The sequence below is a fragment of the Camelus bactrianus genome, unplaced genomic scaffold, assembly GCF_048773025.1.
Source record: "Camelus bactrianus isolate YW-2024 breed Bactrian camel unplaced genomic scaffold, ASM4877302v1 HiC_scaffold_39, whole genome shotgun sequence".
NCBI lineage: Eukaryota > Metazoa > Chordata > Mammalia > Artiodactyla > Camelidae > Camelus > Camelus bactrianus.
Genome location: NW_027413954.1, coordinates 762,206 through 834,294, shown reverse-complemented (window position 1 = coordinate 834,294; position 72,089 = coordinate 762,206).

The window sequence follows — 72,089 nt, the reverse complement described above, 5'->3', positions numbered from 1 at the left end:
AATATTTGCAAATTATACGACTAACAAAGGCTTAATTTCCAGACTATATAAACAGCTCATAAAACTTAATAACAAAAAAATGATCAACTCAATCCAAAAATGGGTAGAAGACCTAAACAAGCATTTCTCCAATGTAGACACACAAATGGCTAATAGGCACATGAAAAATTTCTCAGTATCACTAATTAACAGAGAAATGCAAATCAAAACTACAATGATGTATCAGCTCACACTGGTCAGAATGGCCATCACTCAGAAGTTCATGAATCATAAATGCTAGAGGCTGTGGAGAAAAGGAAGCCCTATTACACTGATGGTGGGAATGCAGTTTGGTGTAGTCATTATGGAATTCATGGAATTCCCTCAAAAAACTAAAAGTAGACTTACCCTATGATCCAGCAATTCCACTTCTGGGTATATAACTGGAGGGAACTCCAAAGTGAAAAGATACCTGCACCTCAGTATTCGTAGTACCACTGTATACAGTAGCCAAGACACGGAGGCAACCTAAATGTAGCAACTGATGACTGTATAAAGAAGATGTGGCATATTTATGCAATGGAATACTACTCTACCATGAATAGGACAAAATAACACCTTTTGCAGCAATATGGATGGACCTAGAGATCGTCAATCTAAGTGAAGGGAGACAGAAACAGAAAAATATCAAATGATGTATCACTCATATGCGCAACCTAAAAAAAGAAAAAAAAAAAGACTCTGTGAACTCATCTGAAAAACAGAAACAGACTTGCAGACTTAGTAAACAATCTTAAGGTTACCAAGGAAAGGGGATGGGAAGGGATAAATTTGGGAATTTGAGATTTACAAATGTTAGCCACTATATATAAAAATAGATTTTAAATAAATTTTCTTCTGTATAGCACAGAAACCAATGTTCATTATCCAGCAATAACCTATAATGAAAAAGCTGATACAGCCACCAACTGAGGAAGCAAGAGAAGAAAGGAGAGTTAGTTATGCTGAACTAGAGCCCACTTCTAAAATCCTTGTAGCCACTGAGGCTGCCCCGAGTACACTGAGCCCTCCTCCCAGAAACAGGCTGACATGACATGCATCCTGCGAACCTGGGGCAGCAAAGGCCATTCCCAGGACTGGCCCTGGGGGAGATGGGAGCAAGTCCACCTGCTCCCCCTGGGGCAGCACCCCTCCCCGCAGCCCCCGCCTCCTGACTGCACCGCGCCTGCCTCTCAGAAACCCACTGACTTGAAAACAAGTGATCTGAGAACCTGGGGCAGCGGCCGGGAGACGGGCAGCGACCTGGCAAGCTGGTCGGTTTTCCCTCATCTCCCCTGCGGCCTGTCCCGGGCTCGGCCTCTGCTGCCCCATGCATGGTCCCCAGGTCAGCCTGCTCCCTGGTGGAGGGCGCGGTGTGGTCGAAGACAGCGGCGGGTTATGGGATCTGCCCATGGGAGCCAGTGGATTTGCTTCAAATTCCCCAGCGCATGGCCTGGGCTTGGCCTCTGCTGCCCTAGTTTCATGGAAGTCAGATTACAGCTCAGCCTGCTCCAGGAAGGCAGGCACTGTGCTGTCAGGGGATGGCGGCGGCTGCGATTGCGGGATTGGGGCTGCCTTGTGAGAGCGAGGGTGTTTGCTACCATTTCCTGCTGTTGCTGCAGCCACCCTGGCACACTGACCACACCGTGCCCGCCTCCCAGCAGACTGACGTGTAAACTGAGTCCCATGAACTGGGGGCTTTAGAGGCCGCCCCCAAGGTCAGACAGCGGGAGGATAGGAGCAAATCCAAGGGCTCTCATGGGACAGCCCCCATTCCATCCGAGGCCCCGCGGCCACACCGCACCCGCCTCCCAGGAGCAGGCCATGGTCTGAGGCCAGTTGGAGATGCTCCGGGGCCGTCCGGCGCCCTCCCACCTCCTGGGGCTGTACCTGCTCTCCTAAACCAGGGTATAAGTGGCGGCAAAAACGCGGGGTTCAGGAACTACTAATGGAGGGGGCACCACAAACCCTGGCGGTGGCCGGGACCCGCCTCAGGGTCCTAACGGGATGCGCGGCCTGGGCCTCACCTCCTCACCCCTCCCTGTGCTCCTCCCCAGCTGCACATCCCAGGTGTCACCCGCCAATTCCCCGAGCAGCGCATCCCCACCAGCGCCCACTTACCTGCCTGGCAGCAGCAGCAGAGCCAAGGGAAAGCAGCGGCCCAGACCCCAGGCTGTGTTCCTCTTCCAGTAGCTGGTCCAGGAGCAACCGGCTCCCACCAGCTTCCAGGCGCTCTGGGCAGGTTATGGCGTCCGCGCGTCTGTGAGTCTGCGCGTGCGCGCCCCTCCTTCTCCCGCCCGCAGCGCAAACTGTTCGGGTGGGGCTCCTGCTGTACCGGACCTGGCCACTGGGGCCGGGAAGAGCCAGGTGGGGGCCCTCCTGCTCGTCCCGCCAGGTCTCTAGCCCCAAAGCCCCCATCTAGCCACCACCTGGGTCCTGGCACTGAACCAGAAAAACGACCGCCCTGGGCCAGGCCACACCCCACCAGCCCCACTTCCCCTGCTCACCTTCCCCTCCATATTACTACCCTCCCACCCCTGGCCAGGCCCAGTCTCCCACCAGACCTTGAAGACAGAGCTCCTCCTCACACCGAGGTCCCTGCCTCGACACTCCATCCTGTTAGGTCCTAACCTATGACCCCTACACCCACAAGATTACCCCTCATGCCTCACCGCAGGACCCCCAACATCCTGAGATTCTCCCCCTCAGCTCTCAGCCAGGTCAGTTCCACTCTGAGTGGGCCCCTCACCCCTCAACCTGTACCCCTCACCACGGAATCTCCTTCACTCTGAGTGCACACCTACCCTGAGCTGATTCCCTCACCCCTCACCCTGTGGTTGGGGTGGGGATATCTGGGCTCCAGTAATGATGACTACTGTCACCAGTGGGGGATCCAGCCTAGTGTGCACCTTCATATTTAATGTCTGAGGCTGCAGGGCAAGGCAGGCTGGGCTGAAGATGCTTCCAATTCCCACACTGGCTCCCTGATCCCCGTGCCTTGTGCCTCAACTGACCCGACGTGTCAGGGTGATCCCAGGCTGCCCACCACTGGTCTGTGGGCCTTGGGTGGTTGATGGTCCTGATGGTGATCTGGACCCCTAGGGCGGAGGCACAGGCATGCAGACCTTTGAGGTGGGGGAGTTCAGAGGGTGCACTTGAGCCCAGGGGTAGACAGCAGATGGTGGGCTGTGTGCATGGGGCTGTGTGCATGGCCTGGGCTTAGCCCAGGTGGGTGCAGGGACCTTGTTCATTCACACCAGGCCAGAGGGAAGAGGGACGGGAGCTTTGAAAGTGTCAACGTTAGGAAGCCAAGGCTGGAGAGCAATGTAGGCAGGTGCATTGGCCAGGCCACCTTGGAGCCCGCCTCGATGCTGGTCCCTTGCATCAGGGGAGACTGGCAGTTGACTGGCCAATGAGACATCCCCTGCTGTGTTATAGTTTACAGGCAATTGAAGGGACTTTGACAGGTAATTTTAATCCAATAATCGTTAATTTCTCTGTGGGAGATCAGGTCCAAAGTCATGGTGAATCTGGTAGGGCTTCTGCCTGAACTCCAGCCTGGGACAGTGGAGGACCCACCCAGGAATCATCCTCTTAGCCTCTCACCAAAAGGCACTGTAATAGAAAAGAACAAATCTGACTCCATATTAGATTTGTTCCTTTTCCTTTAACCCTGTGCCCTGTTTCTAGGCTTAGTCTTGCTAGCTCTGCACCTTTTGTAAAACAATGTTGCCTTTAGCCTGAAATAAATAGGAGAGCCTATACTCAAAACTCTGACCTTTAAGGATATTAACACTTTTGCACTCCTATAAAAGTAACAAGTTGCAGAATAGAAAAACTTTGTTTTGTTGCAGGTTTTACAGGAACACCATGATCTGACCCACGTGTACAGCTGCAAAGGATTCCAAGAACAAAGAAATCCTACACCAAGAAGTTTGCAACAACCAACCACAGCCCCTCCCCTTTTTAGTAGAAAAGGAGCCTGAAGTCTGATTTGGGGATGATGGTTCTCCAAGATATTAGTCTGCCATTATCTTGGTCTGCAGCTGTCTACGTGAATCAGGTCATAGTGCCTCTGTAAAACCACTAACAAAACAAAAGTTATTTTCTATTCTGCAACTTGTTGTCTTTATATAAGTGCAAAAGTGTTAATATCCTTAAAGATCAGAGCCTTGAAAATAGGCTTTCCTATATATTTCAGGCTAAAGGCAACATTCTTTTACAAAAGATGCAGAGCTAGTAAGACTAAGCCTAGAAAAGAGGGCACAGGGTTAAAGCCAAAATAACAGATATTATATGGAGTCAGATTTTTTTCTTTTCTATTATAGTATATTCTATATTTATGTTTTAAGTTTATAAGAATACAGTTTAGCCTTTTCCCATTTTAAACTGTGCAATTTTAAGGAGCATTAATTGCTTTCACAATGCTGTGAGACCAACACCACTTGTTTCAGACTATTTCCTTCCTCAAAGTAAAAGCTTGTATCCAAAGCGCACCCCTCGTCTTCCCTCACCCAGCCCGTGACAAGCCCTCATCCCCTTTCTCTCTGTGTCTTTACCTATCCTGGAGGTTCCCTATCAATGAAATCATATAAAAGGTGGCTTTTTTTTTTGTCTGCCCACATATCTTAAGCAGGGACGGGTGAATTATTTTGTTTGTTTGTTTTTATGTGAATTAGCATTTTGTATTTTGAGAGGAAAATCCAGATGGATTAAAGATGAGACGTACCAAATGAAGCCCTTTTAGTAACTCTGTGCATAATCTCAGGGTAGGCACTGCTGTTCTAAGTGTGAAACCAAAGCCAGAAGGAAGATGCTTAGCTCTTCCTGTGGGAAAATTAGACCAAACAAAACCAGAAAACAAAGGCCAAGAAAGACAGCTGGAAAGACAAACCACAACCTGGAAAAAGCGTTCCTCATGACCCAAGGTCAGAGAAAAGCTTCACATCCCTGTGGTCCAAAAACCTCTCGAAGCCCAGAGTTCTGAAAAGGAATAAAACACACACAGGCAGTTCCAATGAGAGGCCGTGCAGGTGGTCAGTGTGTGCTAGAGATGCTCGACCTCTCAGGTGAGGACACAGGCAGACGGACAGACTGCAGAGACAGCATTGGCCCCCATCACACTGGCAGGTCTTTAGCCTGGTGACAACCAGCCCTGGTGACAATGTGAGCAGGCAGAGGCCCCAGCAGGTGCCCTGGAGGGAAGAGCAAATGGACGCTCCTCTCTGGGGGAACAGGTTGCAGGACACATCAAAGTGCCACAGGTGCATCCCTTCCCCAGTAGTGCTGATCCTTAGAGAAGATCCCACCAAATTTCTTGCACAATTTTCAAAGATAATTTTTCTTCAGTAACATGAATTCAAAATAATCAATATGTCATAAAGGCATTTTCATAAGTGACCTTCCCTGGGCCCTAACAATACACACACATAAATACACACATATACACATAAATATATACACACATATACACATAAATATATACACACATACATCCAGGAAAAGAGACAGACAGGCTGAAACACAGAGAAGCAGAGGGAGATAGAGAAACAGAGAGAGAGACAAGACAGAGAGGCACTGAGAGATAGAGAAAATAAACACTGGAGCTGTGAATGAATGGAACTCACGCACATTCATTTTCACAAGTCAGTCTACATGTCAGAACCCGGTCCCAGTGTCCATCCACCCTCCAGGGGAGGGTGTGCAGATCACACAAGGACGTGTCACCAGAAGGCAAAAAAAAAAAAAAGAGCCATTGTGGGGCAGCCCACCCCAGAGGTCAAGATGCGACACTGGGCCTGTAGGTCAACATCACAGAATGACCTAGGAAGTTGTAGGCCAGAGAGGATGATGTCAGAGTTGTATTTAATTTCAATCCCCCGACTGGGACCTGGGAAGCAGCAGCAAGGAGGGTGACTTTCTCCAGAACCCAGGGAAGACCCTGGTCTGTGTGGCATGTGCTCTGTGCTCATCCAGCCCTCTGTGGGGTCCTTCCCTTGCTGAGTCTGTACACGAGCTCCCTGTGATACCAGCACGTGGGGGTGAAATATGTAGTAGGTGTTTCTTGGTCCAGATACAGGATGGCTTCTCTAAAGCAGGGGCCAGAATGATCCCCACTGTGCTGATGGAGGATTGGGGAGACCCTGAGAGGCATGTGGCTTGTCCAGGGTGACAGCACTGCTGAGTTGGGGGAGCTGAGTGTGAACCCAGCTCTGTCCTTAGAGCTGTGGCCCTGGCTGCATCCAGGCCTCCCCAGGGTTTTGGGGGGGCTGAGATGATGTCACTGTCTGTGAACATGGCATGGTGTGGGAAATGAGAGATCAGCAGCCCAGAAAGGCCCTTGGGGAGCATTGTGTAAGGAGGAAGCTTGGATAAGGGGACCCCAGGAAGTGACCTCACTTCCCTGGCAATAGAGCCCAACAGAACTTGGAATCAAGGTCACCAGGCACACACTCAGTAGAAAAGCCCCTACTCAGCTCACTTGGTTGGAGACAGAGGCATGTTCTGCTGTATCCCAACATCACGAGGCCGCGGCCTCAGGAAAGCCCACAGTGAGGGACTGTACCAACAGTGTCGACACTGGGTCAGGTCTCACCCCAGGCGCCTCTGGCCTTTTGGCCAGAGAGACCCAAAGGTAACACAGGGAGGCCCAGGGCAGGCCCGCCCAGGCCGGGCCACCACTCACGTCCCACCCAGGTAGCTCCACGGCCCCATCCCAGCTGGTGGAGGTGGAGCAGTCATGTTGGGGATGGGTTTCTGCATCAAGCAAGAGCAGGTCAGAGGCCTGGGGGACCGGTCACATCCACAGCCCAGATCAAAGCTGGCTGGCTGGGATGTGGAGAGCCGGGACAGGGTCCTGCTGCCCGAGGTGGAGATCATGCTCTCTGGTTGTGTCTCTTCCCTCCCGGGTGACTGTCTGAACTTAAGAAGGTCCCAGTCTGATCTGGTAGCAGAGGGTCGAATGGACAGAAGCAGGAGTGTTCCTGGCTGGGCAGGGCTCTGAGACTTCCAGGCCGGGTCAGCTGCTGGTCACTGTCATTGCAGAGCCAGACACCACATATTGAACTGGAGCCGATGAATAAGAACACCCATGCCACCTCCCCAACTGAGGGCCAGTGCAGGCCCCAGGTGAGTCTGGATTTGGAGGGGTCCCCACCACGAAGGCCCAGAAATGAATGGGGCAGGCCTCCGACCCAGACATCACCCAGGGTTCTCCCCAGGGTCTTGCCCGGGTCTGACAGGTAGCTCAGCACACCCGGCTCTGACCTGGAGCACCGTGCCCACCTCGCTGCAAGTCAGGTGGAGGACCAGGAGCCCCCGAAGCAGAGCCCGAAGGTCAGAAATGCAGGGCTGGTGCATGTGTGTAGGTGAGGGAGGGGCGAGGGCTGGGCCACACAGGGAGGTGTCCCCATAGGCTACTGTTGGGAGCAGAGCAAAGAATGGCCTAAGACCACCTGTCTGGAAGAATTCAGTCACAGAACACATCGTGTGAGCACTTTCTGGGTGGGAGCTGTCTGGAAAGCTCTGGGAAGGTTTCTGTCCTTGAAGAGGCACATGGAAAGGGAGGCACGTGGGTAAATGTTTCCTATCTCACAGCAGGAGCACTTCCACAAGACTTAAAACTCTCTCCACATCCAACAGTTACAGAGCAGGCAGGGGCAGGGGAAGGTGTCAGAGACCCAAAAAAGGACGATCTGGATCCAGCAGGAGACTGCGAGCTCCCTCCTGCAGCTCCTGCATCTCCTCCTGAACCTTCATCTGCACCTGGACTGCTGGGCAACGGAGAAACAGTTCAGGCATCACCACCACCTGGGGCAGAGCCCCTCTGCTCCCACCCAAACCTTATTCTATAAAATCTTCTCAAAAATCCCAACATCAGTCCCCTCCCCCTCCCCCTCCCAAACTTGACGTCCCTTCCGCTGGAGATGTTTTTGTTTGGTTTTCCTTTACTTTCCTTTGTTTGTTTCACATTTCCTTTTTCTATTTAAAGTTTCCTGTAATAAAATATAGACTTTTTCCCTTTTAAATTGTACATTTCAGGAGCATTAGGTGCATTCACATAATGTGCGTCCATCACTACCATCTACTTTCACACTATTTGCTTCCCCAAAGTAAAACCCTGGATCCAGAGTGTGCACTCCCATTTCTCCCTCCCCCAGCCCCTGACAACCCCAAGTCCTCTTTCTCTCTGGGTGTCTTTATCTCTCCTGGGTGTTTTTGTCAATGAAACTGTGAAAGGTGGCATTTTGTGCCTGCCAACATGTATTAAGCAGGGGCTGGTGATTTATTTGTTTGTTTGTTTTCACTTGAAATAGAATTTTTATTATTTGAAAGGGAAATCCAGATGTACAAAATGAAGCCCTTTTAGTAACTCTGTGCATAATCTCAGGGTAGACACTGCTGTTCCCCCTGTGACACCACAGCCAGAAGATAGAAAGGAGATTTTTAGCTCTTCCTGTGGCAAAAACAAAACTAAACAAATCAAAAAACAAGCAAAAGCCCAGAAAAACAGCTGGAAATACAAACCACAACCTGGAAAAAGCGTTCCTCCTAACCCAAATTTGGAGAATGTTTTCATATCCCTGTAGCCTAAAACCCTCTCGAAACCCAGTGTTCTAAACAGAAACAGAACAAACATGGGCAGTTCCAATGAGAGGTAGTGCAGGTGGCCAGTGAGTGTTAGAGATGCTTGATCTCTCAGGTGAAGACACAGGCAGATGGATACACTATTGAAACAACACTTGTCACTATCACACTGGCAGGTCTTTAATCAGGTGACAACAAGCCCTGGTGACAATGTGAGCAGGCAGAAGCTCCAGCAGATACCCTGGAGGGATGAATGGATGTACGCTCCTCTCCGGGAGAATAGGGTGCAGCACTCATCAAAGGGCCACAGGTGCATCCCTTCCCCAGGATCCTTAGAGTTCATCCCACTAAAGTCCTTGTGCACCTATTCAAAGATGTCTTTTCAAGGGTGTTCATCACAGCACTGGTTGACACAGTTGAAATTAAAGCAACACTAAGGTGAATGGAGAGGGGATGGGGCCCATTTGTTCTGGTTAACGTAGATGAGTGAATGCTGTGCAGTTGGAAAAGTGGGTGACTGGTCTCTACCCAATGTCAAGGGAGGCCTCAGGGTGGAAGTATGCAGACCCACCGTCTGCATCCAGGGTCCCATCTGCACGACCACATATGTGTGAAATCAACATAGAAGGAAAGAATTTGATTGTGAGTGTGTGAGAGACAGAGATGGAGAGAGACAGACTGAGAGACACAGAGACTGAGAGACACAGAGACTGAGAGATAAGCACCAAATCATTCATGAAAGTCACCTCTATGGGTGGGATTTACAAATCTCTTCTCTTCTATTTTAGGTAATATTTCAATTTTTTGTAATGTGTCTGTATTGCTCTACTGATTATAAAAGAATTAAAATCCTATGGTAATGTAACCCATTCATTACTCATCTATGGAGTAGTTAAAGTACATTAATCCTATATTTAAAAGAATTTAAAGCCTTCTCAAGACTCAGTTCCATGTCAGCTCCGTGGCAGTAGAGGTTCTCCAGGAGGTCGTGTCTGTTCTGAAGCTGCATCCAATAGAGGTGAGGAAGAAGTACCAGACTTGGACACTGAAGACTACAATAGATAAGAGATTCTGTTGAAAGAAACTAAGACCTACATTCACAGAAAATAATCCCATATTCATGGAGCAGAAGGCTTAATTCTACTAAGATGAAAATAGTCCATGAATAGATCTAAGGATTCAAAGAATGCCTACCCAAATCCCAGGTGGTGTTTTGCAGGAATTGACAATCAATCTAAAATTCACGTGGAAAATCCAGAGGCTCAGAATACATGAGTGAATCTTGAAAAAGAAGAACTAAGTTTAAGGAATGGAAAGTCAGATGAAACCCATGGTTAATACAGAAGCACTTTAAGCTGAAGATACCTGAGATTCAATAGATGTAGACGAAAACCTGTCATGGAAGCCAATTCTCTCCTCTCCATTTGCCCTATTAAGTTAGCTTGATAAAAATAAGCCTTTAAATTTCACCATTTAACGTGGTAGTTACTTTTCTGGTTGGCTCCTGCATGTGTATAAATAAACCGTTTCTCTCGTTCATCTCCTCTTTACTTTTGTGGGCTCTTTGGGAGGGAATCTGGATGATGGGGACCTGCTCTTTTCTCACCTTCTTTAGTGACATCTTTTGTCCATGGTGAAGTGCTTAAAAAAAAGAAAAGGCTCATTGGTTTTGGGTCAGATTTGGAAAATGTATATCTTTAGAGACCCCCTTGAGGAACAAGGAGGTTCAATACTGCTGGGAGAATTTACTGGTTGTCTTGGCCAAATGCCCAACAAGAGGCTATTTGCAAGGTTTTCTTTTTAAAGTTATATACCCTAAAACAAATACCCTATCTAAACCTCTTGGATGATCAAATAGAAAGAAAAAAGGAGAATCATGTCTGGCCTAAGAACACTTCCTCAACAAAACGGAAGGACAGAATCAGATTCAGAACAAAAAATAAAATCCATTTATACCATCAACCCTCCCACTCTTTTGTACACTGTCCTCATGTAATCTGCCAGATGGCGCCCTGGAGAAGGCCCTTTGCCCAGAACTCGTGCTCATTTTCAGAGCTCGGCCAAGCGGGAGGTTGGTCCCCAGGGCCTGAGAGGGGCTATTTGTGAAACCTTCTCTGCTGAGAACCACTGGGCTGAAGGGAACTGTGTGCTCTGAGGGAGAGACAGCACACCTCTGTGGGGGCATCCCTGAGATCATCCCAAAGGCACAGAGCTCTAACTCTGGACACGGGAATTTTTGATTGGCATCTTAGTTGGAAATCTCCTGGATAGAAAGAAGCAGATTCAAGATGTTGCAATTGGATGGGCAGGTCGGCCTCTCGAATTTGTCGATGAGAAGGACACCCAATTCTCTGCAGAAGTAGGATCACCCATCCCTGCTCTGCTGACTTCATCTACAGAGAAACAGAGACGCGGCTCAAGGGGGAATACAACACCCACCAACTCTTCTTACTGACATCAACGTCCGCACTTTATTCTCCTGTCAGGTCCCTGCACAAAAACTGTGACTCAGCCCCAAATATCACGTACCCATCACACTGAACCACTCTGTGTCTGTGTCCAACTCGAGTATTAAGGCCTGTGACCGTTATTGTCAAGTCATGTCCCCCTTTCAGCCTGTCTCCCGCCATCATCCCAGCCCAACCTCGGTGTCTTTCTCCAGGTGAGCAGCACTGTTCCCACTGGCTTCTCATCAGCTTACCTTGCCCTGTTTCCATTGTTTATTCCCCATACGTTACCCACAATGTTCTTATTAAATTATGAATCAGATCAAATTGTTCCCCTGTACAAAATACTCTCGTGATTTTCCATTTTATTCAGAAGAATATCCAGAGTCCCTACCAAGGCCCTGTGTGATCCGGTCCCTCACCCGCCTCTGCAGCCTCAGTTCTCACCGTTCTGCTCCTGCCCATCTTCACTGCCCAGATGGTCCCCACCAGGACAGCTGTGTTTGTAACTCCAAGTCTTGTACTTACACTTCTCCTGTCCTGGGAAGCTTTTCTTGTCTGTTAACTACGTGGCTTATACTTTTACTTCATTCTGGACTTTGTTCAAGTTATTTTACCCTCAGAGAGGACTTATCTGAACACAATATTTAAAATAGCACACACTTATTTCCTATTCAATCATTTTCTCCTCTAATATGCTTTATGTTCCTTTGTGGCAATTATTAACACCTGGTAGTACGTAATATATTTATTTACTTACTGGTTTATTGTCTATCTTTCTTAATAGACCTATATTCATGGAACCACAAATAACTGTTTTAACCAGTAATTTTCAAACCGCCTTTAAATGAATTATTTTATAAGATGAGAATTTCAGAGACTTCCACGGGTTGCTTAGGGGAAAAAACAAAGGATTCAGGTTCAACTATGTTATTAAGGACTTGGGATTTAGTTATTTATTTTATACATATTAGTGTGTATCTGTTCATCCCAAACTCCTTATCTAGAAAAAGACCGAGTTGGTTACTTTCATTAAATTTTTTTTCGTTTTAAAGTTGGATTCTTTGACATCTCTTTTCTTCTTTGTTCTTTTTCTTTTTAAAACAGAGTTTCTCTTATTTTTTTTTAATTGAGGTACTGGGAATTGAACCCAGCACATACTCTACCCCTTGAACTATACCCTCCCCTCCTAAGACAATTATTTTTATACTTTGACAATACCATATTGAATTAAGATTTTTTATTCCATTTACCCTTCAGAGAGTTTATAACTGAGGGAGAGAGAGTCAGAGGAATCCCTGGGCCATCCCTTCCTTCTCAGCTGGTTACTACACAGCAGAGGAGCTTGGCTGTCGCCAGGCCCAGCTCACCTTTCTGCTCTGAGGGCAGACTCAGGCCACTTCTCTAAACAGAGGTGTGTTAGAAGCAGCAGAAAGCCAACTAGTGAGCAACAATGACAAAACTGACCCACCTGCAGTTGGACACCATCTTCTCTAAAACGAACCTCTTAAATATCTTCTTCCTATTAGTGGATGGTTTTCAAAAATATTCCCAAGGAGATGAATCTCACTCTATTTTTCTGGATTTCTTGGGCCTCCTAAGACTTCAACTGCAGGCTTGATTTTCTGCAGAACGTTTGCAGGGAAGCCAGGCAGAACACGTGAACAGACCCTGCAGGCCACAGCTGAGGCCTCCGGTCAAAACATCCTTGTTGTGCAGAGCCTACGTTCATGGGACCACTTTCATGACTGCTGTAATTAGTTCTCATCCAAGTGTCCCACCGAAAATGTTTCTAGATGGAAGGTGGTCTGACGCAGCTGAGCAGTGGGGAAGTGGGATGCAGATGGCAGACAGACTGGAAGGAGAGAAGGGAAATATTTCTTCAGGCTTCAGTTTGGAAGATTTCTGATTTTCATATGAACATTAAAATGGGTTCAGGCTGAAGCACCGTTTGCTCTAAGACTGGTGATGTACACATATCCCTACAACTTCTAAAAAACATGTGTAAGCTGGATGTGACAGCCTAGGGGACAGACAGCTTAGACTGACACCTATGTTCCAGGATGCCTATGATCTCGGGCTCACAAAGAGGAAAAGGATACACATAATTTGCCTGTGTAGTTGTATGTGAAATTATTTTGACCCTTGCCAGATGGTGTAAGATCAGAGATCATGTAGTCTTTCTTACATTGCAAAGACAACAATTCTTGATGAGTCAGCAGACTGTTTCCGATGGCCCGGGGTCTGTGCCAGACATTAGCTGTCTAGACAAATACCACACAGCCCCCCATCCCTCAAGGAGATCACAGTGTGTCATGGAAGAGACAAATTTAAATAGGTTTTCAAAACAATGTGGTAAGAGTCACTTGGCATCATGTACACTGTATGTTCAGAGGGGCCCTTGCACTGCCTGGGGCAGGGTTCTAGAAGGTAGGGAAGGTGTCAGAGAGGAAATGCTTCCTGCACTGACATATGAAGGATTCCACCAAATCTCTAGACCAGGAGAGTGCGTGCTGGGCACGGGATTCTCAGAAGCTTGCGTGTCTTGTGCAGATGTCTGGTCGTGTCTAAGAGCACTTTGCACTTAGGGAAGGAAGGTCAGTGAGGCTAGAGGCTGTGGGGAACTAACGGAAGCTGAGGCTGAAAAAAAGCAGCAACTAGGTGATGACAAGATGTAACGTTAAATCAGGGAGCGTGGACTTCCTCACATATGCAGCGGGGAATTCTTTGGGGTTTTAAGGAGGAGAATGACACAGATTAGTCATTAAAAGTGAGCAAAGTGGATTGTTCACTCTAAAGAACAGCACTGGGGAGACTATCAAGGGGTGTGAATTAATGCAGTGGGGAGTGAGGAGCAGGGACTTTGTTGGGGGACATTAAGGAATAGAATTGTAGTACTGACAGGGGGGTGAGGGAGTGGAAAAGTAAAGGAAAACTCCCAGATGTATGGCACGGAAAACAGAAGGGATACTGATGCCATTGTTTGAAGAAGTTAACCTAGTTCTGAGCGAGTGGAAATCCAAACATACAGAGGTTGAGATTTTTATGGGCTAATCAAGTGGGAATGTCTACTTGTCAATTATAAGTATATTTCTGGGACTGAAATGGGATGTCCATGCTGGAAAAGATTTGACAGTTAATCAGTGGACAGAGAGCAGTTGAAGCCATGGAAATAAATGCCACCTACTGACAGTTTATCAAAGAAAAGGGAAGGAGGGCACTTCTGGTTCAGAAAATATGGCAGACCAGAAACTTGAATACCCACTCACTGGAGACACATAAAAACTTAGGACACAATGCCGCCAAATTTTTCTTTCTTTTTTTCTTTTTTACAGGCACATTTATTGTGTTATGATTTCTGTACAGTAAATTACACATATTTCACATGTACTATTTGATGAATTTGATAGATGTCTACATCCAGAAAACCATCACCACAATCAAGATAGCTAACATTTCCATCACTCCCCTAGAGGGGCATTTTTGAATTCCCATATTTATCCTTTCCCATCCCCTTCTCTCCCTGGTAACCGTAAGTTTGTTTCTCTATGTCTGTGTGTCTGTTTCTCTTTTGTAATTTAAGTTCATTTGTGTCGTTTTTTAGATTCCACATATAAGTGATATCATATGGCATTTTTCTCATTTTCTGGCTTATGTCACTTAGAATGACTATCTCTACGTACATCCATGTTGCTGCAAATGGCATTATTTTGTTCTTTTTAATGGCTGAGTAGTATTCCTTTGTATAAACATACTACTACTTCTTTATCCAGTCACCTGTCGATGGACATTTGGGTTGTTGCCATGTCCTGGCTATTATAAATAGTGCTACTGTGAGCATTGAGGTGCATGTGATTTTTGAATTAGAGTTTTCTCCTGACACATGCCTCGGAGTGGGAAGGCTGGATCATGAGTTTAGTCCATTTTCAGTTTTTAAAGAAACCTCCACACTGTCTTCTATAGTGACAATGCAGCCCTTTTTATTAAAGCAGAGCCATTCTTAGAATGTAACTGGTATTTCTAGGGGCCAGACATGAAGTGCAGTGTTTGTGGCCTGTTCAAGAATCAGAGGGCAGTCTGGCAGGGCTGGAGGAGAGAGACCTGGAGAGTGTGGTATAGGCAGCATTCAGAGCACATGGGTACCTGACAGGCTGGGATAAGGAGCCTGGACTTCCATCCATTTGTAACCATGGGACACTGGTTCTAGGGCTCCCCCCTGACGTCAACATCCATGGATGCTGACGCCTCTTGTATAAAATGGCATAGGACTTGCATGGAACTTATGTGCACCCTCCCATGTACTTTATATATATATAGATTTATAATATATAATATAAATATATATATATATATACAAACATTTTTATTGAGTTATAGTCATTTTACAATGTTGCATCAAATTCCAGCTTAGAGCACAATTTTTCAGTTATACATGAATATACACGTATATTCGTTGTCACATTCTATTTTGCTGTGTCCTCCTGTGTACTTTAAATCATCTCTAGAATACTCACGATATCTAATACAACATGAATTCTATGTAAGTATTTGCCAGTGTATGGCAAATTCAAGTGTTGCTTTTTGAAACTTTTTGTCCTTTCCCGAACATTTTCAATACACAGTTAGTTGAATCTGCTGGATAGGGAGCCCCTAGATATGGAGAACCCCCAAGCTCTTCCTTTCCACCTCCTAAATTTCCACTGCAAGCACTGAAGGGGTCAAAACATAGAAGAGAACCATCTACCTGCTGGAAATGCTGAGGAATTCCTTCAGAGTATGTAGCGCAGGAGAGAAGGCTTAGGGCCAACTAGTGGGAAAGGGGAGCCTGCATGGAGATGAAGGAGGAAGGACCACAGTGGAAGCCAGCTCGTACCCTTACTGGAGCTAGCTGATAGCAGTGAGGGTTGCCGAGGAACTGGGACACGTCATGTGGGGGGCAATCCTGTCTGCCAGGTGTAGGGTTCACACAGCTGGGACCCAGTTTGCAAGATCAAAATAACAAGGGGGGAGAGGGGCTGCCTCAGCCCCAGGATCCTGACAACGACCCCAGGGCCGTGACCCCAGCTAATGCGGCTTCCCTAGTAAGCCAGAAAAAGGAAACTCTGAGCCAATATTGCAGATTCCACTGCAGCCACATGGATAACTAGATCTCTAGGCTGACAAAATTAACCACCACAACCAGGAATGTTTCCTTTCCTCTTCCTTTGGACCTTTGGACAGGGAGCCACACATCTCTGATGGGAACCATCTTTAATCTGATAGAGAGCTCACTTTTTCAGGAATAAGCATGGAGGAAAAGAGTGGGATGATGGATTAAAGCAGAAGTCAAAGTGGAAGCCCATCTGAGAAATGGTAAAAACATGCATCTCAATGAATCCGAGTTATGGTAAAAAGAAGGAGGAAGGTTATGGAAATCTCTATTCACCAGACAAGTCTAGCCAGTCATAAAAAGACAGCACTTTAAATCAAGAAAGCTTTTTTCTTTTTTCTTTTGGTGATGAAAAACAATGCCATATTTTAAAACAAGGCTTTGGCCATCGAAAACAAGCTGAGAGTTGTTGAGGAGGAGAACATAAAGCTGCATATAGACATGTAAGGGTTCCAGGTCCACTGCTCAAAAAAAGTTAGCCAATCATGTGTCCAGTTGATTTGAAAATCCCGATAAGTAAATAACTCAAAAGTGGGGAAGACATGGGATTAAATAGTGGTAGTGAGCAATGAAATCCAAGAAGCTTATACCTATATTTTCATTGTTAATGTAACAAACTGAGAGCAACTGTCTAAAAAGAAGTAACTGGAGGACACAAATACACACACAAACACACACACACACACACATACAATCTGGAAGAGCAGGGAGGTAAAAGTTGCTAAATTTATCATTATTGAGGAACAGGATCTAATAGATTATTTCATTTTTGATAGTGTTATAGGAATACTGGTCCAATTACATATAAAGTTATGAACTTAGAAATGATTTATAAAAATTTAGAGAGAATTTTCATTAAAAGGCAATATAGCTTCCAAATCATTGAAGAGAAAATTAACAATAAAAATTAATCAATCCAACTAATATGGGGTAACAGAGACCATATTTACCATCCTAAAATAAACCACAAAATGGATACAATATATGAAGCAATGATTTTTAAGACAGGTGAAAACGATCATCCACTAGGACCCTGTCCTGCCACCTCCATACCAAGGCTGCTAGGGCTCCTACTGCCATCACCAATAATGTCCACCAGGAAGTGACATTTCCTTCCTCTGCTCCTACTGCAGAGCCAGTCCTGAACAGTCCTTTTCCAGGTTTTGACAGGCAGCTCCCAGAAGTGCTCTCTTGGGCCTTGGTCCCTTTTAGCCACCATCAAAGGGATGAAGGATGAGCAGTAAGCCTCCTTACTCATCCAAGACCTAGGAACCTATCTGATTTCTGAACAGCCCTTCACTCTTGTCTGCTGTCTGGTACTCTCTGCCCGGCTTCCTGAGTCCCTTAATTGGGCAGCCTGCACGCTGGCCACAGCCCATCAGAATCTGTTCCCCCGCCAAGAGGCCACGCGTGATCGTGAGCAGGGCTCCAGGCCTCTGGAGCAGCGTGGCTTGGACTGCGTCCTGGCCCTGGGCGCATGAGCTCCATGCCTTGGTTAAGTCAGTTAACATCTCTAAGCTAAGTTTCCTCATCAGTAAAATGAAGACATATCAATATGGAAAAAAAGTCAGAATCTGGGGGGGAATAAATTTCTGGTGATTGAAGATTATTTTAATTTTGAATTATACAGCAAAGGACATCATACAATTTTTACTACTTTAGAAATCTAAAGGACAGCTTCTACTGTTAAAACAAATGTATGCACGTACACACAAACACGTGCAGACACACTGGCTCTGCTCCACATATATCCCCACACGCACACACACATGGACTCATGTACCACACACACACAAACACACACGTCCTCAGGTGCACACACATACATAACATACACACAACCACATACATCTCCAGGCCCACGTGCATGCACACACACACACACAGTCACAGTCATGTACCACGCATGTCCCCAGGTGCGTGTGTGCACACACACACACGTCATACACACTTTGGCGTTATTCTAAATCAATTTACAATTGAGGGTCTCAGTGTCCATTGTTTTATCCGCTCAGAAGATCCTGACTTCGGAGCGTGAAACAGGAGCCCCTCCTCTCTGGAGACGGTCTTTGCCTCTTACAGTATCAGTAGGGCCAACATAACTGCTCTGGACCTTTGGAAGTGCAGGGCCGGAGCATACCTGGGAGCTTACATCCTATATATCTAAACATTTTAAGTGCAGCAGGTTCTAAATTCCTGCCTTTACAAATATACATTCATTATAAGGTGGAAGTCCAGGTTCAAATTTAGAATTCCCAGACTCAGGGGAGTCCTGCAAAGAAAGTGAGTGTGTGGGGAGAGCTGATTCCCAGTCTCTGATCACTAGCCTGACCCTTTTCTTCCCAATGCTGGGTCCATCCCTTGCCACAAGGGGCCATAGATGTGCACAGGGGGAACTCAGATTTCACATCTAGGCTCTGCCTATACCTTCCATGCACACAGCTGCCCTTTGGCCTCTCTGCGAGTTCTGGGAAACTGAACTCCGGGGAGAGCCGGTGCAGGCACTAGAAATGGGTCAGGGGCTGTTGAGGCAGGGCATTCGGGGTCCTGGGTTTCCAGAGCATGGGATGGAGCCAATGACCGTGTCCCCTTGGCCCTGCTGACTCCCCCCATGGAAGGCGTGGCTAGAGGAAGTGTCAGGGCCAGGGGGACCCTCTGCAGTGCAGGACCGAGGGCAGTGGACCCCCTTGCTGGGGTCTAAGGCGAGAAGCCCTAAGGAAAGGTCTGAGCAGGCTGTAAGGTATCGTCATTCCCATTAATTAAAAAAAACAAAAGCTTACCATAGGCGCGGGTGGGAAGGGATATGTTAGAACAAGGGAAGGCACTTGCCAAGGTCTGGCCATAGTGGGCTGGTGGGTTTGCCAGGTTGATGAGGAACCGAGAGGCCGTTAGCCTCCTCTGGGCCTAAACACCGCCTGAATTCCTCCAGGTGGCACTGAGAGGAATGCAGTGAGACATGGAACCCTCTCAAGTTGTTAAAATCTTCATGGTGAGCCATTCAACTCTCTCCTCATACTTGGCTATGAAAGCACGATGAACACAGGCGGGAAACTCATCAGCCTGTTGGTTGGTTCACTGTCGTCTGGTTCCCCCTCTTGTAGGAGGCTTTATCACATCACCCAGGGCTGACCCATCTCAGGATTACAGCTGATTTTCCACAGGTGGCATCACTTGCTGGTGACACGATGGAGGCATGTTAGCCACCTCCCAAACTCTGAGGCTTCTACTGGGAGGAGCCTGCGGACACCTAGTCCAGCCTCTGCACCATGATGCTCCATTGTGCTACTCCCGGCTTGCTGCCCTAGCCTCTAGCTCTGGCCAGAACCTCACTGGACTGTTGATACTTGTCACCCATGTACCACGTCTAAGCTTGGGGTCCAGATGTGACCATGGTTCTTATTTTCTTCCCATCGATGGATTGTTCGATCTTCATGTAATCGTGTTGGCAGGAAGGCCAGTACCGCCCTCTTGAAGCCTCCCCAAGCCGCCTCTGTCTATAACTGTCCTAGCGCCCCACGGGATCAGGTCTGAAGCCTGTCACTCAGACACGAGGATGACAGCTGGAGAGACAGGAATCCACTCCTGCTGTGGCTTCTGCTGAGGCTCGATGTGGCCATAAAAACGGATCCCACAGGCCCTGACGTCACTTGACTCGCTGCAGGGATGTTCCAACACTGCCCAATTCCCCCTAGATACCGAGGGCTTTCTGCTTGTTCCCGAAGGCCCCACCCCCGAGCGGGCACTGGGTCCAGTGGAGAGTACAGCCTGGTTCCCCACCAGCCCTTAGGGCTTTGGTGGGGCCTGGAACATCAACTACCCTCCCCTTAGGGGCCCGTTTGTCCTTTCCAGCCAACAGACCTAGGTCATAAGCACTTTAACTCACCTGAGGGTGTTTTCCTCACTTCAGGGGCAGTGAGGACGGGGCTTCTTCACACTCCAAGTGCCCCAGGTCTGGATGCAGACAGCTTGGCTCTCCCCTCAGTCCTGCAGTTCCCGGCCACACCTGCTGCTGGTCACAGTCTGTGCTGTGTTCTCTTCCAGGACAAGAGATGCATTCTGCCACCCACCCTGCCCCCACCAGCGGTGACAGTGGCAGCGGGCAGGCAGGTGAGCTGGGGCCTGAGACCGTGCCCGGAAATCAGTGCCCCAGAGGCAGCTGGTGACTAGCGGGACCACGGGGCAGAAGGCAGCATGGGATGGGAGGAGGAGGAAGGTTCAGGATAAGGAGATGAAAGGGGGAATGGGTAGCACTGTGAGGACCTCGACCATGAAAGGGAAGAGAAATCACAGTGACAGCTGGAGCGGTGTCGGTGTTAAAAGATGAGGGGGTTTTTATTTAATTTGATTAATTACCATTATATATAGTGACAGATTTCTTATTTCATTAAAGATTATCTGCCATGTCATATAACAGGATATAGTATGTTATTGTTTATTAAATAATACATAATAGTAGATATACTGGCATATTACGTTCTGTTTATTTATTAGCAGATAGTATATAATACATATGTACTTGTTTATATACATAATATATAACTCATGCATCTATATAATATATAACACATAACACATAATGTAAGATTATGATTAATATATTTAATAACAAGATTACATAACAATAATGATGTAATATTACCCATTGTATGTCGTGGCTCATGACACATTCTCATCTTAGGTGCCTGTCAGAGGCATTTATGTATTAAAATTAATATTATAAGAAACCATTTTGAATGTATCACCCAGCATCAGAACAGGACTATTGACAGTGACATAATGTGTCCTCTTTCCCTATCCTGCCCTTGGCCTCTTCTCACAGGAAGTAACCAGCATCCTAAGTCCTGGCTTACCCTTGCCTTGTGTTATTTTCACACACACATTTAAGATCAGTTAAAACAACTGAACTGCAGGTACATGCAGCGAAGTGGATGAATCATACACTCTATGTTGAATTGAAAAAGTAAGCCCTTGAAGGTAGTCGATAGTGCGCTATGCTTTTAACTGTGTATATATATGTCAACTAAACTCACTAAATTAAGAACAACTACAGCTAGAGCCCAGGTGGAAGAGAGACAGATAAAAGGTGAGGTGAGCAGATTTGCTGCAGGTGAGCGAGTTCCTTTCCAGTAACATGTCATTCTCTCTGAAGCAGGAGGCAAGGCCGTCTGCTGGGAGTCAGGGAAGAGACAGAGGGAAGGTTAGAGGTGTGCAGAGAGCAGAGAATGTTGACACCACTGAGTGATAAGTGGGGAAATGTGCTCACTAGGGAAATCCTGGAGGATTGCCTGGCAGTGGCAACATGGTGGGCATTGATTTGTAGTCTTATAAATCTGTGCTGGGAGAGCCTGCAGCCTGTAGGCTCAGAACAAATAGAGCTGGGTGAACTGAGATGGGAGTCGTCCTGGTGAGGAACTAAAAAGATCAAGGGTCAAGGGAGTTTTGCTTGTCATAAAGAGAGTGCTGACTGTGGATGCAGAGCTGGAAGGTGGGGAAGTGGAAGTAAGAGGAACGTGGACAGGCAGGAACGAAGAGGAGTCAGCGCATGATGCCCCCAGTGAGGGTGAAAGAGGGCCAGGGAGGCTGGTGGAGAAGCAGCTGTATGTCTAGATGTGGGCACTTAAAGGAGAGAGGCTGGAGCTGGGGTGGAGACATGCCCGGGTATGAGCCCGGGGGTAGGGTGAATGGGGGGTGGCTGGCTCAGGCTGACAGAGAAGAAGAACCTAAAATGGCCATACTGGGTGGTGGAGGGAGAATCAACTTTGACCTCTTGATGGTAGGAGGTGAGGCAATACAGAGCTGGTGGTCCAGGTGCTCTTGACTGAGGCAGATGAGCAGGGAGGCCAGGGTGGCAGGCACTGCTAGGAAAGGATCTGGGTTTTCCAGGTGCTCCCAAGAGAGGAGGAGCAATGATCTGAAGGTGGAAAGTGAGCACAAGGAGGTCAACTCAGGCTCCTGATCAAACGGGGGGTGTGTGAGTGGCCAAAGCGTCAACTCCAGAGATGGTTTCCCAGGAAGCAGGGACCACGGGTGAAGTGAGCAGACACTCAGAGAAGAGAGGGAGAAGAGTCTTCTGGATGTGGGGGGAAGAGAGGCCCCAGGACAAAGGAGCACAGGGGCACAGTGATGAGGATGGCCTGGCTGTATTGTGACACTGCAGAAATGGCTGGATATTTGTCATGAGGGCTTAGGTTGGGGGGGCTACTGGCCTAATGAGGACTCCCCACTTAGCAGCCTGGACAGAGGCTCCCGCTTCTGTGAGCTGTGTGGCCACCACTGTTCCCGGAGGGGCTCTGCCTGCACCTTCTCCTATCAGACTTTCCTGCCCAGCCCCCGACCACCAGTGAGGGAGCCTGGGCCTCACATCTGTTTCCCGTGGAGGGACACAGGTTCCTTGGAGAAGCAGGCTGATCTTACTTTTCTCCGTAACCCAGGGCCTAGCAAAGCACCAGCCCATGAGTGGGCCATGCATGGGCTCGGATACTTACTAAACTAACTCAAAGCAGTAGAATATCAGAGCTGGAGGAAGTGACGACTGAGCTCACAGAGTTCACTACCCACACCCCCATTCTACAAATGAGGAAACAGACCAAGCTTTGACGCAGCCTTGGCCAAGGTCAAGCTGCTCTTTAATGCTGGCCTGTGTCGGGCATGCCAAGTGATGAGCTGCAGTGAAGGGGCTGAGAGGGGGCTCTTGGGCCAGACAGCTTGGGTTCAAGTCCCAGCCCTGCCAATTACTAGCCATATGATTAATGAATGTCCTTACCTGTAAAGTGGAACTCATACTGGTGGCAACTCATTGGGTTATCGTGATCAGAGTTCCTGGAACAGCAGGACAGAGTTCTGTAAGGGTTTGTTCTTGCTTTGGTTGCTATTATTATCACCAAATGAACCCTGAAATGAAGAAAAAAGGCAGCAAGAATTTTTATTTTAAAGGATTTTAAAATCCTCTGATGAATGTTTCATTTCATCTATTCAAGTTTGCATTTGACCCTTATTAACAACTACACAATTGATAACTTTTGAGGCAATCTTGTTTCATGTCTTTAATTCTCACTAACGACACAGGCTATTCAACAGGCAGCAGTTTCTTTTCCAAGAAGAGGGACAAAAAGTTAAAAATGGCTCAGTGCCACTCGGTCCCCAGTGAGTTGATTGTGACCTGTCAACCCAGCTTTGGGGAAGTGCCCACTCCCCCTGGGCTAGATGCGCTTCCCCGGCGGCCGCCAGGGGATGCCGTATACCCACACTAATCCAGCCTCTTGGTTCTTATCTTTGCTTCAGATCCCTCAAGGTCTGCCCATGCCACAGGGCCCCATCTGCCCCGCCAACCTCGCCTGCTGGACTCCAGGACACATCCTGGGTCTCAATCGTCCTCTCTTCCGACGCCACCCCACTACTCTTCTCTTTGTCCTTCAAGTGAGGGTTCCTGGTTGGCTAGCCAACCAGCAGGGTTCTCCCAGTCCTCCACCTCGGGTAACTTCAACGTCCTGCAAGGTGCCTAGCAAACCCGTGTGGAGGCAGGAAGAATACAGAACAACAGGTGCTCAGACGGGCTGCCTTTCCCACTGCAGGGGCCCTGGAGAGCTTTCTCCCGGCTGGTTATTCACAGGGGCTGAAGCTGTGGAATCTCAATCTCACCAATTTAAAGGGCATCATCATTAATTACAAAAGCAATCATTTCTTCAGTAGCAAAAGGAGAAAAGACTTTGTGATCCCCACCTCCAACTTTTTTCCTCCACCTTCATGTTTCTCATCTCTAGGAAAGGGTAGAAAGCAACTCACAGTATATTATTTTTCAATGTTTTTTCCCACTCTGAAGACTGCTTTCTCAGAACTGATGAAGGCTAGAATGGTTTAGCTTTCCTGGGCTGAGGATTCAGAGGTGTGGGGTGGGGAGGGAGGAGGGGAGATAACTCAGCAATATTGAACCTATCAGAGAGATTAAAATATTCTATTGTAAACAGAAAGGAAGCAGGATGTTATAGAAAAAGGAAAACCATAGTTGGAAATGCAATTACGAGTTACAAGAGAATAAACATGAAGATGTAAAAAAGAAAAGGACATCAAAATAGAAAAAGTTGGGAATGGGAGAGGGGAGCAAGAAAATGTAGATTTTTTCTTTTTTTTTTTTCTTCTTTATTCTTAGGATGTATTGGAACCTACGTGATTATCAGTCTAAAGGAAATAGGTATAGTATTGGGTTGATATAGTTGAAAAATAAGGTAACCAAAAATCAAAAGCATACAATAGAGTCGCAAATAAACCAAAAAGAAACAAACTCAAAATTGCTTAAAAACTTAAACATTAGGCAAGACACTATAAACTTCTCACAAGAAAAAATAAGCAAAATATTATTTGACATACATCTCAGCAATGTTTTCCTAGGGCAATCTAAGCAACCCAAGCAACAGAAATAAAAGCCAAAATAAACGAATGAGACCTAATTAAACTTTTAAACTTTTGCACAGCAATAGAAACCATAAGCAAAACTAAAAGACAACCTATGGAATGGGAGAAAATATTTGCAAAAGATGAGACTGACCATGGCTTAATTTCTAGACTATATAAATAGTTCATATAACTTAATAAGAAAAAAATAAACAACCAAATCCAAAAATGGGCAGAACAACTAAACAAGCAATTCTCCATTGAAGACAAACAAATGGCCAATAGGCATATAAAAAAATGCTCAATATTGCTCAATTATCAGAGAAATTCAGCTCAAAAGTACAATAAGTTATCATCTCACACCAGTCAGAATGGCCATCATTCAAAAGTCCACAAACCATAAATGCCGGAGAGGCTGTGGAGAAAAAGAAACCCTGCAACATTGTTGGTGGGAATGTAGTTTGGTGCAGCCACTGTAGAAAACAGTATGGAGATTCCTCAAAAGACCAAAAAAAAAAAAAAAAAAAGACTTATCACTTGATCCAGCAATACCACTCCTGGGCATATATCCAGAGGGAACCTTAATTCCAAAATATACATGCACCCCAATGTTCACAGCAGCACTGTTTACAATGGCCAAGACATAGAAACAACCTAAACGTCCACTGATAGATGACTGGATAAAGATGTGGTATTTAGATATAACAGAATATTACTCAGTCATAACAAAGAAGGAAATAATGCCATTAACAGCAAAATGGATGGACCTGGAGATTATCACAATAAGTGAAATAAGTCAAAGACAAGTATCATATGATATCATTTATATGTGGAATTTAAAAAATGATACATATGAACTTATTTATAAAACAAAAACAGACTAACAGACTTATAAAACAAACAGGAGTTTGGGATTAACAGATACAAACTACTGTATGTAAAACAGACAATCGACAGGGATTCACTATAGAACACAGGGAACAATATTCAGTATCTTGCAACCTATAATGGGAAAGAACCTGAAAAAGAATAGACTATGTATATGTACAACTGAATCACTATGCTGTATACCTGAAACTAACAAAACAGCTGTATATCTGAAACTAACAAAACATTGTGAATCAACCATATTTCAATAAAAAAATAATGATAAGCTCTAAATACCTTTATTCAATGAAAATATTCAACACTTCACTCTTACGAAACTTAAAATGGGAAGCTTGAGCAGGACCAAATTATACTGGATGGGCAGTTACTTATCTTCTCCAGCACGTGGCCCATGCTACACACACATCGTGTTTTCCTACAGGTAAGAAAAGCTCTGGCTACACAGGGAGCGAGTCCTGCTGGGAAAAGGCCTCTGTGGCAGTGGCCTCCTTGTCACCGCTCCATCTCACCAGGAGGCCAGGGTTTTCAGAGGTAAGGGGACATAGAGCTCATACACTTCAAATCGATTTCCCGAGAAAAACTATGGAAAGGCCAAATTCACCTGCAGTGTGGGAAACATGAGCAGGGCCCCTAAGCAGACTGACAAGCCCAAATTAAGATGGCCCGATTTTCAGATCGGAACCAGAACAACGACCAACTGGCCCCAGTGAAATGACCACCACCTCACCTGCAATGAACTGCTCATACTCAATGTCAGGGATGTTTATGTTGAGACATGGGAGATCAAAGAAGTCGGACTAGAGAATCTGGACCTGGTTGATGTCGGGGCTCTGCCAGTGGTAGAGGTGGCCCCAAGGTTATAGCACCAGTACCGACTCCTCCATTTTCAGCAGGGTCTTCAGGAGGAAGGTAATGTAGATGCAGACATTCCTATGGAGGCTGACGCCCTCTGGAAGGTTGACATCACACAGAAGGTACATGGCAGGGAGCAAAGGAGAGCAGGTCTTCAGGGACAGGCCTCTGCACAGGAATCCTGGCTTAGATAGAACAGATAGAACAGGAATCCCTGCACAGCCCATGGCCTAGACTCCAGGCACATTCAGGAGCTTCTGGTTTGTAAAGTGGAGGCACTGCCCACCCATCTCCATGTGGCCAATTACTTCGAGTCCAGGAGCAGTTGCGGAAGACATCTTGGCATCCGTCTAACACCGCTAAGCACCTGACTAGCACCTGAGCACACGTTCTCCAGGGGCTCTCAAACTTCTTGTTCTACAGAACCCTATACACTCTAAACAATTACTGAGAACTCCAGAAGGCTGATATTTATGTGAGTTAAATCTATCAATAGGTTCTGTGTTAGAAGTTAAATAAGAACTTAGAAAAAGTGTATGAATTCACTTAAAAATATTAACAATCTACTGTATGTCACCATTAATACTCAAACAAAATATGTCTATTTTTCAAAACAAAAATCATTAGTGAGAAGAATAGCAGTGATTTTAATTTCTGCAAATCTCTTTTGGACTGGTGAGAGCTGAATTCTATCTGCCTCTGCATTCCCTGTTTTGTGATATCACAGGCCAGGTTTTCCCTGGAAAACCCCACAGGAACTCGGGAGAGCAAGAGTGTGCAAAAGGCAGGTGACATCCCGGTGTTTCTATGAAAATGGTCTTGCACCTCAGGGGCCTTGGATACACTTTGATAACTGCTGCCCAACCTAGGCGAGACTCTTCTACACAAGAGCCAGGCAAGGGTCCTGGATTCTGTAATGAGTTATCGCCACCACACCCCTCCTTTTTCTATGTGTTTCTCACAAACTCCATTACTGCAGATGAAAATGTAATCATCAGCTGGGGCCTCTAATCCCAGAAGACTGCTAACTTCGAGAGGGAGGGTCCCATCTACCATCCCTACACCCCGCACAGTCTATTTTGAGTCAAGCCCTAGATAACTGCTTATCGGCACTGACCCTTGTGTCTTATTCCTGAGGTTGACTGAAGGAACCAACATCTGGATGGAACTGAAATTTCCCTGCAGATAAACAAGGCTGATAAACCACCCCATTCCAACCTCTGATTCTGGGGCTCTTCAAAACCGGGTAATGCCCCACTTCGTCTAAGTGAGGTCTTCCGCCTGCCCTTCCCGGGGGGTTCTGGGAGGCTGCAGCCACCCAGGGAGACCCAGACTCGCGGCCCCAGCCCCAGGGCCTGAGGGGGAGGAAAGCCTGAGGCTGTGCCCCAGCCCTGTCCCCCCAGCCCCAACCCTCTCCCCAACACCACAGCCCGCCCCCGGCCACCACCCCAACCCCGATCCCACCCCAGTTCATGTCCACCGGACCGGCCGACTGCGCGGACATACGTTTACCTTCTGTGGGAAGCCACCCCAGAAAGGATGTCGGCCGCCAACTGACCAGGCCAGAACTAGTCGCCCAGCCGAGCAAGCCGCCATCCCCAGCAGCAAGCACCGCCATGTTCCCGGGCAGCTGCACACTTCCGGAGCCCGCTGCCCGCCCCAGAAGCGCACGCCGGCCAGCGCAGAGCGTGGCGTCTGTAGTCCTGGCAACGCCGCGGGGCCCTCCCTTAGCGCTTGCTTCATGCGTCCTCCCGAGTCTAGACGTGCGAGGGCAGAACTTGCGGAGCCAATGGGAGCCAGGGCGCGGACAGGACGGGGGTGGGGGGAGGCTTATGGGACAGCTGGGAGGGGCCGGGGAAGGCGGGGCCGCACGGAATTCCTGACCTGCAGGTGGCGCCGGCCGGAGGCTGGGGCGGTGCTGCCACCAGTGGGCGGGGCAGCGGGGCAGCGGGGTCACACTCACCTGTCTGTGAGAGGGGCTCAGCCTGGGATCCGCGGCCTCCCTTTGACCCGGACGTGGACCCAGGCTACCGGTGGGCAATATAGAGGACTGAGCCCATGCACGCACAGCTGGCCAGGTAGGGCATTTGAAGTGCAGATCCGCCAGGCCCGCTGCGAGCCTTGAATTCATGCTGCTGGGCAGTTTCCAAGAAGACGGATCTGTCCCAAGAGGGGAGGTAGGGCTGGGATGCCAGATGCCGGGTTGGGTGCGGTCTCACAGGAGAACCACGGTGAGAGGGCTCAGAGGGGCCCCTGTGTTGGTGGGGTTAAGAGTTTGGGGTATAGGGTGGGGATGGTGTGTGCCTTGCTCTGTGGTCTCCCCAAGAACCTTCACTCCAGAGCAAGGGGCTCTGCTCCCCCCACCCTTCACTGCACTCCCTGCCTTCCCCAGCCCCACTGCCCCTGCCTCCGGAGTGTCCCATGAACTTTCCCCACACCGGGCATGTCTCTGTTAGAGGTACTGTGATCGCGGTGGCTCCAGCCCGAGGGTGAGGGGCTGTATCTGACCAGTCAGGATGCCTGGATCCTGTATATGAAACCTCAGACCATAATGCAGGCATGCACAGAGGCGCCTCAAACAGGATTCCCTGCATGGCCCTCCCCAGCACGCACCCACAGCGCAGCTGCCACACTGGGCCAAGCCTGCCAGAGGACCGCTGGTCCCTCTCCTCCAGTCCCTGATCAAGAGTGCACCGCCTACACTGCTGGGTATTTAGGGGGCCTTAGAAGAGCAGCTGGTATTTTCATGGGCAAATACTTGCTCTTTGGGGAAGATTTGAGTGCAAAAGATGTAGGATATGCTTTTTCTGTTGCCCTGGAACTGGTGACTGGGATACAAACGTAAGTCAAAGCAGTTTTTAGAGAGAGCCGCCAAACATCTCACAACCAAAAATCACTGTTCCTCAACAAAGGCAACATCACTTGGCGGGTGGGGGGCCTGGCCTCTCTTTCTGGAGGTTGGGGATTGCACTCTCCAGCTGGGACAGAGCCAGAAACAGCTCTGAACACGCTAGGAGTTACTTCTCACAAGACCTGTGGTCTCCACTGCAGGTCTGGCTCCAGAGCCCAGGGCCAGCATGGTGAATCTGCTCCCACTGTCCATTCTGGGAGGTCTAGGTGTCCTCCACAGCTCTTCCACCATTGTTTCTTTTGGAAACACCCCCTAGATGAAATGGGTCTGAGAACAGGAGAGCTGGATGCCAGCAGCCACTGCCCAGTTTGCGGCCCCAGGGAGGGGCATCTCCTCTCCGTGGGCTCTGACCTCCCCTCCTCTCTCCCCATAGCCTCACCCCTCTCCTCCATTTCTTGATTGATCCCTGGATAATGGTCCTTACCAGGAATGACCTGGGAGTTTTATGAGTCCTTAAGAAAAAAAAAAAGAAAAAAAAGAAATCTATAGACATATTACTGAAAGTAACTTCCATCTTTCCCAGGAAAGTCCTCTTTCTAATGTTTAAGGCTAGTTGACGGGGTGTCAAGTTGCCTAACCACTCACATCTGAGAAAGTGCTAACTCTCCCTCCAGCTGCCCGCAGCATCCACCTGTGGCAACTTAGCTGTGAGAGGGCAATGAAGCTCTTTCCCCACGCCAGCACCAGCATGGCTTCAGAGGCAGTGGAGGCAGAGAGAAAGGGTCCCGCCTTGAGGCTTGGGGGGTCTCCAGCCACAGCCAGAGCAACTGGGGGTTTTCAGAGCTGGCCCAGCAGGGAAACTAGGCAAGGCCGCCTGACCCAAATCTTCCCTGACCAGAGAGCCCCATGAACTGCTTTGGGCCCCACTCCCCAGTCTGGCTCCCTGCAAAAAGGTACCACGGGATCCATACCTGAGAAGGGAGGAGGACGGCCCTTTGTCCTGGGGTCCCAGCAGATGTGTCCTGTGAGACCTGTGGCCACATATCTTCCTTGTCTCCCCAGGTCTCTGAAGGGTCCGTGCTGGGCATTCTGGTGTTCAGGGACACTGGAACAACTCTAAACTCTGAAGAAGGAAGGAGAGACCCTTCTAGAAGCAAGGATTTCAGGGAAACGCCTTGCCCAGAACTGGGGGACTGTGTGTCCTGAGTAGACCCCTGGGAGGCAGTGTGGGGCTGTGGGGTCCTCTTCAGAGAATTGAGCAGGCATGCTTCCCTGCGGAGAGCCCTGCTTTATTCAGTCATGTCCTCATGTGAGACTCACTTACAAACACCTCCCAGTCCATCTAGGGGTGGTCCCAGGGGTGGGGGCAGAGGAGGAGAGTGAAGGGGGCAGACTTATGGCCCCTGACCCACACAGGGAGCCAAGGGTCAGTGGGAACATCTTGGGAGCCGGGCGCAGGAGAGGACAACGGGCACTAAGAACATGCCAAGTCATGCAATAAAGCGACCCATGACCACAAGACACAGGCGGCCTTCCACCAAAGCTGGGAGATAGAAATTTAGACCCAGGCTCTAAGAACCTTGAGAGGGGCTGGAGAATCCCAGGAGCCCTGAGGAGCAGATCTCCTAGGGGCACAGACATCCCAATACACACATTTCTCATGGATGCTTTTTGGGGTGCAGAGTGAGTTACCAGGATCCTGAACTTAGCATGGAATCCCACCCTCTTGTTCATCACGGTTCCTGGCAATAAATTGCTGTCATTAGTCCCTGGACATACACCGGGAGCTGACTGCTGTGGGGGTCATTGCAGGAATAGTATCTTCTGGTGTGGGTTCTGTGACCACAGAAACCCAGGGGGATTTCTTAACGGGAGCAGCTGGAGAACATGCCAGCCAGGACCACCCTCATGGGATGGCCAAGGAGCCCATGGTACCCAGGCCACCAAGTGACAAAGTTGTGAGGTTGCCTGAGTTTCCTGGGGATGTGTAGATTCCTGTGGTCAGCACGTGGGCCCAGGACAGCAAGACGGTCTGCCCAAAGAGAGGCCTGCCCTCCTAAAGATGGCTCCTAAAACCTGCAGGGAAACTGCTCCCAGGGCTCTTGGAGGTCCATAGTGAGTGTCCTGCCAGCCATGTGGGGTCACCTTCCCCTGATGCAGAGGCAGACCTCTCCCCCTTGAGGCCCAGGGGACACCTGGCTCAGGTCCCACCTGTGTACCCTGGACACGCAGAGCCCCAGAATTCTGGCACAGCCTGGGGTGTGGTCGTGTCCGGGCAGGGAAGTCCCAGGGAAGGGGCTCATTCAGGGGCAGGGGCCACTCCACAGGGATGCTGGACCTGGCAGGGATGCAGTGCTTCAGAACTCCCCTGGGCTGGGTTTCCAACCAGTGGGATGGAAGGGACTCTCATTTCTGGGGTGCAGCTGGGGGAACTAGATACATCATGAATGTCAGCCCTGAAAATGGAGGATGTGCTACATCCATTCCTGGAAAGAAATATCAGGCCCTTCCAGCCCAGGTGACTCAGAAAGTCAGTCAGAAATGTTCGGGGTCCCCAGTTTAGGCTTTCAATTAGAGCTGAGTGGCTCAGGAGGCCAGATCCCTATCCGTGGCTCCAGGAGTAGGCTTTCTGCTGGGGGACAGGATCCTCACAAACACCAGCGACTTTGTGGGACACTCCCCTCTGACCAGCTGAGAGGCAGGGGGCAGTTGTGGGAAATCGTGTTTCCATGAGGAGAGGGCCACCAAGTGATGGGGGCAAAGGAGACAGTGAGAAAGAGTCCCGCAGCCTTTCTGGAATCAAAAAACTGGCAAATGTGAAAAAGTGCATAATTTGCTTTATTGAGCAGGCTGCTTATGTACGTTTGGAGGGCCAGGTTCAAGGACTCTACATCCCTCCAGGACAATAGCCTCAAAAGAAGAACAGACAGAGAAGGAGGAGATCTGGGGTTTCTCCCAGGATTGAGGCAGAACAGGGATTTCTGCAGATTTGCAAGGAGACCCCGACCACTGAGCACGGGGTAACAACCCCACGTGACCCCTGTCGTGTTAGGCTTGGGCTGTGGGTCTGGCCTGATCATGTATTCTTCCAGCTGAGTTCCAGATACTCAGAAGGTAGATTTAGAGAGGCTGCATTTGGAACCCAGTGTGGAGACAGAGGGTCCTTTATCCTGAGTTCCCTGAGCCTAATCACTGTAGCTGAGGCCCAACACCCCCCAGGCCACCAGGGTGGCTGTGGAGGAATAGTAAGCCTGGCAGGTGACCCAGGGGTCCCACTGCTGTGCCCCTCCCTTGTCTTTTTTCCCTTTCACCCCCGAAGGTGTGATTGTCTCATGTCATGGTGACAAGCAATCTCTCTTCTCTGTAAGGTGGGGTCCCCACACCCTCTCAGCCTTCTCCCTGAATGGATGCTGAAGGACCAGGCTCACTTGAAGTTCTGAGCTTGAGCAGTAAGGTGGAAACAAAGAAACCAATGGAAACAAAGAAACAAGTCACTGTGGCAAAGCTCCCCACCACAGAGAAGCTGCCCTGAGTGGAAGGGAGGGTGTGGGCATGCCCATTTGTTTCCTGTCTCCCAGTGCTCTTCACTTTCTTATTGCAGACCTGCATGGTTACAACAAAATGATCTGCAAAACTGAAAATATTTACTCTCTGGCTTTTACAGAAAAGGCTGACCAGCCTCTGGTTCCTGTACCGGTCAAGTGATTGGAGTACCTTTCCAGTTTGGAAACATCTGGGCAGGCCCAGGTTTGCAAAATTCTTTAAGAGTAGTTATGGAGTTTTGCTTCTAAACATTTTTATGGCTGTATACTGAACTGAGGTTGTGCTGTGTAATTCTGAGCCAGGATTTTCTCAAACTGTTTCTCATTTCTTATACAAGATACCACTAAATTCCAAGGGGAATGGGATGTTAAGGAAGCCATGGAGTTTAGGGAAAAGATACAGATTTCATTTCCATTTAAGCATCAATGTATCTCCATCCTAGGCAGTATCGGTTCTGTGGTATTGATAGGAGAACTAAATAGCAACCAAATTTATAGAAAATAGTGGGTCATTGGGTAAACATATTCTTCTTTTCAACATTTTTGTAATGTTTGCAGTTTAAGATGACCATTCCTGAGAAACAGGCAGCCACTTAGAATGAAATAGCATTTTCCCTGAAACATCCTCAATTTTTATTTCATAGACAGCAAGAAGGACAATCACACATCCAACAATTGGGGACTTCAAAGATAAAATGTAACTTTCTGAGAGCACACTCCCCCCGTCTCCCTCTGCTCTTTTCACTGTCCCATTGTCCCTGAAGGCTCTTTCGCATCTTCTGCTCATGACTCCAGTAACTCTTCCTCCTCGTTCCTCAGCTGGTAAGTTTACTTTTCTACTTTGACCAAGCAAACTGAAGCCAACAGAAGAGAACTTTCACCAGCAACTCCCAGCACATCCGCTCACCTTCTGATATCTGTGACCTCACTCTCGCTGCCCCACCTCTTATTACAGGTGACATCGAAAGCCAGATCATCCAAAAGTCGCCAGGGGGCCCATACATCCAATCTTCTCCTGGCAGTCTCTCCCACATCCATCCTTTCTGTCACTACCTCATCTATTTTGTTCTCCTGCTAGTTGGCTCCCATCAGTATATAAAAGTCCATCCTCTTAAAAGAAACAAACAGCACTCATTGACCCTAATTCGCCCCCACCAAATGCCACCCCATGTCTTTGCAGCAAATCTTTAATGAGCAGTTTAAACTCACTATCTACATATTCTCTTGAGCCATCCCCTTTTGCACCCACTCTGGCTTTTCCCCTGATCCCTCACTCTATGGAAACTTATCTGTCAAGGCCATCAGTGACCCCACGTTGCTAAATATAGTGGTCAGTTTTTAGTCTTCATCATGTGTGGCCCTTTGGCAGCATTTGGCCCAGCTCTTCCATCCCTCCTCCCCCGTGTTCCTGCTTTACTTAGCCTCCAGACTTTCGCTCTGCTTTCGATCCACTGGCTGGTCTTTTGCCAACGTCTCCTCTTTTTTCCAAACATTTACTGCGAATGTTCCCCTGAGTTGGGTCCTGGGTCTCTCCTTTATCTCTCTGCTATACCTTTGGTGGAAGCAACCAGACTTGGAAATTGACATGCCATCAATTTCTCGATTTTTTCAAACTCCCTGATTTGCCCTTTCCATTTGGAACTCTCTCCCTGATACTCATATTCTTTTTCTTTCATTCATCTTGCTTTCACATTCATACATATGTTCTACTGTGTAAATTACTTTTCCAAATTTTGAATCAGTCCATACATATCATGTAAAATGCTCAGATCTCTATTATTTCCACTAAGATGCTTATTATACCTTAGAACCTTTCTGCATTTCTGTATTTATGTCAATAAAGTGAATAGTATTTCTACAAGCCTCATAGTTAAACAGTGTGTGTGTTTGGGGCTATTATGTAACATGAAATAATGATACATCAACATAGTCCTTTTTCATTTAATTTTATGTAACACCAAGATAAGGTATTTGCATGAAGACTGGTTTTGTTGAAATTTTACCTACGTTATGGACAGTCAGTTTATGTGAAAGCCCTCATTTCTCCCCTTTTCTGATATATTTTCCATTTGGCTATTATAACATATACCTTGGCATGAAATAAAATTCCAAATTCATTCACATAATAAAATCAATACATTTAAATTATATTTTTTAATGTTAATAAGAAAGAAAAAAACCTCAAACTCCTCTAATTATTAGGCATTTCTGTGGCAATATCTAATAGACTCCTTAACCATGACATTAAAGATCTGAGCTGATTCCAGCCCCTTTCCTCCTGCTCAGCCCCATCTTGTCCCATCCCCTGTGGATGGAGAGGAAATCCATCCCATTTTCCAGGTCCAGATGTTGGAACCATGTTCTTTCTCTCTCTTTCTCTTACACACACACACACACACAGCAAATCCAGCTTGTTAGAAAATTCTGGCTACTCTGTCTTCATTAATCACCTACTCCCTGTTCCCCACCCCCCTAGAATCCACCTTCAGCCCCTTCTTGGACACCAAATAGCCTCCTTCTTCCATCTTTGCTTTTCTACAATCTCATTAACACAGAGTCAGAGGGAGCCTATAAAAGCATACATTGAGGGGGTGGGTGTAGATCAGTGATACAGTGCATGCTTAGCATGCATGAGATCCTGGGTTCAAACCACAGCACCTTCGCTAAAATAAATAAATTACCCTCCCCCCAAAAAAAAACCAAAACAAAAGCAGAAATTGGACATCACCCATCCCATCAAAACTCACTAAAAGGGTCACCATTCCATTAGGAACCAAAGTCGTCCCAAAGTCTTGCAGGACCGGCCGGGCATGCTCTGCCTCTTCACCTACACTCTCCCCATCACACTGGGGGCCTCTGGCTCCGGGTCTTACTTCTTCCTCCGGATCTATTCTGCTTCAAGTTCATTACCCCATGAGATCTGCCAGGATTGCCTTATTCCCTCCTGCCTGCCTCCCACCCCAACACCATCATCTGAGTTTGCTCATATCACTCTTATTTTTCCCCAAGCTCTTGCTACCCCCAACATGCTGCCTGTTTCCTCTGCTAAAACTCTGAGCCCCCAGTGATGGGGAGTCGTGTCTATTTTGTTGACTAATAAAGCCCAAGAGCCTTGGGTACGGGTATAGTTACTAGATTCCCATAAGTAGTAGGAGCTTATACAGATTTTCTGAATGAATGCAGAGGTCCTGGTCCAATCCGATGGAGCACTTCTGTGTCCTGCTGAAAGAATAACTCTCCTTTCCTCCTGAGAGTGGGTGACCACTTCCTTGGTGATCAAAGGCAAGATCTATTTTCTTTATGCTGTTAAACTTAGGTGAGGAGACTGGGGGATCTTCATTTATATTTTAAAATTTGATTCACTCTGCAATTTGTCTTCTGTCTATGTATCCTTTTGAGAAACCGTTTATGAGTGATCATTCTTCCATCAGATTGAACAGGATCCAGGGGGAAGTACCAAGCCTGTCCCATTGGCCATTCTGTGTGTCATGTCCTGTGACCCAGTGGATGCTCAGCACGTATGTGAACCGACAGGAGTGAGTGAAGAGTTGGGAGCATCTCATTATTGTGGTGGCTGCACTCTGTCTGATGCCTTGAGATTTGGGGAACGGTTTACAAGTGCGGAGATGTGAGGGCAGGGCCTCTGTGATCTTCCTGAGTGCCCTGGCCTTACCCATTCCCCCAGCACCCTCTGGGCAGCCAAACTCAGGAGCTGGGCCACCAGTGATTGTGCTGATCAATAATCCACCTTCACCCCAAGTCTAGTGGTAGGAGAGGCCAGCACACCTGGTTGTAGACTCTGGAGTCAGGTCCTTGGAGGAATTCCACACTGAACGATGTTTTGGACCTTTTATTTTTCTCTGTAGCCTCCAGCTGAAGAAACAAATTGCCTTAGATACATGAAAGGTGAGGACACCTACTATCCCCATAGAGCCCAGGTGGGGCTGGGAGTCTGCCGTTTGTACAGCCGGTGGGCTCGTGTTGCTTTGGGCATCCCTGTGCCTGAATTCCTGCAGTACACTCGGTGGTAAGGACGGGGGTGCCTGGCAGGGAGGGAAGCGTGTCGGGAGACTGCACAGATGGGGAGACGTTAACCTGGGGTGAGCGGGAGCCGGCTGATGCATGGTATCTCGGTGCAGGGAACTCTCCACACTCAGAGAGGTTCCCACTCCCGCAGGGTCCCTTTGATCAGGGTGCTGGGCTGTCAGCACAGCAGGGTCCCTGTGAGGATCATGGTGCCTTCAGGCAGTGGGAAGTGAGGGGTCCAGTGGCATTTAAATTAACTGTGTACCCGAAGCCAACCCCCATCTCTTTCAGCCTGTTTCCTAATCTGCAGAACTGGAATGATGTTAACCATCCCACAGTTTCGTTGATGGGCTGGGACACACTAGACAGCCAGGAGCTGGAATTCCTCTGTCCCCTCATTGTTTTCCTTCCTTCCCACTATTTGCTCTCACAAGCTCAGTCTCTCTGTCTCTCTCTCATTCACTTGTAACTTTCTCTCCTGCTCTGGCTTCATTTGATTCCCACCCTCCTCCCAATCCCCAGATGAGTGAAATTAATTTCTGTGTGTCAGTTTCAAATTCCCGGGAAAGATTCTCTGTCCCCTCTGGATTGGTTGTCCAACCCATCAGTTGCAGTCAGAGGAGTGAGTCCCTCTGTGACCAGAGGAGGGGCTCTGCCCAGCCCCCCAACCACCACTGTGGGAGCCCATAGCTCTCCGAGGAGGAGGTACTGGCTGTGACTTGGTGTCACTAAGTGTGAATTTATGTCTCCTCTTGCCCCACCTTCATCCTCCTAAACAAAGATGAAAATTAAACACTCCCGAGATTTGTGTCATGGAACCCTCAGGGTGGGGGCTAAGAGGGCTGGATTCCCTGCTGAGTGTAAGGGGCTACAGTGACTCCCCAACGAGAGCCTGTAAGGGGAACAGAACCAGCCCCACTGGACACTTAGAGCACTGAGTCTGAGTGACATTGAGCCAGGCTTCTGACCACAGCTCAGGGGTCTGGTCCAACTAGCTAGTTTTTGAAACCAACCAGATTTGGCTTCCTCAATCCCTGAGGTTTTACCTGAACCACCAGCTTCTGCATCTCTGAAGACAGATGATGAGGACCCTTCACGTAAGGCATTTGCACAGCCTGTGAGGGAATTTGTGCTGCACGGTCTGCCCGGCGAGCTGACTGAAGTTGGTATTTTACTGATCTTAGAAATAGTCCGGTTTCCTGATGCACTGTTTCACTGAACAAGCAACAGAAGCCACCTCTGGCTGATAAAAGCAAAAAAGGGACTTAATGAAAAGATATTGGGAGGGTGCATGGAGTGGCCCTGACCAGAGCCAACCCGGGGGCCGTAGGAGATTTTGGGAAGCCCAAGGCACCAGGCTGGGCAGGGTGCTGCCTGGCCCCCTGCTGCCCCAGCAGGGACCCCCCCCCCTCCTGACACTCCACCTCACTGCAGGTTCATGTCCCGGCAGGGCCAGGTCACACTGAAGCCACCAGCACACACCTCAATGGGGGAGTTGGCCCCGTCTCAGCTGAGGGCGTGCCTGGTGTGGGGAGAGGTCCAGTTAGAGGAAGGTGGGTCCCCTATTTTTCCGAGTTAACGTGCAAGTCAGTGCCCGTCACTCAGGAGAGCCAGGCTGGACAGACCTCATTGTGGTGACTAGGCCGTCTGAGTTCACTTATTACTTTTTAGGTTGGAAGGCCCAAGAGGGAGAAAAAGTGGAGGTTCTAGTACTTATTTTATATTTCCCATGTACCAGGTGAGGTAAGCAAGCCACTTCAGACAAGGCCCAGAGCAACCACGTTAATAGGCCACGGAGAAAGTCGTGCAGTCAGGCCTCTGCAGCCCCGAAACCCGTGTCCTCATCAGCTCCGTAGTTACCAGTGGAAGTTGTAGGGATTTATGGGACTGTGTGCTCCTGTGGGGGCTGGGATATGCGTGTTTAAATCCACATCTTCAGAAACTCGGCTAGAACCACAGCCACTGATTGTCTGCACGGAGGCAGAGGAGGGGAGGCTTCCAGCCTCTGGTCCAGCTTGTGAGGAGCTCAGCAGTTGCTCCTTCTGTCCTGAAAACAATAGCAGAGCTGAGGGAGTTGAAAACCCACTGCTCTTCTTAGATCCACAAGAAAACTGAGGGGGAAAGCTGCTCCCATCCCAGAGAGGCAGCCGGGCAGGCTTGGAGAGTCACAGCTCCCAGGGCAGAACCCGCTTTTGTAAGAACCCCGGGGGCAGGCAGATTTAACAGGTCCCTGAGGCCAGCTGGAAGCTCAGCATGGGGAAGTCTGAGTGTGACAACTTCAGGGGGCCAGTCAGAGGGGTCCCCTTCTCTTTTTCATGCATTTTACTTCCAGGACCTTACCCTGTTCTCAGAGTGAAAATCATAGGAAAACTCCTCATGCTTTCTGCCAGGAAAGGATAAAATTGCTCTATTGAAATACACCCAGAATATTCTCTTCCATTGTGGGGGGTTGTGTTTTTGTTTTTGTTTTTTTTTAATGAGAATTTATTTTACCAGAGCCTAACCAACCTGGGAGAAGGGAAATCCCTTCTGTGTCACCCAAATTGGGGTAAGGGGAAAGAGACACACTTGTGGAGGTCACAGCTCAGGGCACAGGCTCAATGAGAACTAATCACAGGAGTATACATGTCCTGCTCTGTTCTGCTACCTCAACAACTTACCTCCATGTCTGTAGGGCCTCAGTGTAATAACAGGAATAAAATTAAAAGAAGTAAATGTCTCAGGAGTGTCTAGGGAATACCCAAAGACAGCGGGGGGATGAAAACAAGGATACACAGGCAGCTTTAGCCTCTCACACCAATGGCTGTAGCAAACTACACACAGCCCAGCCCCAGTAGATAAACAGAAATCCTCACAGAAAAAAACTATTTATTTTGGTTCTCTTACCCAGTGCATTCCATGGTGCATCCTCGCCTAGAATTGAGTGGAAGCAAGTCCATTTCAGAAGGGACATAACTGAAGAGGAATGGCTTTCCAGACTCTGAAGGGCAGAGAAAGCACCAGCCTGGGTTAGAGAAAGGTGAGCGGTGGGGTAGGGGGTGGGCTGCCTTCTTCCCCAAATAAGGAACCTTCCTGAGGCCAGCACAGTGGGAGGGAGGGCCATGGGGTGGAAGCAGCCATACTTTTTCCTGAGAACTGATAGGATGCCTCCAAGGGACCATTCAGGTGCCCATTCAGATGTCTTGACGGTGGGAGCCAGTCGGTCTACCTCAGAGCCCAGGACTTAGGTGGGCGCACAGCAGGCAGGTCTTAATTGGCCGGATCCATTTCACTTCTCCGAAGCCCTGTGTAAAACATGAAGCATGGACAGCCTGGTGAGCACAGCTCTGCCCTCAAGACCGGTTTCAACTCCTCTCTTCCCAGAGAACAGCATCTCTGAGCCTGTCCTGGGTGACCTCACATAGATCACCCTAGTGGCCCAGGCTGGTGACCGGGAACATGTACCTTCCTGCAGCCAACCCCAGACGTCCACTGATGCATCATATACTGGCAAATATGTGAGATCCTGTGCATTGGTCTAACAGCAGAGACTCTGCCACAGGCACAAGAGGTGGTGTGTGGGACATACAGGGGTGCAGGATGGTAAGCACTGCAAAGGTGTAAGTGGTGGCAGGGGTGCAGGGGCTGTGGAGGATGAAGGCAGTTCATGGGATGTGGGGGTGCAAGCAGTGCAGAAGTGCAGAGTGTGGCAGGGGTGCAGAGGTACAGGGAGTGTAGGTGTGCAGGGAGCTGCTCAGGCAAGTGCACATCCTCGCAGTCAGCCTGACCCGGGAGGCTAGTGCAATGGTTTGGGGCGGCATGTGGGAGGCTGCCCGGGCAAGCCTGTCGATTTCTTCTCTTCCCTGCAGCCTGGCCTGGGGGGGCCTTGGCAGCTGGAGATTCGCCAGATGTTGGACTCCAAGTAAGCTTGCTCCTGGGAGGTGGGACGGTTAGGTCAGCAGGCGGCGGCAGCGGCAGTGGGGCGGAGCGGGGCTGCCCCTGGTGAACTGGTGGACTAGCTGCCTTCCCCCGGCTGCCGGGCCTGGGAGAAGCCTCTGCTGCCCCAGGTCGCCGGACACACCTGTCCCACTCAGCTTGCTTAGTGGGGAGTGGAGGCGGTGCCGTTAAGTTGCGGGGACCACGGGGGTAGGGGGGCTGCCGCGGGGGAGCCAGTCAATTCGCTCCACTCTCCCCCATGGCGGAGCCTGGGGGCGGCCTCCGCTGTCCTAGAGGCGGGACGCCGGTCTCCAGGTTAGCTTGCTCCTGGGAGGCGGCGGCGGCGGCAGGGGGAGGTGATCCATTCCAGGGAGCTGCTCCATTTCTTCTCTCCCCCGTGGCCTGGCCTGCGGGGGCCCTCTGCTGCCGGAGATTTGCCTGAGGTCCGACTCCAGGTAAGCTTGCTCCTGGGAGATGGGTGCGGTGCGGTCAGGGAGCTGGTAAGTTGGTGGCTGCGGGGATAGGGAGGCTGCCCCGGGGTAGCTTGTGTATTAGCTCCATGTCTGCACTGCATGGCCTGCAGGCGGCCTCTGCTGCCCCAGGTTCCGGGACACCCCTGTCCCACTTAGCTAACTGGGGGCGGGAGGCAGGGTAGTCAGGGTGCAGGGGTGGCAGGGGTCGGGGGCCTGCAGCGGGGAAGCGGGCCCATTTGCTCCCATCTTCCCTGCAGCTTGTACTGAGGGTGGTCTCTGTTGCCCTGGGTTACGGGATACGTGTATCCTAGTCGGCCTGACCCCGGGAGGCGGGCGTGGTACGTTGGGGTTGGTGGCAGCAGCGGCGGGTTTTCCCATGAAGCCGGTCCATTTGCTCCCTTTTCCCCTCATGGTTTGCTCTGGGGACGGTCACTGTTGCCCCAAGTTAGCCGGACGTCCATCTCCAGGTCAGCCTGCTCCCTAGAGGCGGCCACCGTAAGGTCAGTGGGCAGGAGCGGTGGCTGATGCGGGGGGATGGGGATGCCTTGGGGAGTTGGTGGATTGGCTCCCGTCTCCCCGATGGCCTGGCGTGGGAGCCGCCTCTCCTGCCCCAGATCACCAGACACACCTGTCCCATTCAGCTTGCTGGGGGAGTGGCTCCCTGGGCGGTGGGTTTAAGGTGCTGGGGTGGAAAGGCGGGGGTAGAGGACTGGTAGCGTGGAGCCTGTAAATTTGCTTTCCTGTTCCCCGTGGCCAATCCTGGGGGTGTTCTCTCCTGGCCAAGAAGCCGGATGCCCGTCTACAGGTCAGCTTGCTCCTGGGAGGTGGGCGCGATGCGGTTGAGGGGCAGGGGCAGCTGCGACGGCCTGCTGCCCCACCTAATGGGGCCACTTTTCCTCTCCCCTGACCTGGCCTGGGGACAGCCTCTCCCGCCCAAGATTCTCCTGACACCCCACACCCGGTCAGGTTGCTCCTGGGAGGTGGGCATGGTGAGATAAGGCGGTGGAGAGGAGAGGGATTCTGCCCCTGGCGAGCTGGAGGATAAGCTCCCATCTCTCTGGAGGCCTGATGTAAGGGCGGCCTCTGTTGCCTCTCGTTCCCAGGTCACCCTTCTCCGGGTCATATTGCCCCAGGGGTGCGTTAGGGTGCGGGGGCGGCTGGGTGGTGGCGAGTGTATGGAACCTGCCACTTGCGAGCTGGTGGTTTAGCTCCCATCTCCCCCGCAGCTTGGCCTGGGGGCAGCCTCTGTTGCCCCAGGTCGCAAAGCATAGATTCCCTGAAAGCCTAACCACCGGAGGTGGGCAGGATGTACTGAGGGGGCGGAGGCAGCCACCAAGGCAGCGACAGAGGGGTCTGTCCCTGGCCAGCTGGTCAATTTTTTCCCATCTCAACCTTTGCTCTCCAGTTTCACAGGACGCCCTTCTCCAGTTTATCCTTCTCCTGGGAGGTGGGCACATTGCATACAGACCAAGGTCTGGGCTCTCCCCTGGGGAGGGGAAGAACTCTCTTGTTCTCCTTTGTCTTTATTCTTCAGCGAAGGAATCACTGGACCCAATTCTTAATCCTGAAAATTGTAGCCTGTGTTACTGAAAAGCTGCTGGACAGTGTGGTTTCTGGGTGGGTTTTCACATCAGATGATGCCCCAGGCAGGCAGGAAAGCTATTACTCAGAGCTTCTTTGTCTGGAGTTGGGAGGTCGCCCCGCCACCCTCACCATGCTTTTTAAAAATGTGATACTCCCCTCTTTTTCCTAGGTGACATTTTAGGTTATTGGGTCACAGATTACTGGCACACTCATCCCAGTTCTCAAACATCTTTTAAACTTGGGTGAAGTGATAAGTAGGGGAAGAAGATGATTTACTGAAAGATAACAATACTTAAATATGCATTAAAGCTAAATTCTGTCAATCTTTCTCAAATGATTTTTCTCTGATTCTAAATCCATGACCTAGTGAATGCTGTACTCCTGTGTAAATCATTGATCTTCACATCACATTTGTTGAGTGGTCAACGAGATTTGTTAATTAGATTATTCCTGAAAGGAAAAGCTCAGGCTTTTGAGAATTCCTTGTCTGATGTCACCCAGGCAATCACAGTAGAAGACAGAGATGATATAAAAATCCCTCACCTGCCTGAACTGCAAAGCTTCTGGGATTACTGATCCCTGAAATGCAGGTGACTCTTGATGATAATCTGGGGGGTGGTTTACATGATCAGATTCTTCCACTCCTGTAAATGGGTTCCGTGGCCGCAGCCCCGGGAGAGCTGGTCATAAGGGCCATATCGTGAGGGGCGGGATGGGAAGGCAAGGTGTAAGAGCTGGAATCGCTGAGATTCCACACTCGCTAAACACAGACTCCAGAGCCTAATTGTTGTCAGGTTCTGTTTTGGATTTGAGAGTGTGTTCAGACATGATTCTTGCCCTTCAGGAGTCACTGCCTGGGTGGAAGTAACCTTTACATAAATCTGGGAAGGATGGTAATTAAGTAGATGGGCTGTTATGGTTCTCAGTGTGCCCAGGCTCGCTCTTCTAGGCAATCGTGGGACTAACGAGAGTCATGTTATTCACTCATTCAGTGATTTATTACCCTTGAATTGATCATTTGTCCCACAGTAACTGAAAAAAGGGATCAGGAACCTGAGTTTTGTCCCCTCTCCTATCACTGGTTGTATCTGTCAGTCGGGTGCCCTGTGTATGCATTGTGAAATGGTGGTATTTCTTGCCCAATGGGGCAGAACTGTCAGTTCTGAGAATCAGGGGAGACACATGGTTAGGAAAACACCCTGACACACATGGAACCCCCCCACCCCGTGAGACAGCATTGTCGATGCTCAGGTGACCCGATGAAGACCATGGTGCTAAACCTGAGCATGTTAATTATCCTGGTGGCTATGAAAATACAGACTACCGGTCCCTACCTCTGGAGACTCTGAGGGTGTGCACCCCAGAATTCTGCATTTTAAGAAGCACTTTAACTAATTCTGATGAAGATGATCTGAGTGTCCCACTGAGAAACACTGGTGTGCGATGCTCCAATATTGTGGATTCTCAGGGAGTGATGTATTTTCAGGATGGTCCAAGGGCCCTCACTTCAGACTTTTGCCTTGGGTTTAATTGTATGTGTTCAGAAGTGATGTCTCTCACTTCCAGTGCCTGTCAGCATGCTCTGTGCAGGGACTTGCACTCAGGAGATGGAAAAACTATGATTCTTCAGGTCACTGAGCTAGAGTGTGAGCGATCTTTTATTTTGGTTTTCTTTATAGCAATGCAGAGTCTCCCGAGAAGAGATTCAGAGTGAACAGCTTGGTGTCAGACTTTGGAAGACTGCTGGTGCCCAAGGTGTTCTCTGGCAGGTCAATGACGAATCTAGGTCCCTCTTTCACTGATACGTCAATGAAGTAGACCGCTTGGACAAGGCCAAACCTGGTATCCCAACCATAGCCCTTGACAGTGATGTTCGGCTCTAGGAAGCCATCAGATGCAGCAGGTGGCCAGAGGAGGAGTCGAACGGGCTCATGAAATGTGACATCCCCAACTTCATCAACACGGAACAGAACTCTTCCTTTGGGGATGATGATCTCCTGATTTTGTAGCCACCAATACGTCTAGAAAAAAGCCAGTTGCCCAGACCTCACACAAAGACTTGAATTGAGAAATGTGCTTTGTCAAGTGTCTTTCTGAAGATGTGAAGTCTGTCTTTGTATGGCAGGAAGTCCCCTTTCTCAAAATCGTGTGTTTGTGTCTGAAAGAGAGGAATGGAGACAGACAGAAAGATGGGGAGACAGAAGGCAGCCCCCTCAGAAGAGAGCTAGTTAAGGTGAGTTTTTGTGCCTTTAAAAAAACATTTGGGATTTTAGGTGGAACAAAGTATTTACACTGTCTCGTTCTCCTCGTTGGAAATATTGGCCCCGTACTCAGTGTCAGAGTCCTTGAATGGGGGTTGGCACGGTGCGTTTTTTCTGGTGCTGCCACTTCCACGCTCTGCCTTTAGCACATTGCTTTGCCTCTCAGGGCTGCCACATTTTTAACTGTAAGGTGAGGAGTCTGGAGTAGAAGATCCATCCCAGCTCTGCTGTTTTGCAAATTTCTGATTTCATATTTGGATAAGCCTGGGATACACCCAAAGCAGTATAAACCAGGCCCTAACTCCTGTCTCCTGCTGGAGCATCCCTCAGGTCTGTGCCTTCTACACAACCCTTTACTGAGCCCAGCTTTTGTCAGGAGCCCAAGTGCCTACCGGGATGGCAGGAGACTTGTCTCTCGTGGTAACGGTGGCCAACATTTCTATTGGTTGTGCTGAAATAGCTCTTCTGAGATCCTCTGACCACCCATGCTCAAACCTGAGGACAGCCCTGCCCTTCCTTTCCTAGGAGGAGGATCAATCCATGGTGCATTTTATGACAATCCTGTCCCCAGGAATGCACGGAAGGTTATCAGCTGAGTGAGGGGAGGTGCCTCTGTGTCTCTGTGTCCCTGTATCTCTGTCTGCTCACACTGCCCTTTCACCGGCTACTGAACAAGAAAAGTGCTATTCACCATGCTGTGTGTTTTGCAGATATGTAGGTGATGGTCATGTGGCTCGTGTGTGGGCTTTGAGCTGGGATGGTGAAGGGCTTATAAATACCTCATCAACATGTAATCGAGGTGGCCTGGTGCCACACAGACTTGATTCATGAAGGCATCAAGCCTGCACACTGGTTTGGAAACAACTTGGTTTTGATCAGTCACACTGCATGGATGACTCGCTGCTAATCTCTGGGTGGTTTTTTTCATTTTAGATTTATTCACCCTGTGTCTTGCTTAAGCTGAAAAATACATTTATTTCACGAGAATATTCTCTGATTCTCTGTTTTCACATATCCAGTTTTTTAATTCTTTAAAAATGGTTCTGTGTTTATGATGCCTCTCAATTTCTATCATCCCTAGGTTCCCAGTGGCCTGAGCCATGCACCATATTTGATGTAGGAACTGTTCCACCAAAAGAAATCCCTTCACCATAATATCTTTTGAGGAAAATATTATTCTTTAAGATTCTAACAATAAATTGTAGAACAAAGCATGGAACATTTCTTGTAGTTAATACATGTTCATGCAAAAAGAAACTTGATATTTTCATTAAAGAATGTTGATTTTAATAACTTTTACTAATGTGAATATTATGATTCATAATTTAAGTAACCAAATAAAACCACAGTTATTTATTATTAATATTGAAAACTATTTACATGGTCTTTCAATTAGATGTAGCTTTATTAGAAGACTGAATAGTATTTAAAAGATGGAAAAATACCCATGATGACACCACCCTTTTTATTAACTAAATATCCAGAACTGTGCAGGGTTAAGATTTGACCCCCTGCAAGCTGCCAAGTTAGCATGAGGTAGTGTGTGGATGCTGCCAGAAGACAGGACACTCCCCCAGGATCAGAGACAAAGCACTTCCTGCCAGCACAGCAGACAGCCTGTGGTTCATGTTTATGTTGGTTCCTGAGTTACTTTCCTGTTGCTGTTGTAACAAAGGACCACAGACTCAGTGGCTTAAAGTAACACACATCCATTATCTCACTGTTCTAGGGTGCAGAAATGCAAAGTCAATGTCAGTGGGCTAAAACCAACGTGTGGCCAAGGCTACGTTCCACACTGAGGCTCTTGGGAGGGATTCATCTTACTACCTTTCCCAGCCTGCAGAGGTGCTCACACTCCTTGGCCCAGGGCCCTGTGTCACTGTGACTTCTGCTGCCACATCACATCTCTGTCTCTGACCAAACTGCCTCTCACCACTAAGGACCTCCATGATGATGTTTGCTTCCCCACAGTGATCTGCCATCCCAAGGTGCTCGACAGTCACACCTGCAGAGTCCCTTTTGCCTTGCACAGTGACATATTCCCAGGTTCTAGGGATCAGACCGTGGACATATTGGGGGCCATTATTCTACCACATTCTTCCCTTTGGCCCCACAGTTTCTTGTTCATCCCACATGGAAAATGCATCCACCTCAACCCAACACCCTCCAGAGTCTCATTTACTACACAATCAACTCAAATTCCTACATGTAGTCTAACTACTATCTGCTCAAAACCCTAAATATTTTCATCCTCATCATCTAAGGCAGGCATGAGTGAGACGCTGGATGTCATCTTCCCTGCTCAAAATCCAGCAATGGCTTCTCATTTCACTCAATGAAGAAGTGAGAGTCTTTACGGTGAACTTACAGCTTTCCTCCCCCTCCCCAAGCTGAGCTCATCTCCGAATTTCTCCCTGGCTCACTCCACTCCAGCCACACTGGCCTTCCTGCTGGTCCTTGGGGACATCAGACATGCACCCAAAGGGCTGTTCCCCTGGCCATTCTCTATCCAACTCATATGCTGAAGTCCTAACCCCCAGGACTACAGAACATGACCTCATTTGGAAATAGGGTTTTTGCAGATGTCATTCGTTAAGAAGAGGTCATTAGGGTGGGCCTTAATCCAGTATGACTTGTGTCCTGATAAAAAGGGGCAATGTGGACACAGAGACACGTGTACATGGGAGATGACGTGATGAGATGTGGAGTGAAGACGGTCATCTCCAAGCCAAGGAGAGAGGCCTGGTCCAGCCTCTCCCTCCCAGCCCTCAGAAGGAACCTTCCCGGCTGACACCCTGCCTGCAGACTCCCCGCCCCCAGGGCTGTGAGACAGTGAGCCTCCATGGTTCACGTCACCCAGTGTGCGGTGCTGTGTTAGAGGAAGCCCAGCAACTAGTACCCCCTTCTCAAGGTCCTTAGTGAGGCCAGCTCTGGCCATCTCATTTTAAACTGGAAACTGCCTTCCCCTTGTCTCTGCTCCAGAACCCCCTCTCCCTGATCATATTATTTCCATCACATTCTAGAATACCATATTATTCACATGACTATTACGACTGTAGTTTATGTTCTGCTCCTCTTCAGTCCTACAAGGACAAGGGCACTTATTTGTTCACTGAGGGACCTCAGGTGGCTTGACCAGTACCCGTGGCACAGCAGTCAATACAAATTGGCCAGATGCAGGGAGGGATCTTTATTTACATTCACAGGTGAGTGAAGGAAGTTTCTTGGGGATTGAGTGTTTCGCTCAGGCACAGAGCTCGTAAGTTTCATGCCAAGGTGGGTTTCAAGTAACGATGAACCTGAGGGAGGCTTGAGTGATTCCCTTTCCATTGATTAGTATTTCTCAGGTGTCTATTTTTCTGGCTCTAACTTTTGACCTCTTTCTGTTATTCTTCTAAGCTTTCAACCAGTTTTAAGTTTTAATTTTGCTTTGTTTCAGGTAAACAAATGAAATCTGTAAACCTTTTAACTCATTATTTATTTCATCTAAATAAATTGTGATTAGTGATGATGTTTTATTTCTGGCATCTTGTTTTGTGATTTCTATTTGCTTTGCTCTGCTTTTCTCCTGCCTGTTATATACCTCACAGTCACGGTTAAGAGCATGGCTTCTAGAGACAGTCTATCTGGGCATGGTTCCCTCCCTTGCTAACCATGTAACCAGGATATGTAATCCCTTTGAGACTCACTTTCTTCATATACAAAAAGCTGTACTATCCACCTCAAAGACTGTGAGCATTAGGTGATAAAATATATGAAGAACTTAGAATAGTGACCGGCCTATTTTGCATTGTTCATTTTGACTTCTTTACTTTTATTCTCTTTTTAAACAATTACTTTAGAGATTAATTTTGAAATTTAATGAACACCCTAGATATTGAAGATTAAAATGTTACTTAACCCATACATTGAATTTTATATGCCAAATGATATTTGTATTTTGTCTCCATAAGTTCTGTTTAGTTCTTTAAAAAATTGATCTGTTTTCTTTTTCATGATGTCCTGATTTTTCATTATGTTATATGTGATTCATTTTATCTTTTAATGATGGAGTCATACTTATTTTATGCTCTCTATTAGATTGTTTCATAATTTTAGGCTCTGGAATATTAATCATCCTGTGTTTTACGGTTAGCTCTTTCTTCCCTGTGGCACTCATTTCCTTCTGTTTTTAGTTGTGTGTCTGTGTGTGTGCAGAGTTGTGGGATCTTCTCTATAGTAGTACAGTTTTTTTCCTATGGTTGTCCCTTACATCCTGGTTTTTAAAGTTTCCCTAGAGAACAATTTTGTGTTGCTTATCCTAAGGCTCCAGGTGATATGATCAACATTGAATTATTATAATTTTTGCTTTGGGAATTCCTGAATTAAAAGTGGAGTATCAATTTGGAGTCCACATTAATATAAAGCAGGGGTGTGGAGATTAGATTTTTTTAAGGGAGACTTCGTTTTTTCCTAGAGAACTGGTTCTTTAACTCCTTTACTGTGTGCACACGTGGAGAACTTTCAGTCTCCCTTTCAGTGAAGAGGCAAGTCTTCCAATACTTCTCATGCAGAGGTTTCTATAAAGGAAGACTCTTCTACATCTGGTATGGGCCCTTTTTCCTAAATGGACATTGTATCCCTATTTATGTGCAAATTAAAACCCCTTCCCTCCAGGGTGCAGTAGCATCAGCTTACAAGATGACCATTCTGGCCTTAAGTGTCCTCTTTGTTTTGTCACCTGGGAACTTCTCTCTCCATAGTTAGCTCTGTGTTACTTTTGTTGCTGTATTTTATCCGGCATTACTGAAAGTTTTACTTAAAAGGGATCCTAATTAACTCTGTTTACCTGTTTCCAGAGCTGAAAGCTTCAGTTCTAGAGTTATCTGTTTGATTTTTCTTAAAAATACATTCCAGTATATTTCTCTGGTGAAAGTCTTCACCCTGTTATCTACTCTCCCATCATTTCCTTATTTTCTTGAATCTATTGAAAGTATTTTATAGCCTTTATTGGTAACTTTGATGCCTACATCACCTGGGGATTTGCATCTATTGTCTAATGTTTCTTATTCTCATATTATCCGTCATATAGTCTTGACATGCTGCATGTCTAGAATTTCTTTATTACATGGCAGACATTGCAAATGAAAAATCCATATCTTATCTTCTGTGAGAGGTTTTCTACCTTCCCATTAGGCAGACAGGGTGAGGGACTGATCATCTCACTCCAATCAGGCGCTGAGGTGGGTCAGGACTGAAGTGCCTTTTTTTCTTAAAACAGCTTTCAGGTATACTTGGCAAAATAATTTTCACACATTTAAAGTGTACAACATAATACGTTTTGACATAAGTATATCCCCAAGAAACCATGACCACACTCAAGAAAGTGAACATACACGTCACCCACAAACTTTTCTCCTGCCTTTTGTTGTCCCTCCCTCCCTCCCCATCTCTTCCCCTGGATACCATTGATCTGCTTTCTATCAAACATATTGGTTTGCATTTTCAAGATACTTGTATGAATGGATTCATGCAGTATCTACTCCATGTTGTCTGACTTCTTTCATTCAGTGTAATTATTTTGAGAGTCATCTGTGTTGCTGTATTAATAGCTTATTTTTCTTATAGCAGAGTATTGTTTAGTGCTGAGTTTTTCCTGAATAGTTTATTGTGAGCAGTGTTTGGATAGACCATCATTTTTTTCTCCATTTACTTCTTGATGGCAGCATGGGTTATTTACAGCTTGAGCTATTATAAATAAAATTGCAGTGAATATTTGGTTACAAGTCTTTATATGGACATATGCTTTTCTTTTCTAAAACACCAGATGAGGAATATCTGGGTTATATGGTAGATAGGTTTTTACCTTTCTTAAAGAAACTGTTAAACAGTTTTCCAAAATGGTTGTGCTATTGTAAATTCCTCGTGGTTTGTATCATTTCTGGTTGCTCTACTTCCTTGCCAGCAATTTGTAAGGTCGGTCTTTCTAATCATATACATTCTAGAATATATGTGTACTAGTATCTCACTGTGGTTTTCAAAAGCATTTCTCTAATGACTAATGGCATCTTTAATCAGCATCTTTTCATATGCTTATTATCCATCTGGATATCTTTGGTGAATTGTGTTTTCTGGCCTCATTCATTCACTCAGGTGTTTGCATTATTATTGAGTTTTAAAACCTTTTTATTCTGGATCAGATACAAAGAGAGACCTTTATCAGATATATGATCTGAAAATAGCTTCTGTCTATGGCTTGTCTTTTCATTTGCTTAGCAGTGTTTAGAAGAGCTTTGAAGAGTCTTCATTTTGGTAAAGTTCACACTATCAGTTTCTTTTTTAAAATAGATTATACTTTTGGTGTCATAGCAATGAAATATTTGCCAAACCCAAGGTCATAAAGCTTGAGCCTATGCTTTGTCTCCTGGCTGTTTTATAGTTTTAGATTTCCTATTAATATCTATGATCCACTTTGAGTTAATTTTTGTATATTTTGTGAGGTGTGGATCAAAGTTCTTTTTTTTTTTTTTTGCATATCACTATCTAATTGTTCCAGCACTATTTGTTGAAAAGATCTTTTCTCCACTGCATCCTTTTTGAGAATCAATTGTCTATATAAGTGTTGGTTTAATTCTGAACATCATATTCTGTTCCAGTATTCTATTTTCCTGTTTTACACCAACACCATACTTTCTGATTACTGTAGCTTTATAAAAAAAAAAAAAGGCTGAAAATCAGATAGTGCAAGCCTTCCAACTTTGTTTTTGTTGTTCAAAATTGTTTTGAATATTTGGGATCCTTTGCATTTTTATAGGAATTTTAGAATTAGTTTTTAAATTCCTTACATTCTGTTCTGCCAAAATTCCACTGATGTCTTTGGCCATCTCCAAAGCCACATTTTCTGAAGAAGTCTCTCCAGATATCAGGTGAAAGAAATTTCTCTTTCGTCTGTGCTCCATTCACATTTCATAATATTTGATTACATTTATTCATATTTGGCTGTATGTACTTCTCTGACCTTTCCTGCCATATAGTAAACCTCTCAAGATTAGGAATCTTGATTTGGTTCCTTCTGTCTGCTGAGAAAACTAGTTCTATGCTTTGCAGGAGTCAGCCCTGCAGTAAGAGGTATCTGCAGCACAAATCTAGTTCATTGGTTGCATATTGTCATTGAATCCTGTAGATTTAGAATTGTTTATTGATTGCTGTCTCCAAAACGGCTCAGTCTTTTTTATTTCTATTGCTACTGCTGCAGTTTCAAAGAACAATGGGCTAATTATTTTCCAAATATAGAAACATTCTTTAATTGAGTTGTGATGCAAATTATGTGCTGCTGTGTCTTGACAACCTGCTTAGTGTTCACAGGCCCCTTCACTCGTGGAAATTTTGGGAGAATGTCATATCCTTAGAGATAGCAATGCTGTCTTTGGCGACCTAAGCAGCAGTATCTGAACTCACTCCGGTTGTATTTCCAGTGTCCCCTCTAGCCCTCCTCCAGCCCTCCATGGGGGGCCCTGCAGTTCTGCCCTCGAAAAGCCTGTTGCTTCTCAGGAAGACTTCCCTATGTAACATAATCATGCCCTTCTTGTGGGGACATTCAGTCCAGAGACCTGACAGCAGGGGAAAATGTTTAGTCTGTTTTTGGTAGAGCCTAAACTCTTACATACTTATTAGAAGAAAATCCAACGAGGAAACTGTGTTGGCATCTAACAAATCAGCATAAATGTCTGATGAGGAAGATCAGCTTCCCCATCCCACTCAGGTGTCATGTTGATGTGACACTCACCTTGGCTAACATTTTCTCCTGTAAGCAACATAAGCTTCAAGAAGTTATGAATGGCTATTTGTTTTTGTTTATTAGTCTTTCCACATTTACTCTGTCTGGTGAGATTCTATGAATCCTGCTTATTTTCAGCCCAGCACTAATCTTTTTTAAAGGATCACGTGTTTAAAAGTCTAGTGGACAATTTGTTAGAAGATAGAAATCCTTAGATTTTGGTCCTAGAGTTGAATCTTGGTTAGTGGTGAATGAAAATTCCCGTTAAAAGTTTAAATTCAGTGTTATCAAGTTTTAATATTAGTTAAATATTAGTCAATTTCATTAAACACTATAGCATTTATTTACTTTTAAGCCTGTTTCTGGGGCAATTTTGTAATGATTCCCTCCCTTTATTGATTCCCTCTTTATCAGAATCTTTGAGAGGCCCCTGTCATCACTGTCAGTATCATCATCATCATCATGGAACTGATTCCTCTGGAAGATTCTAGGAAAATAAAGAGATGGGTGGGGTTATGTGTAGGTCAGTGTGTGCATATACAATAAGAACAGTTGTCAAACATTAGATCCAAGATATCCATTTTATTTAGAGAAGAATGTGGTCATGAAATCCTGATGTGGTGAATGAAGGAAGCAGTGGGAACAGGATAGTCAATGGAAATGAGGAGGAAGTGAGCAAAGCGGGGAGCATAGATCCTTGGTTAGGTGATCAGCCCATTGGTGTGAATGAGGGGAGTGTGGTGGCAGAATCATGTTCCTCCCCTGCCACAGGGTAGCCACCTGTGACATGTTACTGTACATGGCAAAAGGGATGACAGATATTTTAGGAGAAATATCTTAGAGGATTTCTGTCTTCTAAATTGTCTATTTGCTTTTTAAACCCATGATACATTATTAAAGATTAGTGGAGGGCCACAAATACAAAGGATTCATATAATCTCACCACACATACTGAATGTAGAAAGACTAAGGAAGAAAAACAAAAGGTCATTCATAACTGCCTTGAACCTTAAATTGCTCATGAGGGGAAATGTTACAAAAGGTGAGTGTCACAGCCACATACATAATTCCTGAGTGGGATGGGACAAGGGGATCCTGAGATGAGACAATAGGGTGAGTAGCCTGGATTGTCCAGGTGGGCCCAGTGTAATCACAGGGGTCCTTAAAATGGAGGACATTTCCCAACTGAGTTTAAAATCAGAGGGAGGTGTAGCCATGGAGCAGTTTTCAGAAAGGCTGCTGGTCATGAAAATGGAGGAAGTCGTGGGGCACAAGCTAAGGAAGGTGGGTGACCTCTGGAAACTGGGAAAAAACAAAACAAAAAAAAAAAACAAGGAAACATTCTCTTGTAGATCCTCTAGAAGGAAAGAACCCTGCTGGTACCTTGAATTTAGCCCAATGAGAACTGTGTTGGATCTCTGACCTTCACAGCCATAAGGTGATAAATCTGTGCTGGTTTAAGCTATTAAGCTTATGGAAATTTGTTACAGTGGTAATAGAAAAATAACGTAGTGTGCCATAGTATAAGGGATTAAAGGTCTAGGATGAGATGTGGAGAGGATTCTGACATTTTCATCTAAAAAACAACCAGGTGAAGTGGGAAGTTGTTTTAAGGAAGGCCTACATGGCAGGGCTGTTAAGCAGACTGGAGTGAGGACAGCATTGGAGTAGAGGAATCAATTAAATCTCTACCAGAAAAATAAGGAATAAAATCTAACAGGGCTTCACTGTTAGTGGATGTAGGAATGGAAATGGGCAGACAGATGTAAACATTACTTTGAAATCAGCTACAGGTTTGATGACTGCATGTTGGGGAGATTTAGCCGATGTGTGGACTGAATGTTTTCATCCCCTCAAAATCCATATGTTGAAACCCCATCTCCCAGAGTGATGGTATTGGGAGGCGGGGCCTTTGGTAGGTGATTAGTAGGATAAAATGAGTTCATGAGATTAGAGCCCTCATGAATGGGATTTGTGCCCTTATAAAGGGCCCCAGAGTGCTTGCTTCTCTCTGCTCTCTGGCCCATGAAGATAGTGGGAAGACAGCCATCTTCAAGCCATGAAGGCTATCCTCTCCCAGATACATTGACCTCAGCCTCCAAAACTTAAAGAATATGCTTGTTGTTTAAGCCACCCGACCCATGGTAATTTGTTACAGCATCCCAGACTGATGAAGACAGTGGAGAATGCCTCTGAGTTTGACACTGATTGCCTGGAGAATGCTGAAACCCAGGGAAGTGGGCAGCACAGACGTTTACTCATTTAATCCTGCCAACACAGTAGGGGATAGAGTCTACATATTCCTCGCTACTTAAAAGGTAAGGAAAAAGAGGCACAAACAACAACAACAACAACAACAACAACAAAAACAAAAACAACAATAATAATTTGTCCAAGATTCACACAGAACCCCCTGGAAGCAAAGTGAGAATTTATACTCCGGCAGACTGACCCCAGAGCCTCTGCTCATAACTACTAAGTCAGATCACCTTGCTTATGTGGATCAGTTTTTATTTTTCAATTGTGATATGAGGGTACTGTGCCCAGTAACTTATAATTTCAAAATACCTCACTGTAAGGGAATCATTAGTCACAGGCATTACAAACCACAGATTGCTAGATATACAAAAATAACTCGTTAGGGCAAGATAACCAATAATGTTTTTAAACATTATACCTGTTGAGCCTTTGCAATAAAATGTTTATTTATAATTCTGTCTGGCTACAGAATAACTTCATAATCCTGCATATGGCTGGTGGCTCCCATGGTGGACAGCACGGGCCTAGAGAACTTAAATGACTTGCCCAGTCTCGCCCAGGAAGCTTGTGGTGGGATCAGAGCTATAGTCTGGGACTTTTCCTTCCTATCCAACAAGTCCCTCATGGAAGCTTAGAAGCTTCTCCTTTGGTGCCCAGCTGTCTATCCGTACTTATGACATCTTGTCAGGTGTCCCAGCCTGCCCCTGAACATCAGCCAGGACCCACTTCTGCTCTTTTCTTGCCGGTAATGCCTCTTAGCGACTTCCACTGCTTTCTTGGCATCAGTTCTTACCTGGAAGGGTAGTGGCTAGAGATGGAAATGTGTCCACATGACAGGTTTTTCATAAATATAGCAGGAGTGGTCAAGAGAAGAAAACATCAGGAAGACGAGAGGAAGTAGGTCATTTAATATACCAAATGGGTACTTTCAATGTATGTTTGTGTTTCCGAGTCCGGACTTGTTCTGCTCGTGCATTAAAGGCCAGTAAATTGGGAGACCAGGTTTTGGGGCAAGAAATAGCGACTTTAATTTGGAAAGCCAGCTGAGAAAATGGTAGAATAATGTCCTGGAGAATCATCCCCCTAAGTCAGAATTCAGGCTCTTTTTATATTAAAAAAGGGAAGTGGGAATGCTTGGTTGTTGCAAACTTGGTGTATGAATTCTTTGTTATTAGAATCCTTTGTTCTTGCAGCTCTTCACCTGGGTCAGATCCGTGTAAACCTCCAACAAACAAATGTTATTTTCTATTCTGTAACTTGTTATCTTTATATGAATGGAAAAGTGTTAATATCCTTCAAAGTCACAGCCTTGAGAATAGGGTCTCCTGTATATTTCAGGCTCTAGACATCATTGTTTTACAAAAGGTGCAGAACCAACAAGACTAAACCTAGGAAACAGAGCACAGGGTTAAAGTCAAAGGAACAGATCTAATATGGAGTCAGATTTTTTCTTTCCTATTTCAGTAGTGCCATGGAGAAGGCACTTTGTGCAGCTTTTTGTAGGGTCCTGGAGGCTTTCTCTCTCAGCCTCTGGACCCCTCTACTGAAAACCCTTCATATCTGTCTGGCCTGCTGGAAAACCACTCCTCCTGTTTTGCCCTGAAGATGTGCTCTGTTCATAACTCATCTCTACTCCTTGGAAAACAACTCAAGAAAAACTCAGTTGGTTTTCCAGCAGCCCTGGGCAGGGGTGAGGGATAGCATGTTATTATTTTATACAATAATAATAATAATAATAATAATAATAATAATAATAATAATATTAATATTAATATTAATAATAATAATAGTCTTAAAACAGCACTGGGCACATAGGAGAAAGTCAATAAATGCTTCCTGGCTTAAATCAAAATTGATGGCTCAGTGATTCCATGGATGCTGTATTTGCTGAGCTAGTAACTCCTTTGCTCCATTACACTTTTTTTTACCTGAAAAAGAAATACAAGCATATGGTTAAAAAAAAAATATTAAAACAGAGCACAAAAATACACAAGTGAAAGAAGTTTTCCCTCATTCTCTGTTCTTTCAGCCCTCCCTGGAAATGCCACTGTTTACTATCTTTGTGTGCTTTTCCAGATATGCTATGCACATTCCCACCCATGTATGTAAATTCCTTTAAAGTTTTACTTATTTTTAACTTAAAGGGATTTAAATCCTCAAGTGGCTTCTGCCCCGGTAATAGAAAAGAACAAATCTGACTCCATATTAGATTTGTTGTTTGACTTTAACCCTGTGCTCTGTCTCCTAGGCTTCATTTTGCTTGTAAAACAATGTTGCTTAGAGCCTGAAATATACAGGAGAGCCTATTCTGAAGGCTCTGACATTTAAGGATATTTAATACTTTTTCATTCATAAAAAGATAACAAGTTGCAGAAAAGAAAATAACTTTTGTTTTGTTGGAGGTTTACAGAGATTTGATGCAGGCAGATAGCTGCAAGAATAAAGGATTCTAACAACAAAGAATTCCTACACCAAGAAGTTTGCAACAACCAAGCACGTAGGAAAGGAGCCTGAATTCTGACTTGGGGAGATGGTTTTCCAGGACATTAGTTTGCCCTCTAGGTCTACAGAAACTTGCTATTCCATGCCCCAAAACCTGGTCTCCCAAATTATTGGCCTGTCCTTCACTGAGGAGAATGAATTTGGACTCGGTAACACTCCTATGTACTTAGAAAGCTGGGCACTGGATCTGAGGACAGCTCTCCCACACCCAGGGACCTACTGTGAGCCCTTGATGGTTCCACTAGGGTGGGGTGTGGTTTACTCAGGAGGGATGGGGACTATGCACCAACACTCAGGCAGTCTGCTCCCTCTGGGGCCCTGATCTTGTACCTCCTGCTCCCCGCCAGCACAAAACCTGGGACAGTGGATCTAAGGCAGAGATCGTGCCTGCATGTTTCCCAGCGTGTAAAAGGGGAATATGTACTCTTCCCAAGGTAGTTCTGAGCGACAACACTTGCGGGTGCTTGGTTCCCGGAGCACCAGGAAACCCAGCTCCATGTGGGAGCAACGGGTGTGATCCCCGTAGGGGTTCTGCAGAGGCCTCGGCTGGAGGGCTGGACTAGGGAGGTAAAATTTGAGCTGCGGGACTTGAAGGGTTAGAGAAGGGTGCAGAGTGAGGACTGCGGCCTCCTTCGGGGTGCTCCCAGAGGTAAAGCTTTTTCTCTCCATCTCTGTTACTCCCCTCCCACTTCCAGATCCCTCCCTTCTCTCTGATCCTTCTGTCTGTCTGTCTCCCTCCACTTTTCCTCCTCCTCTACTCCTCCCATCTTCTCCCTCTCTCGCTTCCCCAACTTCTCTCGAAGAACCCAGAGGATCGCTGGCCCTCCTGCGCATGCACAGTCAGTGCCAGCTGGACCGTGGGTTGGAAGCTCCAGCTCCGAGCCGGGGATCGGCCCAAAGGCTGCTCAGCTATGTCGCCCAATACGCCTTTGGGTCCTGTCCGGAGCCGGGGACTCCGGCAGTGGAAGTGCAAGATGAGGGGCTCACGGGAAATGTGTCAGGCGGCTGCGTGAGGGCGGTCCGCGTGTCACAGCCTGCGAGGGCGCGAGTCAGCGTGTGTTCAGCTGAATAGCTCGAGCCAGGCCCCTCTGCCCGCGCCACCTGCCCCGGCGCCCCGGCCACACCTGTCCAGGGCCAGGTGTGCACCTGCCGCCTCTCGCCCCAGCCGGGCTCCCCTCAGTCCGCGGCTGGCGTCCCTTCCTCTCTCCCGCCCGTGAGTCCTCTCCTCCCGGGCTTCCTCTCCTCGGCAGCCGACACGTCCCCGCCCCTGGGCGGGCTGTGTCCCGGGCGGGCGGGGTCTTCGGACCCAGACTGGGGCGGGTGGCTGGGGCTGGGGCTGGCCTCCGAGCGGGGCTGCAGCCCGCGTCACCCCCCCCCCGCTTTCCCTATCCCGGGACCCCGGGGATGCCTTCCTCTCCCTTTCCCGCTCCCTGAGGTCCAGCTCAGCGGCGTGGGCGCTGCTCCCCGTGCTGAGAGCTTCCGGCTGTAAAGCCCAGCTTCTGGTGGAGTCGGGAAAAGGGAGCGTCAGTGCTGAGCGAGCTTCCATTTCCTCCCTCAGCGTTTCTGCCCCAGATAAGTACCTTGAACACTTTCAGGTGTTATGATGGCAGTGCTTGAAGATGTCACGTGTTTTTATAGTGAGAGGGATTACAGTGTTGAAAGCAGGGCTTCGTTCAGTTAAAAATGAGCTGAAGGCATGAGGCTTTGACATACTCCAGGCTTCCCTCTCCCAGGGTGAAAGGTGTGACCGTCGATTTTAAAAAGATAGTTACAGTCCCTAACTAGCCCAGCCCAGCTAGTGTGTTTTAACAGGAACAGCACCACCAGAGTCGTTGGAGACCTAGGGATATTGCAGTCCTAAAGAGCCCCTGGCACAGTTTGGTTTGTTTTGGTTTTTTGTTTTTCTTAAATTGTGGGGCAGTCTAGTTGTATAGAGGGAAAAATAATTGTCAAGAAATATTTTTTCATATAAAAAATTTATTGTGATATTGTTCACACACCATGAAATCCACCCATTTAAATGGTACAATTCAGCAGCTTTTAGCATATTCACAGTGGTGCAAGCATTATTATTCCAGAACGTTTTCATCACTTCAGGAAGAACAGTGGAAATGAATGACCTATCCACTCCTCCCCAGTGGTGGTTCTAAAGAAGTTTCTTGGCTGTTCCTGACCATAAATTAACTTGTTACATTCCATGAAAAATCTTGTAGGAATTCTAATCAGAACTGCATTGAATCTGTCTATCAAAAGAGGAAGAATTATGTCTTTATGGCATAAATTCTTCTACCCATGAATATATCTGGGACTCTATCTTTACATCTGTCCAGAGCCTGGACCATGGGAAGTCCTCACTAATTGTTGGGCTTCTGAATGATGAGATTCTATACATCGCTAGTTGCAGCTGTAGCCTTTCACAGAAGAGAAAAGTAACCTCAGTGAAGCCAAGTGACTCTCTGATGGTCAGAAAGAGTGACAGTCAGTGCTGGAGTGATTCAGTGGACTTGGTGCTTGCAACCAGAATTCTCCACCACCTACAGCTAAGGGGATTACAGTGTTCTTTTATTTTTTCTTAATGGCGTTGCTTTTATTTTTACTTAGTTTTTTTAAATTATTTTTTATTGACGTGTAGTCAATTTACAATGTTAGTTACAGGTGTACAGCAGAGATTCAGTTATAAACATATGCATATGTATATACTTATGTTTTAGATTGCTTTTAGTACAACTCAATACAGGAACTTGAATATACTTGCCTGTGCTATATAGTAGGTCCTTGTCATTTATTTTATTTTTATTAATGTGTATCTGTTAATCCCCCCTTTCCTGCCTGCTAACCACAGTGTGCTTTCTATGTCCATGAGTCCATTTTTAGCAGCACCGTTTTTCCTAGTAATATATGCTGGTTGGCTGCTTTCAGTTTCAGTAATTCCATCTTATCTGTGGACGTTTTCCTTCTGGTGGGCCTGTATGTGGTTTGCACACGTAGTAATAGAGGTTTGTATTTGGGAGAACTCCAGGCCTTGTGTAGTCCCTGGTACAGAGCGCCCACTGAGCTGATGCTTGAACTGGGAAAAATGTACAGTAAGTGTTGGAATTTCCACTATGGTTGAGACTTCCAGGTTTATATAACCTGTTTTGCCCACCTTAATGTTGGCTGCACCCATACTGGGTAATTAGGTGGAACTTCATGATATGGTGATGTAGAGACAGGGCCTTGTATGATTCTTCTCTTTCCTTTTTCTAACACTCATTCTCCTGGGCCTCCCAGATCCTCCCCCAGCAGTGCCCAGGTCTGGCTTGGTGCTGCACTGAGGCAATATTTGTTAATAAGGCCCTTTCCTCATCTCTTCTGAACCTCCGTTTCCTTCTCTGCACAATGAGGGCTTAGACTAGATAAGTGCTTTTCAGTTTCTTTTAAAGCTATGTTTCCTTTGAGAAAAAGAAAATACAAATCTCTCCTCCCATCCCAAATCTTTAGATTTTGATACGTCCTCCAAGGAGTGACATAGCTCTTTGTGGAAAATTGGTGTGTTTGTGATTCCAGGTGGAACAGAAAAGACTCTTCAGAGATTTATTGCAGGGAGAGGGCAGGAAAGGGGCAGTATGTCACACTTTGTAGTGTGAGCACTGGAGCAGGGGCTTGGGTTTAAATACGGTGTCTGATGTGGCCTCTCTCTAATCTTGCACAATGTGATAAACCTCTGTCCCTCAGTTTCTTAATGTGTCAAGTTGGGGTGATAATATTTTAGGGTTTTTGTGAAACATTATACACATGAGCCATTTGTGTCTCGGTAGAATCTATACCTGCTACGGAGTCAGGGATTTCTTAAAAAAAAAAAATCTTGTCCATAGCACTCTGTGTGTGTGTATTTTGAAGTTCCTGGAGGGTGAGGGTTGAGTCTAAAGTCCATTGTGGGACAGGTGGCCCATGGATCTGTGTGCCCCAGATTGCCCCCTCCTCCCCAGTCCTCTTCCTCTCAGTCCAGGATGATGTTCCCTAGTAGATTTACACAGAGGTCTTGTGGAAATGGTTTTTCATATTATTGTTTCATCAAGAAGGGCTGCCATCATGATCTCTGTGGTCAGGTTTTGGTGACCTGAAGGCTATGCAATTGGGGGTTTCTATTTAATAAAAAGAAAAAAAAATTACAAATACAAAATTAGACCTAGGGTGGTGACAGTGGCTGTTGGAAGTGGGGACCATTAGCTTTGTTTGCTTCAGGTGCAGTGGCCTCTGGCCACGAGGACCCATTCTCATGCTCTGAATTTGGAGGGACCAGTGGGTTCAGTGGGAATGTTAACTGAGTGTATCTCATGGGCTGGGCATTGTCCTATTTGTACTGTGTGTTCCTTATTTGAGACAGTGAGCTCATTTAATCTCAATAGCGTCTTTAAAAATTAGACTTTTTATTTTGAGATGTAATGTAGATTCCCATGTAGTTGTAAGAGATAATATGGAGAGGGCCTATGGACTCTTTGACCAATTTTCCTTAATGGTTTCATCTTGCAAAGTTGGGGTACAATTCATTACTGACTCACTAACCCTTTGAGGTTTGTGTTATTGCCCTCATTTCTATTCATGATTTAACTGGGGTTTAGAGAAGCACATAGGCCTGCCCAGATCACCCACATGATTAGTGTAGAGTTGGGTGGAACGTGGGCTTGGGATTTCCAGGCAGTACCATTATGATTGTCTGTGGCAAGGGGCAGCATTCACTTTGCTTGTTTATTCATTCATTCAACAGACATTTATTGAGTAACCTCTGTGGGTCAGATGCTTTCATAGGGTTATCTGATTCTTCAGCAGTATGGAGAATCAGGTAATGTTTTCTTTTATTTAATCTGAGAAAATTAGCTCTGAGAGGTTATAACCCCCCCAAAGGAAATGTAGCTCATAAAGGAGGGATAGTATATTTGTACAGTCCCCCCTTTTTATGCAGGTGGTACACTAGGCATTTTACATTTGCAAACTTCCATAATCCAGATGTATTCTTGTAAGGCAAGGTTTTTTTTAATTGAAGTACAGTCAAGTTTACAATGTTGTGTTAATTGCAAGGTGTTTTTTCTGAATTTTGAATTAAAAATATTTTTTGAGGGGTGTAATTAGGTTTATTTATTTGTTTCATTTTCTAAAATGAGGTACTGGGGATTGAACCCAGGACCTCGTACATGCTAAGCATGTGCTCTACCACTGAATGTATCTGCCTCCCCAAAACAAGTTTTATTATCCATTATTCTGCATCTTAGAAGTTCAAATAAGTTGGAGTTGAAATCCAGACCTTTTGATCCCACTGTGGTTCTTTTCATTATATCCTTCTGAGGGATTGGGAAGCAGTTCCTTTATTCATTCTTTTATTCAGCAATTTTGAGCACTGACTTTGCATCAGGGTCTGGCTATGTGCTTGGAAACAGAAAACAAGAAATTACCCTTTTCTGCAGGGGCTGGAAGCCTAGACCAATAGCTGCTTAATGTGATCTGAGCTATGGCAGCCATGTACAGACTCTGAGGACAAACTGTACCCCCAATTTGCTTCGGCTTCCCCTGCAATCTGACTGGTACACACCAGGTCACTGCAACCCACAGGGGCCCGCAGCCTGCAGCACAGTATATACCTTGGTCTCCTCTCCCCTCTTGGCAGGGCCTGCAATATGAGAATCCCTGACTACATGCAGTGTGCTGAGGACCACCAGACTCTCCCAGTGGTGGTCCAACCCGTGGGGATCATCTCAGAGGAGAATTTCTTTTGCACATATAACTGAATCTCCTTGGTGAGCCAGATCAGCCCGTGCAGCTCCCACTGGGCACTCTGTATCAACTACAGGCACCACTATGTGCCCGAGAATGGGTGGAGTGACTTCCAGACTCACCGCATGGTCGTGGGCCTTGTCACCATTATCGACTGCCTCTCGGCCAAGACCTTCTAGAAGCTCCACATACAGAGGAGCTGTATGGCACCACGCTCTATGACCCTCAGCTCTTTGTCTTTGGGCTGCATGGGGAGGTAGCCGAGCAGCCGCGCATCAACGTGGCCTTCAATCTACGAGGAATGCAGGGTGTTGGAGAAGAGGATCGAGGACTTCACTGAGTCACTCTTCATCATGCTGAAGTCCAAGTGGCTGGATGGGGCCCCCGACAAGTCTGGGGACAAGATCCCTCTCCTCTGCATCCTGTTCGAGAAGGAGGAATTTGTTGGACTGCACACATACAGCAGGAAAGTATACCTGTTGGCCTGGCTGCCCTGGCTGTGTGCCGGCTTGCTTCCCTACATCCATAAAGGGATCAGCAAGGAGGAGGGCTGTCTTGTAGCCAAGGAAGGAGGGAGGTGCAGCCCGCCGGTTTTCAGACGTTTAAAAGTGAATCCGCCTTTGTTTCAGAGAGATCCTTTAAGGGTTAGTATGGACACTTACTCCCCCTTTTCAGCCAGGACCCTTGATGGGACCCCTGGAGTTGCTGTCCAATAGAGTAGCCACAGCCACTGATGCTAGGTGTGCTGGGGAGGAGGCTGATCTTAGCTGAGACGTGCTGTAGGTCAAATGCACATCAGATGCTGAGACTTGTCTAGAAAAAGAATGTAAACTATCTTGTTACTTTCTATATTGATTACATGTCAAAATTATAGTATTTTACATACACTATTATAAGTAAGATCTGTTCTTAAAATCAGTTTCTAGTATTTGTTTGTTTGTTTTTTTAACCTTTTAAATGTGGCAACTGGGAAACTTTCTTTACATGGCTCTCATTTCATTCCTGTTGGGTAGCCTATCCTGGGACATCCTCATCCCTTTGCTTATAGATGAGATGCTGAATCCCGAGACCAACAACGAGGCGCTGGTTGAGCTGGGGGTGGAGCCGGTGTCTCCTGCCTCCCAGGCCCAGGGCCCAGCACCTGCATGGCTCAGGCCCTCTCTTCCTGCTTGACAGCCACCATGCCAAGTTAGGACATCCGAAACACCGCCAGGGACTTCCGAATGAGCTCCTTACGCAGGGAAAGGCGTGTCATGGAGTATGGGAGAGAGCAGGGAAAGATTCGCCCTCACTTTGTCCCTGTGATTAGGTCAACGGCCCCACTTTGCCTCGGAAGTGCAGACGAGCTCTTCTGGGCTGCCTACCCACCCTGCTCTGTTTCCCTGTGTATCTATCGTGCTGTCCCTCGGGCAGAAGAGGGTGAGATGCCCTTGCCAAGAGGTGGACCCCTTTGCTGGGGAGAGTGAGGGAATCTGTGCCCCCCCGGCCTACAGCCTTGGGCCTTGAGTCTGGAGAGCACTCATGGGGGTCCCACAGGTGACGGTCGGAGGACCTGGCATGTGCTGCCGGGCTTGCTGTGGAGGCAGTGCTCTGTGATTCTTGACCTTACCTAAGGTCAGATCCTACTTTCTGGTTGTTGGTAAGTTGGAGGAGAAGATGCCAGAGAATTGATTAAAAGAAAGTGCAGACCAGTCCTGTGAGTGACAGACATAGGGGACCGGAGTCCCACCTGAGTGTGGTGCCTGGCTGGCTCTGGATGAATTTTCACTTCCTCCTCAGACATGCCTCTATGGATTAAAGAAGGGGCGACGCATGTCGTGGTCATGATCTGTACTTGTGCTCGCAGGGCCCTGTGATCTACACACCCGTGCTCCCCTTTTGCTCCTTGGAGATGAGCTGGCAGGTTTAGTGGCCTGGGCAAAGCTGAGGGCACAGCTGCTAGCACCGGGGCACTCCCAGGCTGGCTCCGTTCACCTCACCTGTCACCTCCTGCTGAGGCCCCAGGTGCTAGTCAAGGTAGGTGCATCGGTATAACATAAGCAGGGACCACGTTATCCCCATGGACAGACTGATAGGTGAGCAGTGGAAGCCTGGAGCCCTGCCCCAGCCCCCTGGCCAGTGCATCCTCTTTTGTCATAGGAGGCACTGGTGACATTTTTGTTCAGCAACTGATTGTCTCTGAGTCTGCAGACCCACCAGCGAATGCCAGCTTGTTTTTGCCTTTTGAAGTCTGTCCTTGGGATTTGGCGGAGTAGCTGTATGTGTGCTTAGCCCATAGTGGTTGACACTGTCACCATTGTTTACCCAGAACCTCGTGTACCAGGCATGGCTCTCGGCATCAAAATACAGCAGCGCATTAAACCTCCGTCTGGGTGGGTCTGTCTGTTCTGGTAACATAAGCGCTCAGCCAGTATCTGAAAGTTAGTGAGATAATGAGGCCAGTGAGCTTGGGTCAAGCACGTTCTCCTCCAGTCACTTTTACTCCACTTGCTTTTACTATTCCACAGGCATTAATTTTTAAAATAATGCTTTTGTGCAGGAGCAGAGCCTAATTCTCTCCTGCTACTCTTGGTGGGAGTGAGTAAAACTGTCCAGCTTGAAATGCGACCACATTTTATAGCTCAAAAGCTGTCTAGACGCATCTAGGTGAAGTTTAGGTCTGGGGCGCTGACCACGTTGGGGTCCCCCGGCAGCGCCGCTCGCCTCAGGCCCCTGCATTCCCTGGAACAATAGGTGAGGGTGGGTCTCACCATCCCCGCATCCCTGTCCTCATCACACTCACGTAAATTCTTGTACATGCTGTCAGTTATTTTTGTTCTCATGTGTTTCTAGTTTTCTCTTGCTCCTCTTTACTTTTCCCTATTTTCCTTTTTCTCTTTTACTGCCCTTTGAGCATGTTGTTGGGTCTGAAAAGGTGGGCTGTGCACACCCTGCACTGGAAATAGCCAGATCGCCCTCCGTGCTGTCTCCATCACTTTAAAAAGCAAACACTTAACAGTTGACTTGATCCATATATTATCCTAGTCATGTTTTTATTTTCTAGTTTTTTTTTGGAATTTTTGCTTTGTTAGCACATCACCCACTGGTGTTTGATATCTTAAAATCCTTGCTTTGAGGAACCTGTTTGGTCCTCCTTATATTTGGTGACAAATGCGCCCTTATTAATTTTGTTTCTTTGTTTTGAAGAAGTGAGATGCAAATTGATATAGGCGGCTGCTGAGGGATTTTTTCATGGAGTATTTAAACTTGTAAAGTCAAAGTCTGCAGCACCTTGCTTCATTCTGGCTTTTACACAAACGTGCTTGGCACGTGGTTCCTGGCTGTCTCTGTGTGATGTGCGTGATGGCGCTTCCTGGCCGCTGGTCACTGGTGAGGAATTGGCCTGCTTGGGGGGGTGAGCAGCTGCAGGGGACACTGTTGGAGGAAGCAATCATCTTTTTTTTTTGTTTGCATTCACTTTCCCCGTGCCATTAACTTTACTTTGCCTTCATAAAGGGGCAGAAGTGGGTCTAAAATCCATGCCACTCTTTTGTTCACTTTACGAGGCTGGTTTTTCTGAATACCGGGACAACATGGCCTTCTCCTAAGAGGCTGGCTCACTTGGATCTAGTGGACACAGGGACCACTAAAGGGGACCGTAGCTTCCTCTCTGTTTCAGTCAGTGGGCACTCAGAGCCGGGTCTGTGGTTTGCCTCAGCAGCCGTGCAGGCCTCCCTGCACCAGCCTTTACTTTTAAACCACGTTTGCAGTAAAGAGCTGACTCTGTGTTTGTTGCAGCTGATGTCCACCACTGACGGCCGTGCCATTAGTTTGCGGTAGTGAGACTCCAACACCCCAGTCAGCCATGAAGGGAGAAGCTTTGACCGACCTAGGACCTTGGATTCTCATCCCCACCCTGGTTCATCTCACCTGGGGGAAGGGTTGGGCCACCACCTTCATGCTGACCATGAGGCCTTGTTTCTCCTTTCATGCTCTAGTCCAAATGTGGATACTTCATCCTTCACTGACTTGGTCTCGCTTGAGACAGGCCAGACTTTCTGAAAGAGTCCATCACATTCTCGGGGGGAACAGAACAGAAGTAAATATCGCAAGTAGAAGAAGTCTAGGCTGTCCGGGTTGGCAAATGCAGGCTGGCATCTGTGATGGCTTGGCTGTGTCCTGGACACAGGCCTTTCCCTTGTCTCCTGAGAGCCCAGGGGTCGGAGTGAGAACAGCCTTGCCTGGGTTCCTCCACCCTCATCTGCTTACTGGCAGGTGTGTCTGCTAACTAGGCACTCTAACAGACCTCAGGCCCTTCAATGTTCAGACCACAGGAGAACCTTGAGTCCCTTCTCCTGGGCCTCCTTTGAGAGAATCCAGTGCCTTCTGAGGTGACCGGTGGAAGGAGATGCCTCCCACTCCATGGAGCACCCTTCGGAGAACTGTGACCCTCTGCTTTGCTGTGAGCTTGTGGGGTTCCAGCCGTAGTCCCTACAGAACCAGACTTGAGATGGGCTTAGTGACGGAAATGACAGGACTGATTCCAGGGCAGGGCGGGGTGGAGGGAAAAGGGGAAATTGAATATGACCTCAAAAACCTATGTGGGTGCTGGGGCTGTTGCTAAAATGGGGAGCCTGGGAGGTAACTGTCAGGAATCGAATTCCAGATTAAGTGGTGGACATGAGGCATCTTTAAGATGCCATTTGTCATCCAAGTTAGGACTTCAAAGAAGAACTCGTGTCTATGAGCCTGGGGCTCATGTGAAGGAGTCGGACTAGAGATACACGTTGGGAGTCGTCATTTTTAGCTGGTGTTCACAGTCTTACATGTGGATTAGCTCATCTCGAGAGGTGCAGACTGAGGCTGAGGGAGGGCAGGGCTGTGACTTGGTTGGAGGAAATCCCAGACCATGCAGCTTTGGTGTGTCAGTAAGCAGCATTTGCGATTTTCAGAGCAATGCCATTTATCCTTAAGGGGCCGGGGGGGTGGGCAGGGCCAACCAGGAAGAAATCTGATGGGAGGGTTGTGGCCACATGTGCATCTTGGGAAGATGCAGAGGCTGCAGTGTCCTGGAGGGGAGACTCCTCTGAAGCTGGATTGGGAGTAAAAAGTGGGGAGAATGTAGTCACAGTCACCTGTGAGGGAGGGAAGGAGACCTAGGGAGTCCCCACCCTAGCGGACTCACTTTCCCAAGAACAGAAGGCAATCAGACAGAGGATCTGAGGTGAGAAGGGATGGGCGCTGGGAGGGGAGCCAACCTAGAGAATGGTCCTTGGACAGTTCTGGAATAGTCTCCCTGCAAAATAGAGTTAAAAAAACCCCAGACTCTTAAGAATATTGATAGTGACTGGGGTGGAGGCAGTTGTTTTCCTGGCCTCCTAAGGGTGAGGCATGTATCCGGGGATACACAGAAGAATCGGGCAGTCTGTTCCGGGGTCTTGATCCTTACCGGAGGAACAGTGCAAGTTTAAAGGGGGAGAAGGGCAGCGGAGGGAAACTAGCCAGGCCCCGTGTCAGGTACCAGTCAGCCGCCCTATTTCCGTGTTGCATTCACATCCATGCCTCCCAGGTGGGCGGTGGCAGCCCCCTTTTTTAGATTGGCAAGCCTCAGAGGGGTTAAGGAATTGGTCCATTTAGTGGCTAGTAAATGCTGTAGCAGGATTCAAGCAGGGCCTTGTCAGACTTCAAGGGCGTGTTTTCTCTACTAATTCCAGTACCTCCCTGTTGTATGTCGAATGGTGAAGTGGGTCAGTTTTGGAGCCTTTCAGAAAAAGTGCGATTTAAGAGCCTCAAGACTGTTTCACAAAGGTCAGTGTTCTTTACTGGTTAGGAAGCACGGCAGTGCTTTTCACCCCACAGAGGTAAGGTCTCACTCCTTTGACGACGACGTGGTTGCAAATGACGTACAGGTGCAAGCCAGACTTAGCAGCTTCTGAGGGGAAACTCTCCAGTTCTCCCTTGGTCGGCTTTCTTCCACGGATGTAACTCTGCTGCAGCGTAGGCCTGAGCTTTCCGTATGTAGTGAGGGTTTGATATCCAAAGATAGCATAAAATTGTCAGATGGAGAAAATCGACATTGGCAATTTATTTTTGGGTTTCATTAGACAAGATGCACTATCAGTTAATGGCCCATATAACGTATGAAATTAAGTACAGAACATTGCATTTCTTACTTCCTACTTAGAGCTGTCTTCCAACATAAGATTGTCTGCTTTGGAACTTCAGCTCAGCCACTAGGGTTCCTGCCAGTGTGTTGGTGTGATTGTATGTATGCAGTGCATGTGATATATGCTTCCTCAGCACCAAACACTCCAGTGCAGAATTATGGCCTGTAGCCATCACTTAGTCATACAAATACTTCTAAAACTATATGATACCCCCCCCCAAAAAAAAGGAGAGATCGAGAGAGATTGCCTTTATCAAAGTTCCTTTGGATTTTAAATGCAAACTGTTGTTGAACAGCTCTGGTTTCCTTTGGATATGAATATATACATTTCTTTGCATGTAACTTGGTTTTTGGACTAGAACACCAAGCTCTTGCTTTCCATGAGCCACAAAAATCGTAGCCAAATGACACACGTATGAAACATTTTATTCTTTTTTGCTGAGACAGAATCCTTGAATTTGGGACTTGGGCTGTGATTTTGCTTTTTGCTCTTCCCACCCCTCTTGTCATCTCACTCCTTTTTCCTACGTGGCCTCCAAGATGTCATGGTCTCAAAGTAGTGGGTAGACAAACACCAGTTGGTCGTCATGCAGTGCTGCTGTAGAAGGAGTCCAGCCAAGAGCTAAAGGACATTATTAGAGAGGACTTCCTGGAAGAAATGGGTTCTACATTCAGTTCTGAGGACAGAGTAAGAGTAAGCCAGAAGAAGGAGTCAATAGGGTGGCTCAGGTGGCAGGAGCAGCCCAGGCAGAGGCCTGGAGGCTTGTGGGGTTGGGACTCGCGGAGAGTGCCTTGTGCAGTCCAGGGTGGAGGGTGCCCCTCCCTCCTGCTGGGGAGGACACTGGAGAGGCCCTGTGGTGGAGGGCTTTAGAGGAGCTTTGTCTTTATAAAACTGACACAGAGGAGGCAGTGAAGGGTGTCAGCAGGAAGTGACCCTCAGGAGAGGTACTCCGGGTTTTGCTTCTGATGTTCTATACAAAGAAGGGGTCAGGATGGGCAAAAGCAGCTCTGTCTGTCCCTTTGAGACCCACCTCTTCATTCATTTATTCATAACACAAACACTTTTGAGTGTCTAAGGGAGAGGGGGTGGACCCACAGTAGTAAGCAAAATGTACTTGCTTCTTGAGAGCTTAGTAGTGTCAGAAGTTGACAGCGTAGAATGTTCTAGGAACACAGCAGGGGCACCTAACCCAAAGTGCGGAGTTTGGAGGGATGGAAGGCTTCCTTGAGAAACAGTCAAAATGAGCCTGGAGGCGAGTGGGAAGTAAAAGCAGGTCAGGGAGGCCCTGAGGTCACTGGGAACCTGGGTACTGAGGTGAGGCTAGGCTAGCAGATTCAGGGTTGGGGTGGGGCTAGAACTCCACCAGGGAGCCTCTGAAGGGTTTGAAGTGGGGGTAGGTGATGTAATCAAATTTGTGCTTTGGGAAGGCTGTCCTGGCTCTGTGTGTGTGTGTGTGTTTAGCAGGGAAGAGGGGGAGGGTGCCACCAACTGGGAGGGTCATTAGAAGTCCATTCACAGGCTGGGAGGTGACCAGTGGGAGAGGATCGTCAGGGCTGCTTGGGGACGGCAGGGGCAGGGTGGATGACGGATTTCCTTATGGGATGGGCTTGTTGGGGGGCCGCCCTAGCGGCTCCTTGTGGCTGGAAAAAACAGATGGATGCCGCCAGGTGGACTTTCCTCTCCTCTCCTTCCCTGCCTTGTGTGATGATCTTAGCTCAGCCAACATTTGGAACAGAAGAGCTAAGTTCCAGTGTAGCCCAGGACTTTGTTGAGCTCGTTTGAGTGAGATCTGATAGGATTTAGGTTTGAGTTGAGATCTGCATGTTCACTTACCTAGAAAAGTCCCATCTTTTGGATTTCCATAGGGGTTTTTATTCTTGATAAAGATTGCTTTCTTGGTGAGAGGAAATTTAATACAGCTGCTGTCTTTCTCAAAAAAAAAATCTTATCTTTTAAGAAATTTAATATTCAAAAAATAGGAATATTTAAAAATGATAAAATAAGGCTTTGGTGTAGTTTCTTTGGTTTCTGAGTTGATGTGGAATTGAGACTTTGCATTACTTAATAGCACATCCTTGTCAGTATTTAAAGAGCTGTTAGTGAGTGTCCCAGGCCCCACTTCTCAAAGCATCACTAAAGTTTGCTCTGAAGTAGTGAAGTCATACAGTTCTTGTTTGCAGAAGCCAAACAGTTGGTTTATAATATGCAGCATAGCTACATTTATAAAATAATAATAGGTTTAAAATTAAGAAAGTGGAAGATAATTGATTTTTTTAAGCTGAAACATAAACTTTCTTGTGCTAATGTTGCAACTGGAAATTTTGAGAAGAAAAATCCTACTGTTATATCATCTACGTGAAATACATATATGTCTATCATGTTTGAGAAGTAACTGTGCAGTGGTTTTTGAAGTCAGGACCATTCCAGCTCAGATACTGGCAGTGATGGTTGCTGGTTTTCAATGGAAGAGCCTAAATTTGCCTTCTAAGCTTTTTTTTTTTTTTTTTGTAGTGAGAGGGTTGAGTAGTGCTTTGCCAGCATAAATTTGAGGCAATTTTGGGGCAGATGTTGTGCATCAGCAGTGAGATGTTTCCATGCATTTTATTTTCTGGACATCACCAGGGCAGATGTGGGGGTTTGTGCCTGCAGGTCGGAATACTGCAGGACTCCCTGGTCCATCACCGTTATGTCTTGGAGC